The following is a 70,620-nucleotide window of genomic DNA, read 5'->3' as shown; positions in this document are numbered from 1 at the left end:
AAGATAACAGAAGGCAGAGTGTGTGGTTCAACGCTAGAGTTCCTGCTTAGTCTGTGCAACACTCTGGGTTCAATCCCCAGCATATACACATTCACAGATATAAGAAAATCATAGAAAAACCAACAGTGACAGGCTGTAATTGTTCTTACTGAGGTTAGACATAGGAAAAAGAAGATCATTATCACCACTCTTATTCTACAGGGTTTAGATCAGTCTGGCCAATCAATAAGACAGGAAGATAAAACAGGTGCTACAAATACTGGGCAATAAAGGAATCACGATTTGCAGATTAAATGACATGAATATACAATACTAACCAATGAGGTAACTGGGCATAAGTTTAAAAGATAAAGGGCTGGAGCTGGGCATCGTGGCTCACACTTGTAATCTCAGTACTTGGGAGGCTGAGACACAGATAGCTGGGTTCACAGACAGCCTCAGCTACTTAGTGAGGCCCTCTGAAACTTACACCTTGTTTCAAAGAATAAAAAATAGAGCTGGAGGTGTAGCTTGAAGGTAGAATGCCCCTAGGCCAAATCCCTAGTACTGAAAAAAAATAAAGATAAGGGACTGGAGGTTTGGTCAGTGGTAGAGTGCTCACCTAGCATGCATGAGTCTCTGGGTTCAAAGTATGGCACCAGAAAAAAAACAAAACATGTCAATCAATAGAGCAATATATGAATGAGAATTGAGTATACATAAAGATGGCCTTCATATTAGAGAAAAGTAAATAAGCTATTCAATTACTGTTATGTGGACACTTGGCAACCCACTTGGAAAGATAGAAAACCAAACTCATATCTCATCTAAAAATAAGTCCCAGATGGGAGCTTAATACTGAAATAGAGCTACAGAAAACCAGACAAATATTTTCATAATCTTATGTTGAAGAAGGCCTCTCTAGCTGGGTGTAGTGGCACAAGTTTGTAATCTCAGTACTTGAGAGGCTGAGACAGGAGAATCACAGGTTCATGTCTAGCCTCAGTTTCTTAGTGAAACCTGCTTCAAAATAAAGAATAAAAAATAGGGCTGGGGGTGTATCTCACAGGTAGAATGTCCCTGGGTTCAATCCTCAGTACTGCACAATAAAATAAAATAAAACAAAGTAAATAAAAATAAAAAGGACTGGGGGTTGTAGCTTGGAGGTAGAATGTCCCTGGGTTCAATCCTGAGTACCACACCCACACTTACAGAAGAAGAAGAAGAAGAAGAAGAAGAAGAAGAAGAAGAAGAAGAAGAAGAAGAAGAAGAGGAGGAGGAGGAGGAGGAGGAGGAGGAGGAGGAGGAGGAGGAGGAGGAGGAGGAGGAGGAGGAGGAGGAGGGCCACCTCTGACAAAACCCAGAACATTTAAAAAAAATTGGTGGACAGGTTTGACTACTTAAATATTTAACACTTCTGCAGAGTCAGAAGTGTGTACATACACAAAATTATCAATGTCAATTCCAATGTTGCGCACGGGGAGGAGGAGGAGCGGGTGGGAATTCGTGGAGGCTCACCAAGTACTGTGTGCATTTATGTCTCCATCTCTGAACTTCACCTGATGTATGATTACAAGGCATCAATAAAAAGTAAAAGAAATAAAGAGAACTACTTGAATACTGTCAGTATTCCAATTCTGGTTCTTCCACTTAGTACTGAGAGACCCCTGGCTTATTTGCCTTCTGTATTCAATTTTATCATTTGTAAAATGGGGGTAATGTAAGAAATAAATGAGATAATTTATATAAATCACTGAGGATGGTGTCTGGCATGTTGTAAATGCTCAACAAGATTAGCTATTAGTAGCATTATTGCTATAGTTTCTGAGAAAAATGAGATTTTTTTCTTCTGTGGTTTTTAAAAAATATATTTTTATTGGTGCATTGTAGTCAAACATCTCAGTGGAATACAAGACTTGTGAGGGTATACAAGCATATATCATCCAATTAGCACTTAAAAAGTTAAAAGCTAGCCAGGCCTGTTATCCCAGAGCTTGAGAGGCTGAGGCAGGAGGATGGCAGGTTGGAGGACAGCCTTACCAAGTAATGAGACTCTCATCAACCTAGAGAAACCTTGTTTCTAAGTAAAGACAAAATAGGGCTGAGGGTATAGCTCAGTGGTATGCACCTTTAGTGGATATGGGGGTAGGGGCAGAAGCTAGGCCTCTTAATTACTGGTCAGGTGCTCATTGATTTACTTGGAGCATAGGAGAATTTGGGTGGGGTATGCTTTGGGGGTGGGGATTGGGTAGGGAGTCTCCATTATCTTACATTCATATTTCTTTTGTTTATTAAAGGTTCAGTCAATGGGTTGATTATTGATGATCACTGTTAATCACCTAATATTAATCACACTTTTTTTGTGTGTGGTACTGGGGACGGAACCCAGGGGCATTCTACCTCCGAGCTACACCCCCAGCCCTATTATTTTATTCTTTATTTTGAAACAGTTGCAAAGGGCCTCACTAAGTAGTAGCCGAGGCTGTCCTTGAACTGTGATCATCCTGTCTCAGCCTTCCAAATGCTGGGATTACAATTGTGCGCCACTATGTCCGGCATTAATCACGCTATTAAAATGATGATGAGTCTGGTTTGGTGGCGCACGCTTGTAATCCCAGTACTTGGGAGGCTGAGACAGAAGGATCGCGGGTTCTTGGCCAGCCACAGGTATTTAGTGAAGTCCTCCGCAATTTAGTGAGTCCCTGTGTCAAAATAATTTGTAGCTTGGAGATAGAATTCAGTGGATTCAATTCCCTATACCATAAAAATAGATGATTGATAAATTACTTGAGGTAATTCACATTACTATTAATACTATGAATGGACCTTTCCTGCCCTGGAAGAAATTCTGCTCATATCTAAACATAGGGTTCTCTTTTAACATCTTTCGGAGCCCCATCAACTACCTTGAACTACATTTCCCATCATTGCAACAGGAAATGTAAGCGCCCCTGCGTGATACGACGGGAGCTGGAACCAATCCGACGTCAGCATTCTCAGCCAGCAGCCTATTGGCTCCGGGAGGAGGCGGGACTCGCAGTTGCTAAGTTGGTATCTCTCCGGAAGTGGTTGTTGGCCTCTGCAGGGCAACACCCCGGCGTCCCTGGAAGCGGGGGGCCGGGGTGGTGCTAGGCAGCAACCGGAGCTCCCGACGAGCCCGGGCTGGGGGACAGGTGAGGCCGCGGTGGGGAGGAGGCCGCGGTGGGGAGGAGGCCGCGGTGGGGAGGAGGCCGCGGCGGGGAGGAGGCCGCGGCAAGTCGGGGCTCTGTAGGGTGCAGCGAGCGGGATGCGCCGAGCGTGGGCGGGACGGAGGCCGGAGCGAGCGCGGCGGCGGCGCAGCCGGGAGCCGGGGCTCTAGGCAGGGGAGCCGGCCGGGCGATCTCCTGCGGCCTCCCAAACCTGCTGCCCCCGCCCAAGCGCCGGCCGGTCCGGCCTCAGGCCATCCTTTGGGCTCCAGGCAAGCCATAAAGTGTTTTGTCTTTGCACTGGTTCAAACGTGTGCGCTTGGTCTTCCAGAACTCCCGCCCCTGGCCCTAACGCCCTTTGCAGGCTGCTCCTCCCTTCACATTCCATTTCTGAGTGATTTCTTCTGGAGTTTCCGTTACCATCTATTCAGCCATCTACTCTCCAGCCAGACCTCTTTCGGATCTTTGAGGGTCATCCCCCCTCCCTGGTCCCGGGATCTGTGCCTTCGCTTCTATTTCCTATCAGTGATCAGCGTAGGGCTTCAGCTCTCACTAAGCCATGTCTTCCTTGGGAATCCATTCATCTAATATATGGTAGTATGCTGAGGGGAGGCGGTGCCTATTGGATAGCGCCCAGAATCAGAAGTGCTCTGACCCCCCCCCCCATTTACTACATGCATCAAATTCTGTTATTCTGCCTTGTACCATAGAACTTGATCTTTGTTTCCCATTCCTACAGCCACTTAGTGCTAAGTACCTTGCCTGTGCTTTTCAGGCTAACTTCCTAAGTGGTCTCTCTGGCTTTTTTTTGGGGGGGGGGTGCTGGGGATTGAACCGAGGAGTCAGGTTGCTAATTGCTAGGTTGCTAAGAGTTTCACTGAGTTGCTGAGGCTGGTCTTGAACCTGCCATGCTCCTGTCTCAGTCTCTCAAGTACTGAGATTTCAGGTATGTGCCACCCACCATACCCGTCTCTAATTAATTCCTGTTAGGATCATCTTTCTAAACTATAAACCTCATCAAGCTAGTCTTTGTGAAATCTTCTTTGCAAAATTCTGTGATGGACCCTCATCATGTTCAGCAGGACGGCCTCAGTCTTTTCAAGCTCTTTGTAATGTATTCCTGGCCATCTATTTTAGATCTCCTTCTTGCCATCCCTTCCACTGTCTCTTGTGCTCTGAGGGCTCAGGCTTTAGAGTAAATTAGATGCAGGCATGTTTTGCTGTGCCATTTATTAGCTGTAAAACTTTGGGAAAGTTAACCTTTTAACCTTGCTAAGCCTCATATCCTTATTTGAAAAGAGGGGGTGATAATTTCTATCTAGGCCAGATGCAGTGGTACACATCTGTGATCCCAGCAACTCAGGAGGCTAAGGTAGGAGGATCATAAGTTCAGATCAGCCTGGGCAGCTTAGCAAGATCCTGATTCACAAGAAAAAGTTAAAAGAGTTGGGGGTGTGGCTCAGTGATAGAGTGCTGGTAGGGTAGTAAAACAGTACTAAACCAAAACAAAACAAAAAACTACCTAGTAGAGAGGATGAGGTGAGGTGATGTGTATAAAGCACTTAGTACAGTGCTTGGAACATAGGAAGTGTCAAGGGGATATAAGTTTTTTTGTCCTGATTATTTCTGCATACACCATACTCTTTCCCACCTTGTGGCCTTTGTGTCTGCTTTTCCTTTAAGTTTCCTAACCCCTTCTCCTGGTGAGCATATGCTTATCTTTCAGGAGCCATATTAGTAGCCCTTTACTCTCTAGTGCTTTCCCTACTTTTCCAGGTAACATTAGTTGCCCTTATCTTTGTGCCTTGCTCTATTTAACACATGGTATAGTCATATGTTTACATGTCTGGCTTCCCAGCAGACTGAGCTCAAGTTCAGAGCTAAATGTAATTAGGTTTATAGGCCCCAACAGGTGCCTGATTCAGGTGTTCAGTAGATGGTGATTCAATGTATGAATGACTTTATATTGTATGCTGGATTTGTTTTATTTTTTTCTTTCTTTTTTTGTGGCACTGGGGATTGAACCCAGGGGCATTCTACCTCTGAGCTATAGCCCCAGCCTGATTTTATTTCTTATTTGGAAACAGGGTCTCTCAAAATTGTGGAGGGCCTCTCTAAGTTGCCTAGGCTGGATTGGAACTTGCAATCCTTCTGTCTCAGCCCCCCAAGTACTGGGATTACAAGTGTGTGCCACCACACTTGGCTTGGATCTGATTTCTGGAGTGTTATAGAATAAGTCCCTTAACTATCTAAGTAGTACTACTAATAATAGTCATCTGGCATTTGTTGAGATCTTATTGTATATTACATTGATTTTTTTAATCCTCACAAAACTTGGAGATTCATTCATTTCTTTCTTTCTTTCTTTCTTTCTTTCTTTCTTTCTTTCTTTCTTTCTTTCTTTCTGCTTACTGGGAATGGAATCCAGGGGCGTTCTACCTCCCCCAGCCTTATTTTGTATTCTTTATTTTGAAACATGGTCTCACTGAGTTGCTAAGGGCTTCACTAAGTAGCTGAGGCTGTCTGCGAACCATGATCCTACTGTCTTAGTCTCCCAAATGCTGGGATTATAAGCATGCGCTACCATGCTCAGCTTATTTTATTTTCTTAAAGTTCTTTTCTTTTCTTTTCTTTCCTTTCCTTTCCTTTCCTTTCCTTTTCGTTTCTTTTCTTTTTTGGTGGTAGGGCCTCACACATTGTTCTGCTGCTAAGTACCTTCCAGCCTAAGATATTTTTATTTTGGTGACAATAACATCAGCAATACTAAGTTTCACATTTACTGTACACCAGGCACTTTTCAATTATAGCCTCATTCATCCTCAGCCAGCCTTCTGACATAATTGCCATGATTGAATTGTGCACATGAGGCTGCCAAGGCTTAGAGAGGTGAAGTGCCTTGCTGAAATTTATGAGCTACAAGGAAGAGAGCTGGGATCTAAAGCTAGATTTCTGTCCGCTAAGTTGGTATTTGGACCATAACGCCATCTGTCACTTGAGACTTGAAGAGTGAATTTAGCATCGGAAGGGAAGTTGGATCAGTGTGAATATGGGCTTTCCAGCTCCTGGGATTATTTGGTTCTGTGTTAGTGATATACAGCAGTAACTTGGCACCTATGATTTGTATATGCTTATTTTGTGCATGTTTGGAAAATCAAGAGGAGGAGGCATGGCTCTCAGAAGTTGTGGGTTTAACAGAAGAAGCAGGGGATAGTCCCATGAAAAAGGTAGTATTGAAGAAGTATGCCTGTGAACATGAAGACTGTGTCTCCAGCACTAAGATGGTCTGGGTTGGCAGGAGGTTGCTGGGAGGGCTTCCTCAGGATTTTTGGGCCACCGCTTTTCTGTTGGATTCTGGGATTGGCAGATGGGTGAGGACAGTTGAGTGACCCTCCCCTGCAACTCTGTAGCTCATAGTGGGACTCAGGCCTGAGGGACTGCGATAGATGCCATCAAGTTTCACCTGACCTGTTGAGACTTCTGCAAGGGGCACAGGGTTGAGGGTTCTGAGCCATGTCTAGGTGCCTGGATTAACCAGTATGTCCCTCATGGCCTCAGGCCTGGGGAAGGTCTTAGGTGACATTTATTTGCTATAGGACCTCTAAGGGCTGCTTCTTAGACTCCTTGGCTCTCGTTACCACACTAGCTCATACCTTCATTGAGACTGTTTGATTGGTCCAACATCACTGGACTCAGGGGTGTGACAGCTGAACTTATTCTTTCCCCCCATAGTGGGGGTTGAAGCTAGGGTCTCACACATGTTAGGCAAGTGCTGTACTACTGAGATACATCCCTAGCCACTTTTAAAAACTATTTTGAGACATGGTCCCACTCAGTTGTCGAAGCTGGCTTTGAACTTGTGATCCTTTTGCCTCAGCTTTCTTTCTTTCTTTTTTTTTTTTTGTGTGTGTGTGTGGTACTGGGGGTGGAACTCAGGGGCTTTTCTACCTCCAGGCTGTACTCCCAGACCCATTTTTTTAAATATTTTATTAGAAACAAGGTCTCACTAAATTGCTGAGAGCCTCACTAAGTAACTGAGACTGGCTTTGAACCTGTGTGATCCTCCTGTCTCAGCCTCCCAAGCACTGGGATTACAAGCATGTGCCACCATGCCTGGCTTGCCTCAGCTTTCTGAGCAGCTGAGATTATAGGTATGTGCCACCGTATCCAGTATATCTGTTTTTAATCACTATTGCATCTCTAGTTCCCATAAATAAATAAACTTGATAGGTGCTCAACAGACCATTCCTGAACTAGTAAATAATCTCTACCAGCCATTAAAGAAATGTGATTTCTCTTTGAACACTCCTCTTCCTGTCACTCCTTGGCCCTTTGGCTACTTCTCTTCTGAAGCCAGGAAAGCCAAGGAAAGCTGGTAGAATATAACCTACCCATATTCTGATTTTTTGGCAGAAGATTTCTCTTAAATTTGGATGATCCATTAATTCACATTTTCCATGTTCTTTTGGTCCTTAAGTAGTTAAATAAAATTCATTACATACATAGCCAATTAGGCCTTTGGCCATAAGGACAGAGGTTGTACCTATCTTATGATTCCTGGAGGTGGGGTATATGTAGAGATGGGTAACATCTGTCTAACACAGAATTTCTTGGATTCTCTGAGATAGCTAGTACAGTCAGTGTCTTGCATAGAGCTGTGCTTGGTAAGTGCTTGTTCACCCTGATATTCAGCCACTATGGAGTCCTCCCTTTCCTTTTTCTCTTCTCCCTAAGAGGATTAGTGATTCAGGTGACTATAAGCCACTAGGCAATGGGCCCATCTGCAGTCATAAGTCCATTTCTATCCTGCTTTTTAGAGTGGACAGTGGTCAGGCTCGCCTCGTCTGTGTGTAGAGGCATGAACATAATGTCCACAGGATTTTGGGTTCTTAGGGCAGAAGTAGGTTTCCACTCCTATCCTATGTACCACACATAGGTATTTCTTTTTACTTTTACTTTCTTCTTTTTGCAGTATTGGGGATTGAAACCAGGGATATTCTACCTCTGAGCTACACTTCCAGCCCTATTTTTTTTTTTTTTTTTTTTTTTTAGTCTTTTTATGTTTTTGAAACAGAGTCTCACTGAGTTGGTGAAGGGCCTCCCTAAATAGCTGAGCCTGCTCATGAACTGTGATCCTCCGGTCTCAGCTTCCTGAATATTGGGATTACAAGTGTGTGCCACGACACTCGGTGCCTATTTTTTTATTTTTTATTTTTTATTTTGAAACATTTGGCCTCACTAAGTAGCTAAGGCTGGCTGCAGACCTTTGATCCTCCTGTCTCAGCCTCCCAAGAACTTGGATTATAAGTGTATGCTACCACACTGGCAAGGGGAATCCCTTTTCTTTGGTTTCTCTTCCTGCTTGGAGCAGCACAGAGGGAACAAGGGTGCCAGCAGAGTCTGGTTCCTTTAGAGACAGGTGATCTGACACCTGAGTCTAGGGCAGGGCCCGTCTGCTGCCCACTTCTCAGCTGTTATGGCCGCAGAGAGCACTCTGATGGGCCTTAATGGGTCCATTGTCACTTGTCCAGGGTCCATCTGTAGAGACCCGGGATGGATTCAGAGTTACCAGGTCCAGCCATCTCTTGCATACTCACTGCAGCCCAAGCCTTGGCTTTTTTGATACATAGTCTTTCTGGTCAAAGAGAGTCATTGTATGCCCGCTGTTGCAGGGGGAGTAGTGACAGCTTCTGAAGATGGGGGACAGGTCCTGTTTGGCCAGACCCCTGTTGGTCAGTCACACTTGGTGTGGCTGGTGCCCTCCTCAGGTGGAGGGTCTGAGCAGGGCTGCCCACAACAGCTGTTCTATGGGCCATTTTCTTTGCTTATCAGGCTTCAGCATGGGAACCACCCGGGGGGAAACTGTGGGACCTGAGTGTCCTCAGGTTTTGTGGTTAGGGTCAAGAGGAGAGGAGCAGTTGCAGAACTGCACCAGCCTGTCAGGTGGAGAATCTGGCACCTCAGAAACCTTGGATTCAAGTTGGACTCAGGTCACTCTCAGCTTGGGCTGCCACAACAGTGTTGTAGACTGGGGCTTAAATAGCAGAAATCTGTTTCCTCTCAGTTCTGGAGGGTGGAGTCTTTGCCATGTATACGGCCACCTTCTACTGTGTCGTTCCTTGGTGGAGGAAGAGAGAGCTCTGATTTCTCTCCTTCTTATAAGGACACTAATCATATCAGGCCAAGGACCCCATGCTTAAGACCTCATTTAACCTTAATTACCTCCTAAATGATCCTATCTCCCATAAAATCACATTGGAGGTCAAGACTGATGTTTGAATTTTGGAGGGACCCAGTCTGGTCCGTTGTGGGTCCTTAACACTCTCTCCTCTCACATCCTGGTCCTGTTAGCCTAACACCCCCTGTTTTCATTGTTCCTTCTCTGTCTCTGCCCTAGATTAAGCCCTGTCATTTTGCATTTGAGTGATAGCCTTCTCAAGTGGATTTCCTGACATTAGCTTTTTGTTTCTCCAAGCCAGCCACGCCTGCTCTACCAGAGTTCTTGTCTTAAAATGCCACCCCTCTCTTTCCACAAAGGTGCCCCTTTGCTGCAGGGCAGGGTTGGGGCTCTTAGCATGTCTACAAGGTTCTCTGGGCCCAGCCCCCGAGCTGGCTGCCCACCACAGCCCCTGTGTGCATTCCAGGACACAGGCCTGGCCCGTCTAGTATGCCTTCCTCATCCTCTGCTTCTGCTGCTGCTGACGTTGCATATGCTCATTCCCTGGATTACAAGCTCCCTGAGGGTGTTGGATATGCCCACATGGCTATGTGCCAGTGGTATATGAGTGTGTGTTCTTTAGGTGCCACGGGGTTTTGTTGGGGGTCTTACACTGTAACTTTCTCCTCTTTGGGGACACACTCAAACTTGATAGAAGGTAGTCTTGCAGATCTCTTTCATGGCTCCTTGAGTGTTCAGTAGCCTTTGGGAGGTGTGTCTCAGGGAGCTTCTCCAGGCACAGAGACTGTGGGGCCTGAGTTCTGAGCTGTTGGTCCCACCGTCTGGTGCTTGCAGAGTCCTGGGCCAAGTTGGCTTGTAGGGTCTACTTTGACCCAGATGGTCCATGACCCACCTCTGACTTTCCCCTTCCGCTCTCATTCACTGATTTTCTCTTGGGTGGTGTCTTTGGGATCTAGGTGTTTGAGCCCAGATCAATCATGGCCGGACGACCCATCCGCATAGGAGACCAGCTGGTTCTGGAGGAAGATTACGATGAGACCTACATTCCCAGTGAGCAAGGTGAGAGGTGTGAGGTATACCGTGCTGGTTCGTGAGGGCAGGGATCACGTCTGATTTAATCTTGTTCTTCCAGTGCAATGTGTAACGGGGCTGCTCAGTATATCCGAGTTAGACCAGGGTTGGCAAACTAGCTCATGGGCTTAGCTTGTCCTTTTGCCTCTTTTTGTAAATAAAGTTTTATTGGAAAATAGTCATGTTTGTTTACATATTGCTTGTGGATACCTTTATGCCATGACAACAGTGTTGAATAGTGACAGTTCACTGATTAATGATTACATCAAACTGAGTGCTAGGGATTGAACCCATAATGATTAGTTTTAAATAAAAATGTGGTAGGAAATATCATGAAATACAGTGTTGGGTCCTGAGGGAAACCTTTTCTTTTCCTTTGTTTTGTTTCTTATGCTGGGGATCAAACCCAGGCCTTGTACCTACTAGGCAAGCACTCTGTACTGTAGAATTATATCATTTTACTTTTTTTTGTGGTACTAGGGGTGGAACGCAGGGGCCCTCTACCTGTGGGCTATATCCCCATCCCTATTTTATTTCTTATTTGGAAACAGGGTCTTGCTAAGTTGCTGAGATTGGCCTTGAACCTGTCTCAGCCTCCCAAGTACTGGGATTACAGGTGAGCATCACCATGCTCAGCTTGTTTTGTTTACTTTTAAAAACAATGATAATATTATTTAGTGCAGCTGTTTGCCAGTCTCTGTTTTAACATTTCTCTTTCATCTTTCACTAATACTTGATGAGTTAGGGACCCTTATTATCTCCTTGGCTGTTTATTCCTTTATTTCTGGGCCTCCAGTGACTTTTTTGTTTGTTTGTTTGTTTTTGGTACTGGGGATTGAACCTAGGGCATTCTACCTCTGATCTATACCCCCAGCCCTATTTTTCATTCTTTATTTTGAAACAGTTTCACTAAGTTGTGAAGGGCCTCACTAAGTAGCTGAGGCTGGCCGTGAACCATGATCCTCCTGACACAGCCTCCTAAGTATTGGAATTATAAGCGTGTGCCACCACGCCCAACTTCCAGTGATGTCTTCTAATGGTCATCTCACCAATTTTTTTTTTTCTCCTGAAGGTGAGGTGGCTGTAATTAACTCATTATACATTATAACTCCTGCTCTTCCAGGTCTCTGCCAAAAGAGCTCTTCTAAATGCTTGATTCTTGCCGGGCGTGGTGGCGCACGCTTGTAATCCCAGTAATTGGGAGGCTGAGACCGGAGGATCGCGGTTTGCTGACAGTCTTAGCTACTTTGTGAGGCCTTCCGCAACTCAGTGAGACCCGGTTTCAAAATAAAGAATAAAAAATAGGGCAGGGAATGTAGCTTGGAGGTCGAATGCCCCTGGGTTCCATCCCCAGACCCGCAAAAAAAAAAAAAAAAAAAAGCTTGATTCTAAGAGTGCAGTAAAATTATTACGGTCCAAAATAGATAGCTAAGTTGAAAAAGAAACAATGCCTCTATGGAAGAGAGGGCTAGGTGGATGGGAAGAAGCCCTCCTGAGTATCATCTGCTTTCTCAACTCACATCTCCCAGCTCCTAGGCAGACTCACTCGTCCCTTTTCTCTGCTCCCATGGCACCTGCCCCCGGCAGGTCACTGCACCTCCTTTGTCCTCTGGCTCCTACTCTGTGTATTTTCAAGATCCTCAAGCTTTGTCATCTGTAGTTGTTCTGTACATACGTGTTGATTGACTGATGAGTGCTTTTGCAAATCATGGAGAGCCTGTCTCCTGGTAAGCCTGCCCTCATCCTGGATGGTTCCGGTTGTGGCTTTGGGTTCTTCCTGAGGCTCCCCACCACAATGAAGTCTTGTTTTTTTTTTTTTTTGCCCTTTGTTAGACTTGGCTTCAGATTATATTCTTGGGAGTATGAAGATAGCTTACCTTGATTCAGGTTTGCCATTTATCAGTAATTTCAGATGTTAAGGAAATAATTCTATATGCTTCTCTGAAGAAAATGTGGAAAGTAAAAGCAAAGTAGAAAATGGAGTGATTATGATTTTTTTCTTCCTCCCATCTACTCCCCCATCCCCATCACTCTTACCCTTCCATCCTCCTGCCTCTCCTTGTAGAAATTCTTGAATTTGCTCGGGAAATTGGTATTGATCCCATCAAGGAACCAGAACTGATGTGGCTGGCACGGGAGGGAATCGTGGCCCCACTGCCTGTGGAGTGGAAACCATGGTAAGTCAGCGGGGTCTGGCTTGCTTGGGCAGGGGGATCTGATAGTGGAGGTCCAGTCTAACTGCGGCCTTTCCCAAGCCTGCCCTACAGAGTTGGGGACAGCATGGTGCCCTTCTCTGGGAGGCGGTCTCATGTTTCAGACCCGTGTGTAGACTGACTTATGGCCCCTGTGGTGAGGTTCCTCAATTTAGGGCCCCTCAGCTGCTCCCCGGTGCAGTCCTCCAGCACCAGTGTCTGTTTTGGCTGTATAAAGGGTCATTGTTATTCCTTGCAGACTGATAATGAGTGACAGTTGTATCTCGTTGGCATGCCCAAAACAGTCGCTGGTGCAAACGGGTTTGCAACAAAGGTGTGTGGACAGGAGATGGGTTTTTGTCTCCTTGAGCGGTCCGTGGCTCTGCCATCCCTGACTTTGTAACCTACTCACGAATAGGTTCATATTTGTGCATTCCATGACATTCTCAGTTCAGTTAGAGCTCTGTGGGTTGGGAGGGGGCAGGCACTCATTCAGGGTGTCTCAGGCAAGCAGAGCCGGCCAAGGTGAGGGCTGCATCATCTCCACTCACAGTGAAGTCTGCTCTGTCCCCTCTGCAGTTCCTCTTCCTGTCACATGCCATGATGTTTCCCTGAAGAGAAGGCCACAAGTTTACTTCCTGCCTTACAGTGGTTTTCCCTATGTCCGTCCCACGCTGGCACTCAGCTGACCTGGGCCTTTCAGGGTTGTGATTTGGCGCACAAGGTGTAATCATTCCATTCTCACCACGCCATTTAACATGTTGGCCGCACTTCAAAATGACTAGAGCTGTCACCTTACTCTTCTCAGCTGCAGAATTGTAATCCTTTTAGCTTTTCCTCATATGGCAGGCTCTGTGTTTTCTTAATATTTTCACTGCTTTTCTTGGATCTTCTCCAGCCTCATGACATCTTTCTTGGAGCAAATATGTTAGCACTTTACACAGTATTCCAGGGGATAAGCTTATAGGAGCTGTTTTCTGTTTTATTCTCAATACCCACCCTGATGGAAGGTAGAAGCTGTCATTGCTTGTGGGCCATCTGTGTACCAGGCTTTGTGCCAGCTGCTCTTGTGGACCTGCTAGGGTGGCTAGCACTCCCTTGTCCTATGGGGGAGCAGGAAGTATTTTTCAGTTTTGTAAAATAACATATCATTAAAACTTATTTATATATGTCATCTTTTACCCCATTCCCTTTTTCCAGGGTCATTACTCTTGATTGGTAAATTCCTTCTAGACCTTTTTTGTTGTTGTTTGGTATATGTGGTTCTGGGGATTGAATGAACCCAGGGGCTTTCTACCTCTGAGCTGTATCTCTGGTGCTATTTTATTTTTATTGCTGGCTCTAGACTTTTTTTTTCTTTCCACAGTGCCAGGGATCAAACTCAGGGTCTCATGCATGCTAGGCATGTACTTCACTAAGCTACATCCCTAGCTCTCTCCCCTTTCCATACCATTTATTTATTTATTTATGCAGTACCAGAGATGGAAACCAGGGGCATTGTGCCTCTGAGCTACACCCTCAGCCCTATTTTTTAGTCTATTTATTTATTTATTTTTGTGGTACTGGCGGGTGGAACCCAGGGGTTTTCTACCTCTTCGGTATACTCCCAGCCCTATTTTATAATTTATTTGGAAACAGGGTCTCACTAAGTTGCTGAGAGTCTCACTAAGTAGCTGAGGCTGGCTTCGAACTTGTGTGATTCTCCTGTCTCAGCCTCCCAAGCTCTGGGATTACAAGCGTGCGCCACCACGCTCAGCCCTTGACATACCTTTTTTTTTTTTTTTTTTTTGGCTGGTACTAAGGGTGGAACCCAGAGGCTTTCTACCTCCGGGCTATACTCCCAGACCTTTTTTTAAAAATATATTTTATTTGGAAACAGGGTCTCACTAAGTTGCTGAAAGCCTCACTAAGTAGCTGAGGCTGGCTTTGAACCTGTGTGATCCTCCTGTCTCAGGCTCCCAAGCGCGGGGATTACAAGTGTGTGCCACCATGCCCAGCTTTGACATACCTTTTAAAACAAACAGATATGGGCACATACATAAACATCTTACACATGGTTTTATTTTTTCAACATAAGTGCTACTTTATATATACTCTTGTATTTAGATCTTTTTCATTCTTATAGGATATATCATAGGCATTATATCATAGGCATATATATCATATATCATAGGCATTATACATGTTAGGTATGTGTAAGGCCATACCACTACCATTCTATATCCCCAACCTACATTAAAAATAAGTCTTGATTTTTTTAACTGCTCTTATATTGAGAAACATTTAGATTTTTTTTTTAGAATAACTGTATATGAGCCAGGCGTGGTGGCACACGCTTGTAATTCCAGCATTTGGGAGGCTGAGACCGAAAATAAAAAAAAAAAAAAGAAAGAAAAAGAAAAAAAAGAATAACTATATGATGGTCTATATATATGGATTCTCTCTTCTCCTCTATTTATCTTTTTTTTTTTTTTTTTTGGTGGTACTGGGGTTCCTGGAAGCCCTTCTATCTCCGGACTACACTCCCAGACCTATTTTTACATTTTTTATTTGGAAACAGGGTCTCCTAAGCCAGCACGCGCGCGGCTGGCTTCGAACCTGCGCGATCCTCCTGTCTCTGCCTCCCAAGCGCGGGGATTACAAGCGTGCGCCACCACGCCCGGCTCCTCTATTTATCTATTTGCCTTTTTTTTTTTTTTTTTTTTTGCGGGTCTGGAGATAGAACCCAGGGACATTTGACCTCCGAGCTACACCCCCTGCCCTATTTTTTATTCTTTTTATTTTGAAACCGGGTCTCACTGTGTTGCAGAGGGCCTCACTAAGTAGCTGAGGCTGTCCGCGAATCACGATCCTCCAGTTTCAGCCTCCCAAATCCTGGGATTACAAGCGTGTGCCACCACACCCGGCTTATTTGTTTGTCTTTATACCCCTATTATTCTGTCTGGGTTATAGCAGCTGCATAATGAATATTTTGTTTTTCTTGGTACTGGAGATTGAATGCAGGGGCTACACTTCCAGCCTATTTTATTTTTTATTGTGAAACACATGGTGTTGCTAAGTTGCAGAGGCCTTTGTAAGTTGTTAAGGCTGGCCTTAAACTTGGGATCTTCCTGTCTCAGCCTCCCAAGTACTGGGATTACAGGAGTAAGCCACTGCACTTGGCTATAATAAATCTTGAAAACATTTAGGGTAAATTCTCCAACTCTTTCTCCGTTTTCAAAGTCACATTTTATGTCCTTTATATTTCTACATAAATTTTATAATTGGCTCATCAGTTTCCTGTTAGGATTTTGATTGGGATTGCATATAAATTAATTTGGGGAGAATTGACATCTTAAATAATAGTGAATCTTTGAACCTGTGAACAGGATCTGTTTCTACTTAGTTTTCTTTAATATCTCTAAGAAGTGTTTTATAGTTTTTGTGTATATGTGCCTTTCCTGTATTTTATCAGATTTATCTCTAAGTAGTTTATATTTTTGGTGCCTCTGTAAATGGCATATTTTTAGTTTCCAGTTGTTTGTTGCTTTTTTATGGAAATAAAATTGCTTTTCATGTGTTGATCTTGCAGTGTACAAACTTTTTTTTTTTTTTTTTTGGTGGTACTGGGGTTCCTGGAAGCCCTTCTACTTCCGGGCTACACTCCCAGACCCATTTTTACATTTTCATTTTTGGAAACAGGGTCTCCTAAGCCAGCGCGCGGCTGGCTTCGAACCTGCGCCATCCTCCTGTCTCCACCTCCCAAGTGCGGGGATTACAAGCGTGCGCCACCACGCCCGGCAGTGTACAACCTTTCTAAACTCAGTTATGTTAGGTCTTTAGATTTAGATTCCACAGAAATTACTCCAGAGATGATTATTATGCCTTCTGGGATTAAAGGTATTTTTACGTCTTTTTTCCTAATCTGGTTATCCTTTATTTCTTTTTCTTACCTAACTGCACTGACTTGAGCCTCCTGTATAATTAAATAGAAGTGGTGACAAAAGACATCTTTGCTACTCTTAAGGGAAATCATTCACTCTTTCATCATTAAGTAGATGTTACCTGTAGGTTTCTGGTAAATGTCCTTTGTCAGGATAAAAAAGTATCCCTCTATTTTTGGCTTGCTGAGAATTTTTTTAAAATTTTTATTTATTTTTTATTTTTTAAATTTTTATTGGTGCATTATATTCATACATTATATTGGGGTAAAAAAACTTGTGTGTACAGACATGTACACATCACTGATTTAACCCCTACCCAATTCCCACCCATTCCCTCTCCGTCCCTCCCTCCCTTGCTCGGCTTAGTGGTTGACTTCAATATGTTTAAGTACATTGTGTGTTTTAGAGATTTTCCTCTTCCCCCCTCCTTTCTCCTCCTTTAGGTTGTCTTGTTTGCTCCTCCATAGGATTTGGCTTGCTGAGAATTTAAACCAGGAATGGATGTTGAGTTTTATCAAATGTTTTTTTGTGCATCTATTGATAGGATCATAGGTTTTTCTTTTTTGGGTTGTTTATGTAGTTACTTATATTGATTGATTTCTCAAATGTTAAATCAACTTTATATTCCTGGAATAATCTCTACTCAGTCATGATATATTATCCTTTTTATATTTTATTAGATTGGATTTTCCAATATTTCATCAAGCATTGCTGCATATTTATGTATTGGGGAAATTAGTCTTTACTATCATTTTTTTCTTAATGTCTTTGTCTTGTTTTGGTATCAAGTAAATAATGGCCTCATACAATGATTTGTGAAGTTCTTCCCCTTCAGTTTTCTGGACAAGTTTATGTAGGATTCGTATCATTTCTTCTTTAATTATATGGCAGAATTTACCAGTGAAGTCATCTGGGCCTGGAGTTTTTTTTTGGGTCAAATCCAATTTCTTTAATAAATATAGACTTCTTCCCTCCTCTTCCTCTTCACTTTCCTTTTTCTGTCTTGGGATAAAACCTAGGTGTACTCTATCACTGAGATTTAGCCCTAGCACTTTATATTTTATGTTTTTGAGAATCCTCACCAAGTTTCCCAGGCTTGTCTCGAACTTGCTATCCTGTCTCAGTCTCCCAAGTTGCTGGGATTAAGGCATGTGCCACTGTACCCAGCTAGATGGTTTCTTCTGGAATGAACTTTGGTAGCTTGTGACTTCCAAACAATTTGTCCATTTCATCTATTTTTTTTTCTTGGTGGTGCTGGGGATCAAACCCAGGCCTTTGCTCATTCGCGGCAAGTCCTACCGCAGTTCTCTCCCCAGCCATGTCCTATCATTCTTGACACTGATTGTTGTGTTCGTGTTTGCTCTCTCCCTTCTGGCTAGAGGTTTATGCATTTTGTTGATTTCTCAAGAACTAGCTTTTGGGTTTATTGATTACTCTCTTTTTTCTTCATTGATTTTTTCTCTTTATTACTTTTTTTTTTGGTTTATTTTGGCTTTTCTTTGCCTTTCTTTTTCTATTTCCCGGGGATGCCACACTGTTTTAATTGCCACAGCTGTATGAATTAACAATGATAGGGCTGGTCTTTTTCATATGATCTTTAATTTTGTCTTGGCAATTCTTGATCATTTACTCTTTATATTAATTTTAAGATTAGTTTCTCAGAGTCTGCCCCAAATTCTTGGGGTTATAACTAGAATTGCATTTATATTTTATTTTATATTTATATAAATTTATATATTTATATTTTAGGTTAATCTGGGAAGAATTTGTTTCTTTCTAGTATTGAGCCTCTTGATCCATGAACAGGGTGCATATATATGTTTGTATGTATATGTATCATTTTTTTTTTTTTTGTACTTGGATTGAACCCAGGGGAATTTGACCCTGGAGCTTCACCCCATTTTTTTTCTTTTTTTTGTGGTGGTATTGGGGATGGAACCCAGGGGCATTCTGCCTCCAAGCTACACCTCCAGCCCTATTTTTTATTCTTTATTTTGAAACAGGGTCTTACTGAGTTGCAAAGAGCCTCACTGAGTAGCTGAGGCTGTCTGTGACCACAAGCCTCCTGACTCAGCCTTCCACATGCTGGGATTGCAAGTGTGCGGAACCATGCTTAGCTTTACACTATTTGTTTTTATTATTGATCTTGTATATCCAACTGCCATGCCAGATGTTCTGTTTCTAATGTTTGTAGATTCTTTTACATGTATTATGCAGAAAAATAATATCTGCAAATAAGAACCATTTTATTATTCCATTTTGAGTAGTAAAGTGTTTTTTTTGTGTGTGTGCCTGCGTGTGTGTGTGTGTGTGTGTGTGTGTGTGTGTGTGCACGTGCATGCATGCATGTGTGTATGTTGTATTGGGGATGGAATCCAGGGGCATTATACTTCTGAGCTACACCCCCAGCCTGATACTACATTTTTATTTGAACAGGGTCTTGCTAAATTGCTGAGAGCCTTTTGAAGTTGCCAAGGCTGGTCTTTCACCTTCCCAAGTACTGGGATTACAAGAGTGTACCACCACGCCTAGCTCCAGTATTAAAATTTTAAAATTTATTTCTTTGTATTATTACATTGGCTAGAAATTCTGTTTATTATTGCCAATAAGAGAAATGTGATAAACGACATCTGTTTATTGTTCCTGTGCTTGAAGAGATTGCTCTTAATGTTTGCTAAAGATTTCAGGTGGTTTCCTTCTAATTCGAATATGCTAATCCCCCAGTGGTATATTATATAATGCTTTTTTTGCATTAAGAAGTCCTTAGGTATCTCAGCCTATTGAGTCTACGTTTGAGTTAACTCCTTACCTTAGCCAAAAGGTACCTTTGATTTTGTGTTAACCCACTTTGCACCTTCTTCTCTGCCTCTAACCCTTTTCTTCTTTTTTCTTTTCCTTTTTTCTTTTCCTTTTTGTGTGTGTGTGTGTGTGTGTGTGTGTGTGTGTGTGTGTGGTAAGTAGCTTTGGTTCTACGCAGGGACTGACTCCTGAACTCTGCTCTCCCCAGCCAGGACATCACAGGTGATATTTACTATTTCAACTTTGCCAATGGGCAGTCCATGTGGGATCATCCCTGTGATGAGCACTATCGGAACTTGGTGGTTCAAGAGCGGGGGAAGCTGTCAACTCCTGGGGCCATTAAGAAGAAAGACAAGAAAAAGAAAAAAGAAAAGAAAGAAAAGAAGGACAAAGAAACCTCCAAAAGTCCCCTGGTAAGTTAGTGGATGCCAGCTCTCAGAGAGGCCACGGCTGAAACCCCAGAGGTATTGTGGTCCTGTAGGTGTCTACAGTCAGGAGGTTCAGCATAACATAACAGCAGTGAATTCTTCAGAGTACATTATGTAAATCTATCCACCTTCTGGTAGATTTTTTTCTTTGAGCTCCTGGCAGTTGTTGCCATCTTTAAATAATTCTCTTTTCTCCCATTGGAAAGCATGTGTTACATAGAAACTTAGTGTGAGAGGACGCCCAGTGGAGGATGTTTTTCAGTAGTTTAAGAAGTAATGGCATCTGCCACTTTGGAGAGAGGACAGGGTGTTGGCGGGGTCCAGTGGGCCTCGATGAAGGAGTCTGGCCATCCTAGTATGGTCTGGTTATTTGTTTTAAAGTGGTGTGAGTATAGTCGTCAGAACACCAGTGCGTTCAAGATTCACAAGCTGTGTCTTGGGCCTTCTCTGCTTCGTGGCTCATCTTGGTTGCCAGTGCTTGGTTAGTAGTGGATACCTGAAATTGTATTGCAGTGTGATCACCATGGACTTGAGTCGCTTTTGTACTGAGTTCAAAGTTCTCTCATTTATTATTCTTTTATTTGTCCCTATTGCATGTCTGAATTTAGGAGGCAGAAGTTATTGCTCTCATTTCAAGGAGGTTGAGTGAGCTGGACCTGAAGTGAAGCCCAGGCTCTCTCTGATGCTAGTGGTGCGGGGCCAGGCATTCTTCCACCCCCGGGAGAGGCTGCAGGCACATTGAGGAAAGGGGCCTGCGAAAACTCAGCTCAGCCATGGACAGTACTGGGAAGGTTCTTCAGCCTTCTCACTGGTCTGATTGTCTTGTCTTTTGTTTATTATTTTTATTTTGCACCAGAGTCTGGTGCTTACTTCCTAGCAAAAATTCTTTCTTTCTTTTTTTTTTTTTTATGGGTGTAGGGATGGAACCCAGGGGTGTTGGACCTCTGAGCTATACCTCCTGCCCTTTTTTTATTCTTTATTTTGAAATAGGGTCTCACTAAGTTGCAGAGGGCCTAAGTAGCTGAGGCTATCTGCAAACCATGATCCTTCTATCTCAGCCTCCCGAATGCTGGGATTACAAGTGTGCGCCACCATGCCCGGCTTCCCTAACCCTTTTTAATTTTTTTTTTTTTTTTTGGTACCAGGGTTCCTGGAAACCCTTCTACCTCTGGGCTACACTCCCAGACCTAATTTTTATATTTTTATTTGGAAACAGGGTCTCTCAAGCCAGCACGGCTGGCTTTGAACCAGCGCGATCCTCCTGTCTCTGCCTCCCAAGTGCGGGGATTACAAGCGTGTGCCACCACGCCCGGCTGACCTTTTTAAATTTTGAAACAGTAGCTCACTAAGTTGCTGAGGCTGGCCTCTAACCTGTGATCCTCCTGTCTCAGCCTTCTAAGTACTGGGATTATAGGTATGTGCCACCATATCTGGCTTTTTCTTTTCACCTTGCAGTGCCTGGGCCTCATACATGTTAGGCAAGTGCTCTACCACGGAGCTATACTCCCAGTCCTGTCTTCTTACCTGCGGTGTCAATTCTGGCTTTTTTTTTTTTTTTTTTTTGTGGTATTGGGTATTGAATCCAGGGGCATTCTACCTCTGAGCTACACCCCCAGCCCTATTTATTTTTTAGTTTTTTATTTTAAAACTAAATTGCAGAGGGCCTCACTAAGTAGCTGAGGTTGGCCGCGAACCAGCAATCCTTCTGTCTCAGCCTCCCAAGTACTGGGATTATAAGCATGCGCCACCACGCCTGGCTTGTACAATTGTTGATTAATTTAGCTTTTTTTAAAAAAATCACATTCAAGCTCTGTGCTACTTCTCCCTTCCTCTTGTCCCAGACATATCCTTCATGGTTCTGAGAAACAAGACGACAACCCCATTTCTCTAGATAGAGAAAAAAGGACAGGTAATGGCCAAATAGGTTGAATGTTTAAATATTGTATGTTTGAAGGACAGTTTGGCTGATGGGCTTTTCATTAGCCCAGGATTGTTCAAGCTAGTGATCACTAGTGATCAGACATCCAGCAGGCTCTGGCATGACTGATGGTGGAAGAGGGAATGAAGTGTGGGTCCTGGAAAGGGGTTTGGGTGGTGGTCTTGAGTCTGGGTGTGTGTCTGAATCCTGCTATAAAGGGCTCCTGCTATGGAATTCAGGAAATGAGGATACTTGGGCAGTCCTGGGCCATCAGTCTGGCACCTCAAGCTTATCCAGGGGGCAGGCCTGTGCCAGGTAGGTGACCTGGACTTGGGGGGTTTGGTTTTGAGGGGTCACTCAGCCAGGTGGTGTTTAGTGTGACTGTTTGTGGGGGCTGGTTGGTCTTTAGGGTGTCTTCTCTGCCTCCTGTGCCCTTGGGAGAGGTACTGGACTGAGTTTCCAAAGCTTAGGCCATTGATTGTATTTCTTTGCTTCCCTCCCTCTTAGGAAGTTTCTGGGAGTCCTCAATAAGGTAGACAGTCATTAAAATAGTAACCAGTCATAGAACTGAGAACTAGATGGGAGAATGGGATAACATGGCTGGCCATTTTCTGACTTTTGTTAGTAGTAAAGCCCTTTCTTCAAGTCGGTTCCTCTCTAGAAGTCCAGTGTTAAAAACTAGGAATGGAGGAGTGGAGCTGTCCTGGTTGAGCCTGGGGGCATAGATCCTGGTGATGCCTGCTCTGCTGCTTCTGGGTGCTACATCCCTGGCCCTTCTGGAGCAAGGATGGCAGGCCATTGATCTGGCCCAGCCTTCTCTGTGCAGAGAAGGGGACAGGAGCATATTTTCGATTTGAGGGAGTTTAGCTTCTCTTCCTGCTTTGCTTTCTGCTTTATTTTAAATGGAGGGAGGGTTTGGGCTAAGTGCTCACCAAGGGCTTAAGTAGCAACTATAAATCAGTGCTTTGCCTTAGTTTTCTCTGCATGTTTATATACCCATCTAGGAAACACAGCCTGAGCAGGGATTTCTGCCTCCTTCCTTCTTTCTTCGTGGCCCATCCCCTCTCCCAGCACCTGGGCTTGCAGATCTGGACATAGACCAAGAGATGCAGGCTATAAGTGAGGGCTCCTTTAAGAGAGGGAAGAGCCCGTGCATGCTGGGTAACATTCCTTGGCCTTGCCTGGGTGCCTTCCCCAGCAAACTGCAGCCACTCTCCAAAGGCCAACCTTCCCGGACCCACCAGATCTTTGCTGATGTGGAGAAAATCTTAGGCAGGGCTCCAGCCCAACACAGGGTAGAATTAGCGGAGCAGCAGGATCTGGAGACATCCCAGAAGGCAACAGAGAAAATCTACCTGGGGTTTTCAGACCCTGAAATAGAAGAGCTGGAAATGAAGACCAGACAGCAGAAACCCAGCACTCGCGGCCCTCAGAACATGGGGCTTCTTCAGAATGGACAGGATGTGTTAGAAAGCAGGAACCAGGCCCCTGTCCACTCTAGGTTTTCTGAAACCATCAAGGGCTTGCAGGTGAGAGGGGAGCAGCCCAGTCACAGCATAACTACGTTGAGCTCCACCGGCCCTGGTGGGGACAAGGGGCAGAGCCCCATTCCCTTGCCATCTCCTGAGGAGGAGCCCTTCCTGTCCCCTTGTTCTTCTGACCACATGCTGCCTACGGGGAGGAACAAGCTTTTCTTACTAGATGGCAGCCCGGTGGAAGACCTGAGCTGGCATGGAGTTCCTGGGGAGGGTGGGAGCCTGGGCAGGGGGAGACGAAGGAGAGAGTCCCCAGAACTGTGGCTCGGACAAGTCTCCAAGCTTGTCAACAAGGACAACCCAGGGAGCTATGATGAAGCAGAGCCCAGCAACCCTGAGGCTCCAGGGGCCTCAGCTGAAGATCCACCGCAGGGACTATTTCTGATACCACCTAATGTCCTGGCATCAGAGTCAGCTCAGAATGCCCATGCAGGGGCTCCTCCCAGTGAGAAGAGACACCCCCCAGGGTCTCCAGAACTCCCTGATGAAGATAGAAAGGCCAGTGTGTCTTTGTCTGATCTGGAGAGCAACAGTGGTGGTAGCAGCAGCAGCCTGGCCTTGCATCTTGGTTCTCAGATCCTGGGCGAGGTGAACAACTTCCCTTGGGACCTGAAGAGCACCCAGGGACCTGTGCCCGGTGTGGGTCAGTCAGGCCCCAGGCCTAGAGAGCAACACCCCTGCCCCTACCTGGTGCCCCAGTTGCCACACCTGCAAAGCTCCGCTGATGAGCAGTCAGAGAGTGAAGACTACTCTGAGGATCAAAGGTTCTACCAGCACATCCTGCAGATGGTCAAGATCTCCAGGCGGCTGGAGGGCCTAGGGCTGCCTGAGAGCATGCAGGAAATGCCATGCAAAGACATCGCCAGCATGGTCTGTTGCATGGCTGCTGAGTCTTCTAGGATGTCTAACGAGGCTGAGCATGAGGCCCTCAGAGCCATGGACAGGGACTCAAGATTTCTGGCTTGGGGGTCGGAGCTGCTGGAGCATCCTCAGGAGGAGGCCCTCACTCCTGCTGGGCAAGTGGCTGCTCAGCAAGCCCATTGCCAGCCAAGCAGCAGCCCCCTCAGGGAGGGGCTAGTCGAGCTGAGTTCCGGCAGAGAGTCTGCTGCAGAGCCAGGCAGGATGCAACTTCTCAATCAGGTAGGCTTTTTGGGGAGGTGGTCTGGGGCCTCCAGCCACAGTGAACTCAGCAGGGAGGGAGCAGGGGAAGCTACCTACCAAAGTCCTTGGGCCCGTTGTCCTGTCACACACATGCCCTTGGTGATTGCCAGTCCCTGACTACTCAGATGGCTCTCTTAAGGGATGATGCGTATTTCACATTCCTTCTACCTCATCACCTGCAAGATAGAGCTGAAGGTGTCCATGACCTCCTTTCCCTGGATCTAACTGTAACTCAGAAGTGGTTCCTGGGCTTTGAAGGCAGTCAGTTCTGAGGGTGGTGGGGTGGTGCTGATCCTGGCCCTCGCACAGGCACCCTGTAGGATTTGGGAAGTCTTTCATGAGCTCATTCTAGAGAGTAGGCACCCGATCCCAAAGCTCTGCACCTGTCCCTTTGTGGAAATGCACAGAACTGGAGTTAATACTCTCGTGAAGGACCAAACCCATGATCTCCCTCTGCCAGTCAGTGATCAGCTTCTTCCCCAGAAAACCCCATAGCTAGTGTGTCAGGTTTATGCAGACCTTGTGGTGACTCCACGCCTCACCTACTCAGATTTCCTGAAGGCTGGGCTTGCCCTGTCATTCTGGTGCTTTGTTCCTTGAAAGAGAGTCATCCTATTCTTCATTCAGGTCCAGCTGGATCAGAGACCATAGGGATCAATCTGAATTTCCCAGCTCCTTCGCTGTGGCCCAGCTGTTGCTTTACCCAGTTGTTCCCTCTGGTTCCTAATTGCTGGCGTGCACTGATTCTCTGTTAGCTCTAATAACTACTATAGCACTATAAATATCAGATAAGCTCCAGATTATCCTGAAAGTTTTAATTAGCTCAACGGCAGCAAGTTTATGTGCTCAGAAGGACAATGCCACACACAGCCCTGTACTCAGGGTTAATGGCCATTTATAGAAGATGATCAGCTCGGAGCCACGAATGTATAATTTCCCTGCTAACCGCTGATTTAGTAAAGGCCTGGGAGAACAAAGCCTCCGGCATGCCTGTCTCCCTCCCTCAAACCCCTAGCATGCTAGCAAATTAGCCGTGTTAGGAGTCTGTAATTTTCCATAAATACCATGTGGGAAGAATTTCTCTTACTGATACACTGGGGCTGGTTGGAAGGACCAAAGGCAGGAGTAGGCCTTGCTTGCATACGGTTCACTTGGAGCAGTTCCCCAGACCTCTTTTTTTTTTTCCTCCCATGGTCAGGAGGTAGTAGGAAATAGTCTCTTAGAGATAGCCCTGGGTCCCAGTCCCATCTGCCCCTCGGTGGCCCTGTGGCTTTGAGCAGGGGTCTTTACCTCACCAACCTCTGTTTTCTCACGTAGGATCTGTGGATAATGGCAGAGGCCACTTCAGGCCTTCATTTTGAGAGTAACATGAAACTTTGATGTAAGGTGTTTAGCCAGAGCCTGTGCTCAGGCACTGTTGGTTAGTTTTATGATCATCAGCTCCTTTTCTCTCCAGCAAAGGCATTCTTCAGTGGGCCAGATGGTCAGGACCTACAGAGGCTTAGGAGTGGTTCTCACCTCATTTTTTAGCTCAGAACCTAATACCTACCTTGTGCAGAAATAATTTCTGCTAGGCCCTCCTGGTGGCCTGGCCCCTATGCTGAGGCTTGGCTGAGAAGGCGGCTGGTCTGAACTCAGCTTGCCTTCCTCTGGGTCCCTCCTCCTCCTCCTCCTCCTCCTCCTCCTCCTCCTCCTCCTCCTCCTCCTCCTCCTCCTCCTCCTCCTCTTTTTCTCTCCTAGAAAACCTGCTTATTGATTATTCTAACCATGTATACTTTAATAAGTGGTGATGCTCCCCTTCAAGGAATCCATTAATTACTTTATCTAATGGAGGAAGAGAGGAAAAGTTATCACCGTCTGTGGAACAAACATTCATCTATCAACTTAAGACCAAAAATTACAATATAGAAAATTCATAAACAGCCGGGCGTGGTGGCACTTGGGAGGCTGAGACAGGAGGATCGCACAGGTTCGAAGCCAGCCTCAGCTACTTAGTGAGGCATTTAGCAACTTAGTGAGACCCTGTTTCCAAATAAAATATAAAAAAGGGTCTGGGAGTATAGCCTGGAGGTAGAAAAGCCCCTACCCCCCCCACACACACAAAAAAAAAAAAATGAAAAGAAAATGCATAAACAGTAGGGTTCTTGGCTTATATTTTATGGATAGTACTGCTGTTCCAACCTAATAAAGCTGTCTGCTTTCCAGGTCCCCAAATTAAAATGCTCCCCATCTTAACATGCTAACTAGTGCCCTTTGGTTTCTCCAGAACAAACAGGGTTAAAGGGTTGTTGATTTCAGATGTATCATTTTGATTTGGAGACATATTACACACTAATTATAGCAAGTGTAAAATATTACTCTGAGTCCCCATTCTTTCTTCATTCCCTGCTAGGTTAGAAAGGAATGGAGTTACTGGGCATGGTGGCGCATGCTTGTAATCCCAGCATTCCGGGAGGCTGAGACCGGAGGATCGCAGTTCATGGACAGCTTCAGCTACTTAGTGAGGCCCTTTCACAACTCAGTGAGACCCTGTTTCAAAAATAAAAAAGATTGCCGGGCATAGTGGCGTACGCTTGTAATCCCCGTGCTTGGGAGGCTGAGACAGGAGGATTGCACAGGTTCGAAGCCAGCCTCAGCTACTTAGTGAGATTTCTCAGCAACTTAGTAACACCCTGTTTCCAAATAAAATATAAAAAATAGGTCTGGGAGATAACCTGGAGGTATAAAGCCTCTGGGTACCACCAATAAATAAATAAATAAATAAATAAATAAATAAATAAATAAATAAGATTGAAAATAGGACTCGGGTGCCCCAGCTTCTCGTAGATCCCCTTGCAGTCACCGTCCCATTGGACGTGCTCAGCAGAGCTCTAGCCAAGAGTGCACCTCTTAACTGTACGGATGTGTGACCTGGGAGTGGAGAGTCTTCTGTCGAGAAGCCTTTATGAGAACAGGGAGACAGAGGGACTTGGTTGTCCATCACTGCCTTGGCAAGGCTCTTGTCAATCACCTTGCTCAGCAGAGAAGGGAAAGTTCTTTTGTTGCTTATGCATATTTTTAAAATAGTTCTATATACTTTAATTAAAGTAATACATGCCCATAGTTATATAAAAAGCATATGACAAAGTATTAGTTCTCCTGTATACAGAGCCTTCCCCAGAGACAGCCACTTCTGGTGTGTACTTCCTTCCATCTTGTCAATAATATTTTGAGACTGCTTTTTCTCAAAAATTTTATTACATTTTTTTTGTGGTATTGGAGATTGAATCCAGGGGCTTTCTACCTCCAGGCTAAACTCCCAGACCTATTTTATATTTTGTTTAGAAACAGGGTCTCACTAAGTTATGGAGGGTCTTACTTAAGTAGCTGAGGCTGGCTTCAAACCTGCACGATCTTTCTGTCTCAGCCTCCCAAGTACTGGGACTACAAGCATGAGCTATCATGCCCAGTTTCTCATCAATTTTTTTTTGTTTGTTTTTTTGTGGTACTGTTGATGGAACCCAGGGGCATTCTATCTCCGAGCTATACCCCAGCCCTATTTTTTATTCTTTATTTTGAAACAGGGTCTCACCCAGTTACAAAGGGCCTCACTAAGTAGCTGAGGCTGTCTGTGAACTGAGATGCTCCTATCTCAGCCTCCCAAGTGTTGGGATTACAAGTGTGCACCATCACGCCCAGCTATCAATTTTAAACTTTATCTATTAAGATTTCTTCTGGTAAATGAGGATTTTGTCCCTGTGTTTTCATCCTGCATATTTCTTATATGGCTTCTGAAAGGACAGCAGAGTCCCACACAGCACTGCCCAGATGTAAGAGAGCTGTTGTTGTGAGCTAGCATTTGAGTTAGAAAAATCAGGAAACCAACCTGTGATTTCTCACACAGTTTGTACAATGGTAATTTCTGGATGTTGTGTTTCATTAGCAGCCTCTAAGCGGAGGCGGTTTAAATTTGAACGGGCAGGATTTAAGCTGTTTTTTAAAATTATTTATTTATTTATTTATTTATTTATTTATTTATTTATTTTTGCGGTATGGGGGATGAAACCCAAGGGGATTGTACCTCTGAGCTATACCCCCAGCCCTATTTTTTAGTCTATTTATTTATTTATTTATTTATTTATTTATTTTTGTGTTACTGGGGGTGGAACCCAGAGGCTTTTCTACCTCCGGGCTATACTCCCAGACCTATTTTTATACTTTATTTGGAAACAGGGTCTCACTAAGTTGCTGAGAGCCTCACTAAGTAGCTGAGGCTGGCTTCAAACCTGTGCAATCCTCCTGTCTCAGCCTTCCAAGCGCTGGGATTACAAGCGTGCGCCACCATGCCCGGCAGTCTTTTTATTTTTGAAACTGGGTCTCACTGAGTCACAAAGGGCCTCGCTAAGTAGCTGAGGGTGTCCACGAACTGTGATCCTCTAGTCTCAGCCTCCCGAATGCTGGGATTACAAGCATGTGCCACTATGCCCAGCTAGCTGTTTTATTTTTATATCTGACTCTGACACTCTCAGAGCCATGTGGCTTCTTCGGTTTGTAACAAGATGTTTTCTGTTGCTTAGGCCTTGGGTTCCTCGTTAGCCCCCGCCCACGCCCCTCTTGGGAGCCTAGCTCCTTTAAGAGGCCTCATGGACGCCCCGCCCTTTGCTCCTCGTGGATCTCAAAGTGGGAGCCTGGGGAGCTCAGCCAGGCCTGGGCAGCTTGGAGACCTGCTGGTGAGTGTTTTCCGGGTGCACAGTGTGTCCACATGTGAGAAACAGAAGGAAAAGGCTCAATCCTCAAAGTATATAACTAGAGTGGGAAATGAGTCATAATGCTGACTGTGGACTCTGGGCAGTGAAGATAGACCATGCCTTAGGGACATCAGTGCCGATGTCCATGTAGCCAGGGCAGAAGGGATCCCTGGAGAGGGAGGAGAATCACCGTGAGCTGGAATGGCCAGGTCAGCTTCATGGACATGGAGTGGAAAGACATTCCAGGGTCATTCTGAAGGCCATCCTGGTGAGTCTCTCTCTTTCTCTCTTTATTATTATTATTTTTTAAAATTTGGAGCCAACACAGGGCCTCAAGACTTCTGCATATACAAAGGGTCTCTTGGGCTCCAACCATGAGGACAAGAATGCTCTCAGCCTCTTGGCTTTGGGAGAAGAAACCAATGAGGAGGAGGAGGAGGAGAGTAACAACCAGGTAATGATGAAGTACTCTTTCTGGCCTGAAAACCCTATGTGCTATTTATTTATTAATTTAATTTAATTTTTAAAATTTTGATATTGGGCATTGAACCCAGGGGCATTCTACTTCTGAGCTATACCCCCAGAGGCTGGTGATGAACCTGCGATTCTCTTGTCTCAGCCTCCCAAGTACTGGGATTACGTACACCACTGTGCCTGACTCCCTCTGTACTATTTTATTTTATTTTATTTTATTTTATTTATTTTTTTTTTAATTTTATTTTATTGGTGCACTGTATTCATACATCATAGTGGGATACAAACTTTTGTAGACATACATGCACACATCGCCCAGTCAGCCCCCACCCGATCCCCACCCCATTCTCTCCCCATCCCTCCCTCCCATGCTTGGCTTAGTGGTTGACATCTAGTATTATAGCAATTTATCCAAAATTAAAAATGATAATCTCACATAACAGTTTCATTTGTCTGATACCAAGCTTTTGATGACTTAAAGATAACATTTCAATATTTCTTTTTGCTTTCTTTCTTACCAGAGAATATTTTTTTCTTTTTTTTAGGTGAAATTATCATATATTTATTTTTCAGAAAAAAATCTATCCTGATATGGAATATGGACTCTAGATACCCAAAACAATCTCGAAGCAAAAATAAAGCTAGAAGATGTATATTTTCTGATTTCAAACCATATAAAGCTACAATAATTGAAACAGTGTAGTACTGTTCTAAAGGCAGATATATAGACCATTGGAGTTAAATACAAGCCTAGAGCTAACTTCTTCCCTATATTGTCAAGTTATTTTTGACAAGGTTTCCACGAAGATTTGGTGGTGGAAATAATAATCTTTTAACTAAATATTGTTGAAAAATAATAATTACATGGAAAAGAATAAAATTGGACCCTTACCTAATCCCACATACAAGTATTAACTCAAACTAGATAAAAGACCTAAATATAAATCTTAAGACTATAAACTTTTAGGAGAAAATCTGGGTCATAAAACCTCACAACATTGAAATTGGCAGTGATTTCTTGGATATGATTTCAATGGCACAGGCAACAGAAGAATATACAAACTCCCTAAAAAATAAAAGAAAATATTGTATATCCAAAGACAATGTAAACAGAGTTAAAAGTTACTAATAGAATTGGATAAAATATTTCCAAATGCTATATCTGAAGGTATATTAATATTCCAACTAGAAATCCTAAAAATTAACATCAATAAAGGCAAACAATACAATTTAGAGATAGGTAAAAGACTAACATAAATAATGAATCTCCACAGATAACCAATCTTAGTTGTCTGTTGGATGGAAACTCTTGTTTCTCTGGTTCTGGTGAGTGTTACCTATTTCTTCTTTGTAGTTAATCTCTTTGAGTATTTTCTCTAGCGCTGGTTTTGAAGACATAAATTCCTTCAGTTTCTGTTTGTCATGGAAGCTTCTTATTTCTCCATCTAATTTGATAGAAGTTGTTTTCTTTCAGAGTTTGGAATATGTTACTCCAAGCCCTTCTGGCTCTCATGACTTGGTTTGGGAAGTCTGGAGTGATTCTAATTGGTTTGCCTCTGAATGTCAGTTGGCCCTTTGTTTTTGTTGCCTTTAAGATTCTCTGCTTGGCTTCCACATTGGTCATTTTGACAATTATATGTCGTGGGGATCCTCTTCTCGGATCCTGTCTAAAGGGAGTTCTATAAGTTTCCTGGATCTGTGTATCAACCTCTTGCTCTATATTTGGAAAATTTTCTGCTATTACTTCCTTGAAGAGATTGTTGATCCCTTTGGTATCACTTTCTTTTCCCTCCTCTATTCCAATTATTCTTAGGTTAGCTCTCTTAAGATGGGCCCATATTTCTTCAATGTCAGATTCCTGCTGTTGGATATCTTTTTCTAGATTAGAAACTATGCATTCATTTTTGGATTGCTCATCTTCTAAGAGCGAGATTCTGTTCTCCATGTGGTCTAATCGGTTGTTTGTGCTTTGAATTGAGGCCTTTACTTCATTAATTGCATCCATTATCTCTTTTTGGCTCTCTCTGAGTTCTTTTCGAAGCACCTCTATTATTTCTACAGTTATTTTCCTGATTTGATCTTCTAGAAATCTCTGATTTTCTGTTTTATCAGGTTCTGATGTTGTGGGGTTGTGCACATTCATTACTTCAGTGTTATTCCTCTTTCCCATGATTTCAGAGGTTTGTGCCTTCTCTGGGTTCTTCCCTTGGGTCACTATGGCTTCACTTATGGTGCTCTGGATCTCGAGTCTGTATTATCTCAGACCCTACTACTCCTTTACTGGGTTGTATCACAGAGTCTCCGACCCAGGGAGTCGATAGAGGCTGCTTTAAACTATGGGGGGTGCCAGGTTGCACGCTCTCCTATGGTGTGATATCTCTGCCACCACCACTCCCTCACTGGGTCAAGTCCCAGGAGGCACAATACTGGGATTTCTCCTCTGTGGCCCGCAATTTGACTCACTGTTCTTGAGTACGTAGATGTAGCTGTACTGGACTCGGTGAATTCACTGCTGCTGCCGCCGCCGGTGGCAATATGGCGCCTCTGCCACGCCCTCGGCCATGAGGCTGGCGTATTTTTTCTTCTCTGGTTTTGATTTCCACTCTGAATCCCTGCAGCGTGTGCTGAGCTCAGCCACTGGGAGCTTTAAATGCTGTCTGCGCCAAAAGATCCCGCCTGGCTGTTCCGCATCGGCTCACCTCGGCTTGCTGTAGCCGTCCGTTGAGTTCGCCGCTGCTGCTGGCAGTATGGCGCTGCTGCCGCGTCCTCGGGCGCGTGTGTCTCCTCTATGGCCCTGAGCTCTGTTCTCAGTCCGCTTTCTCTCTGGAGCCTGGTGGTTTTTTTGTTTTTCTGGTGATGGTGTTTTCTGGCTATGAAAGGCGCTCTTTTTGTGGTAATGGAGATTGGTTGTTAGCGGGACTCTTAAGCCCCGCTTTTCTCGGTCGCCATCTTCCTCTGTACTATTTTAAAAAAAATACTTTTTCATGGTGTTGAGGACTGAATCTAGGGCCTGTGCATGCTAGGCAAAAGCTTTGAGCACACACCCAGTCCTTTTTGTGTGTCTTTGGTGCTGGGGATGGAACCCAGGGGCATTCTGCCTCCAAGCTATATATACTGGCCCTATTTTATTTCTATTTTGAAACAGGGTCTCACTAAGTTGCTGAAGCTGGCCATGAACTGGTTAGCTTCCTGTCTCAGTCTCCCAAGTACTGGGATTACAAGCATGTGCTACCACTCTTGGCTCTCCAGACCTTTTTCTTTTTTTTTTTTTTGCGGGGCTGGGGATGGAATCCAGGGGCATTCGTCCTCCGAGCTACACCCCCGGCTCTATTTTTTATTCTTTATTTTGAAACAGGGTCTCACTAAGTTGTGGAGGGCCTCACTGAGTAGCTGAGGCTGTCCACGAACCATGATCCTCCGGTCTCAGCCTCCCAAATGCTGGGATTACAAGTGTGTGTCACCATGCCTGGCTCTTTCCAGACCTTTTTTAAAATTAATTAATTAATTTATTTATTTATTTTGCGGTACTGAGGATGGAACCCAGGGACATTCTACCTCTGGGTGACATCCCCAGTCCTATTTTTTAATTCTTTATTTTGAAACAGGGTCTCACTAAGTTGCAGAGGGCCTTACTAAGTTGCTGAGGCTGACTGCAAACCTACAATCCACCTGTCTCAGCCTCCCAAGTACTAGGATTACAAGTGGGCACTACCATGCCTGGCTGTAAAATTGTACCCAATTTTAAGTGTACAGTAGCATTACATACCTTCACATTGCTGTGCAACCATGATCACTGCCCATTTCTAGAACTTTCATAATCCCAGAGAGAAATTCTATAGCTATTAAACAAAAACTCCCATTCCCCCTTTTCCAGTCCCTGGTTTACCTCTAACATCTTTTTTATCTCTATTAACTTGCTTATTTTAGGTATTTTATATTAGGGGATACCTAAAATGTTTTTTCTTTTGCATCTGACACCTTTTACTTAGCATGTTTTAAGGTTCATGTTATACTGCCTATTAGGACTTCATTCCTTTTGAAGGCTGATTAACATTTCATCATATGTTTATGCCATGTGTTGCTTAAACACTCATGTTGATGGATGCATGGGTTGACCCCATTTTAGTGATACAGACCGCCGTGCTGTTCTTTTTTTGTGTGTTCTGAGATGGGGTGTCATTTAGCTGAGGCTGATCTCCACCTCCTAGGCTCAAGTGATCTTCCTGATGTTGCTTCCTTAGTAGCCTGGACTATAGGCACGTGCTTGGTTACTTTTTTTTTTGTGTGTGTGTGGTACTGGGGTTCCTGGAAACCCTTCTACCTTCGGGCTACACTCCCAGACCTATTTTTATACTTTTTAAAATTGGAAACAGGCTTTCTTAAGCCAGCGTGGCTGGCTTCGAACCTGTGCGATCCTCCTGTCTCCGCCTCCCAAGCGCGGGGATTACAAGTATGTGTCACCACGCCCAGCTGGTTACATCTCTTTTTAAAAAGAAGTAAACAGTATTTTTCAGCCCACAGCTTCATTTTCTAACCAGTCTATATACCTCTAAGGTCAGAGCCAGAAAGCATGAACAATAAGGAGCTGCTTGGGGCAAAGAACTGCTCACACTGGATAAAGGGCTTCTGGTGAGGCCACCTTAGTGGGGCCCTGCCCTGGAGTTGCCTAACACTTCGCCTGACACGGCTGCCCACTCAGCAGTACCTCACTCCTTTCTCAGCACACCCACTGCCTGTGGACTTAACTACCCACAATCATTTTTATTTCCAGAGTGTTCGCAGTTCCAGTGAGCTTCTCAAGAACCTGCACCTGGACCTTGGGGCCCTGGGGGGCAACTTTGAGTATGAGGTAAGAGCTGCAGCCCTGCCAGCAGATGCTTAGCCCAGTCGGCCCTCTTCCTCCAAAGCCTTCCTGCACAGGCGATGCATGTTTGGAAAGAGAACTATTTGTCCCAATCTTGTCCAGGATTTCTGGTTCATGGGGGAGGACAGGGAATCCATCCGTTCTCTCATGCAGCAAGTAACTACTTGTCAGATGCTCCGATGAGGCACTTTGCTAGGTATTGTAGGTTATACGAGTATAAGTGACCCATGCCTCTCGCCCTCTCTTGTGGAAGAAATTTAGTGAATGAGGTAGCATTTGACCTGAGTCTTGAGGAGTAACTGAGTGTTAGACATGGAGTGTATGAGGTCATATTCTGGCAAATGAATAGCTTGAGCTAAGGTTGGAGGGCTGGTCATAGCTTCGGGAACATCTTCTCTAATTCTCCCTTTTCTGCAGCCTGCCCTTTGCTCCCACCAGAAATTTTTATTTTTATTTTTATTTTTTTAATAAAGAACAAGACCTAATCCTAAGACCTAAACTCCCAATGTGTATGTACATTTGGAAAAGATGAGTCTGTACTGTGTGTTCTTTACCTAGTATTGCTTTATTAATTTTTTTTTTTTTTTTTTTTGGTGGTACTGGGAGTAGAACCCAGAGGCTTTCTATCTCCGGGTTATACTTCCAGACCTATTTTCTATTTTATTTGGAAACAGGGTCTCACTAAGTAGCTGAAAGCCTCACTAAGTAGCTGAGGCTGGCTTCGAACCTGTGCGATCCTCCTGTCTCAGCCTCCCAAGCGCGGGGATTACAAGCGTGCGCCACCACGCCCGGCTGCCTTATTAATTTTTAAACAATTAGCATTTCCTTAAATATTCCACCAACATTTTCACAGCCAATGAATCATGAAGTCAACAAGTTAGATTTGCCCCAACTTTACATATTGGCTACAAGGTCAGTCAGTGAAAACTTATCACACTCTACTATATCAAATTCTTTTAAATACCCTCAGCACCTTAAAAAAATCAAAGGAAGTTACCACTCACACTTTATTTGAATGACCCCAAACCTGCCAGCAAAACAGAAGTGTTTCTATCATAGTTTTATATTTATTTCTATCTTTTCCCTTCTTGTTTCCCATATGTCTTGGATTTCTCTGTGAACTAAGGTACTGTTTCAGGCAGCTGAGGTTTTAGGTGCTGGTGACAGGGCCTGAGTTAGATACTTGAGACCTGGCTGCAGGTGATCTTCCAAGGTGACCCAATTTACTTGTTGGGCAGGACCCTTTGCAGTTAGACTTTGCCTGTTACCTCAGAAGCGGTGCAACTTACTGGTTCTGTATACTCATATAACTTTGATTGTGATTTTTTTTTGTGTGTGTGGGTCTGGGAATGGAGCCCAGGGGCATTCTACCTTTGAGCTATGCCCCCAGCCCTAGTTTTTTTTTAATCCTTTATTTTGAACAGGGTCTCACTAAGTTGTGGAAGGCCTTACTAAGTAGCTGAGGCTGTCTGCGAACCGCAATCCTCCGGTCTCAGCCTCCTGAATGCTGGGATTACAAGCGTGCGCCACCACACCCGGCCCTAATTGTGATTTTAATGAACACTTTTTGCCAAATCTCTGAGTGTCCCATATGTATCATCAGCCCGATCCACTTGTACTTTAAAATTGTACTTTTGAGTGGGCCTGATATGGTTGAGGTATATCAAAAGCTTTCATTCTGTTTGGCCCCTCACATGACAGCTTTGTTTTCTTGTCTGCATTAAGACGGAGGCTGAGAAAGAAAGATTGCACATTCAAGACTAGCCTCAGCAACTTAGTGAGACCCTATTTCAAAATAAAAAAGTGGCCAGAGAGTAGCTCAGAGGTAGAATGTTTATGTTCAATCTCTAGTACAATTAGAGAGAGCGGGGGAGGGAAGGAAGAAGGGAGGGAAGAAAAGGAAAAGACCTATACTGATTAATGGAATCAAAAGAAATGCTCAGGCTCAGTGTGTAGGTGGATGACCATGAATAGCACCAAGGGGTTCAAGAAGACTGACTTACTCTTGGGGAAAGAGGGTTGTTTCCTAGATACTGAGCACGTTGAGGGTAGAGCCTGCCCTTTTCATGTCTATATCCAGCACCTAGCCCACTGCTTGGAGCATAGGAAGTGTTCAGCTATATTTGTCCCGCAGCCTAAAGAATGAGTACATGAATGGATGAGTGAATGAGCCATGCTGGGTTGGGCAGTGGGTATCCAGCGTGGCGGTTTTTTCTTCCTTGGCTTTCTCAGGTTCTAGGCAGAGTCATGTGGATTGATCATGATTCACTTTGACCTTGGGCTACTTAACATTTACTTCATAGGGATTACAAATGTCAATTAAAAAAGACCTTTTCTTCTTGACATATCCTGGGTTTCTTAAAGCTTTCCTTCTGATGTTAATGTGCTTTTTGTGGAGAGGTGGGATGGGAACTTTCACACATTTTTATTGTGTCTCTAATATGAGCAGGCATTGCAGTGCAGGGCGGTGTCTGGGGTGGTAGTTCTCCATGCACCTCCCACCCTGCCTCCAGCATTCCAACAGATTCAGGTCTTTTTGCCACATGAGTTGTGGGGTTTCTGCGTTCTAACCTCAGGCAGAAATCAGGGCTCCTTCTGTTGGGAGATGCTAGTGGTGGGATGAACGGGGTTTGGGACAGGCAGAGCTGCCTCTGCATGGACCCTGATCTTTGAAGATGGCTTTTGTCCCAGCGTGCAGTTATTGGGTCCTCTAAACTATCCCGGTTTTCTCACTCCTGGGCATCTCAGCCATCCCATGGCCCTTTCCTTCCTGGGCTAGTTTTGCCAGAAGTCACTGAACAGTCACTTTGCTCATGCTCCCACTAGAGGGCAGTAGGATGACAAGAATGCAGCTCTCCGCTCTCCCTCCTTTTCTAGACTGTTACAGATGCAAAAGGGAAAGGCCTGTGGAACCACTGAGGACGGGTTTAAGCAAGGGGGGGGCAGAAGAGTGGGCAGGCAGGCAGCATGTGGCCATGTGGTGCTGATGAAAAGCCCATCAGCAGATCAAAGGAACGGGAGGGTGCCTGGGCATAGAAATAACAGAATGATGTCAGTGTGATTGGAAAGCGCTAACTACACCAGAGAGCTGTGCTAAGAATTGAGACCAGCCCGTGGCATGAGGCCTGGAAAGCAAACTGGACTGATGGTTGTCTTGGTGGGGGTCTCCCCAGGGCCAGTGCCTGGGTTTGGTGTGGCGCTCCTCATCCCTCATGAGTCCCTCTTGTGCTGTGTGAGTTCCAGGAGTCCCTGGGCAGCAGCCCTGGAGTGCTCACAGCTGGGGTATTAAATATTCATGAAGTCGTTCTTACAAGCACTCCCCTGCAGTCCCCTTCCCACTTCCCCTGCAGTGTAAGCATGGACACACTCCTCTGTCTGAGGGCAAAGCTGTGTGTACCCACAGAGCCCAGGGCAGGAGACTGCACAGATGCTGAGTGTGTGTGCTGGCTGGGGCTCTAGCCAGGGTGCAGGGCCTGGGCAGAGGGATCAGCCTGGAGTCAGATGAGATGTTCAACTCTCATTCATCCATTGTGGGGTAACTTGTGATCAATGTTGAGTCTCTCATTGGTTCCCCACCCTCTAGGTGGGCCACTGGCCAGCTCGCCATTATCAACTGGCATGCAAAAATTGTAGTGTCATTTATTTTAGTATTAGCCATGTTTTAGTAATTTAGTATTTAGGTAGGCAAACTGTGATCAGCCCCATCATGTGAAAATCTTCCTTTTTGGCGGGGGCTGGGAATAGAACCCAGGGTTCTATGCAGGCTAAGTACATCGTCTGCCACTGAGCTACATACACCCAAGCTGAAAAATCTTCTGAAGAAATTAAACTTGAGAGTGAGGTAGACTGGGCCAAAAATTTTTTAATAGTCTAGCTATATTCTCTCAGGAATAAAAGTGGGAATCTCTGCTTGTATCTGAATTTTCCTTCCTTTGGTGCCAGGGACTGAACCCAGAGCCTTAGGCATGCTGTGCACGTGCTCTGTCACGAGCTACCTCCCAGCCATCGGTATCCTCTTGTTTTTTTTTTTATAGGTTACTTATTTTTTTTTCATTATTTTGAGTAGTTAATTGCTAGCAATTAGTGTTTAACACATATTTAGCTATTTTCATTGTATAAGCACCATGACAAATATAGCCTCTAATCCCTTTATGTCCTTGGCAATAAATAAGATATTACATGTGCATTTAGTAGAGTCAGAAGGGAAGCCTTAACTTCTACCTCTTTACTACATACTAATCATTTTTAATAATTCAGCTAATAAGCTTCAACTGGGTATCTGTTATGTGCCAGAGACCAGGTACTGAAGACAATAGGGGGTTAATCAGGTGAGGGCAACAGATAAGGAGACCTGCAATGACCATGGCTGTCATGACAGAGCATAGGGAATGCCTGTCTCAGACAGCTGCTCTACAGACCAAGGGAAGCTTCCTGGAAGAGGCAGTGGGGTGGGGCGAGTGGGAGTTTGTCAAGACAGGGAGAGCGAGAGTGAGTGCATGTGTGTGTGTAAGTGTGTGTGTAAGAAGGTACAGGGCAGGATTGGCAGGTTTGATCTTCAGCAGTGAAAAAACCAAAAATATGCTTGGAAAAGTAGAGAAATAGCATGAGGTTTTCTCGCAGCCAGGGGGAGACGAGGGCAGGGTGTGGCTGGAGATGAACCTTGAGATGCAGATGGGAAGGGTTGTGGGCCCAGTGTGGAGCCACAGGCGCTGTCCGGGGTCTGGCACCTCTCTGTCCCCTGATGGAAGGTCTTTTTCTAGGCAACCCTCTGGGGTCAGGTTTCCCTTTTGCCTTCGAGAAGCAGAGCTCATCCTTTTGGATGAGCCTGGCCAGTATGATTGGTCCCACTTGCTGAGTGAGGTATATGTCTGGCCAGATCCTCGCCCACCCCAAGGAATTCCTACCTCTTCCTGGGAGTCCCACAGACTGTGCAGCCCCACAGACTGGTGATGGAGTGCCCACCAAGTGCTGGCTATTGCTGGGTATTATGGGCATGAGGCTCAGTCTTGGCCTGACACTCCTGTCTGAAGTTGCTCTGTTTGGGCTTATGGCAGATTTATTACACACGTGCCCTGTCTGCTGGGAGGGGAATACTGGATGGTACCTGCCTTCTGCACGTCGGCCTGTGTTCTTTTTTCAAGGACCTGCATGGGACTGGTGACAGTGTCACCCCATTTCCAACGCTCCTTGGCCACCAGCAGTAAAGGCTTGTGACCAGGGCCATGTGGGACATTTTGCTTTTCTCAATGTTAGCATGGTTCCTCAGGGCAGGTCTGTCTCAGTCATACTTGGTTTCCCCAAGGCAGTGTTTGGCACGCAGAAGGTGCTTAGCATTTATGAGACACTGACAATGTGCCTGGAACGATTCTGCATTCCTTAACTCACTCAGTGACTGTGAACTTGTTTGAACTTCCTAGCAACCCTATGAGATGGGCACTACTACATTCTTTTATTTTTTTGGTAGTGGGGATTGAATGCAGGGGCATTCCATCTCTGAGCTATATCCCCAGCCTCCCCCTTTTTTTAAGTGTCTTGCTAAGTTGCTGAGGGTCTTGCTAAGTTGTTGAAGCTTACCTATCACCTGCAATCCTCCTATCTTGGCTTTTCCCAAGTACTGGGATTGCAGGCATATGCCACCCATGCCCTTGTTATTTTAAGGAAGAAACTGAGGCATGGAGAATGTATTCTGCCTGAGGTCACACATCTGCAGGTGTGGAGCCAAGATTTGAGACTGGCCATCTGCCTCCAGAGCTGAACGGTGGACTGTTCTGCTCTTCTGCCTCTCTTCCCCAGCCTTGGAGAGCTTGGCCTTGCTTGTCAGATCTGCAGACAGACAGTAGCCATGCACTAGAGCTTCAGTAAATGATATTTTTTGGCTTTCTCCTGGCACCTTTTAACTACTTGTGTTAGTCATATTTTCATATGTGTAAGAAAACACCTGAGATAATTAACTTAGAAAAGAAAATATGTTTTTGGCTCATAGCTTTGGAGGTTTCCATCTATGATTGGTTGGGTCCATTGTTTGGGCCTGTGGTGAGGTAGCGCATCATGGTGGTTGCTATGGCGGAGCAAATCTGCTACATGATGAGCTGGAGAGCAAAAGGAAGAAGGGAACAGTGGCCTACAGCCCCTTTCAAGGGCACACTCCGTAACCCAAGGACCTCCCACTAGGGCCCACCCCCTAAAGGTTCTGCCACCTCCCAGTGTCTCTACCCTGGGCATCATCCCTCCAACTCTGGGGCCTTTGGGGGAACATTCCAGAGCCAAAGTATAGCACTAGTCATTGTGCTTCTTGTGTGAGTCTTAGGATAAGGAGTCCTCAGCTGGCAGCACAAGGGCAGCACAGGGGAGGCCCCGGGAGGGAGGGCTCCTCATGATCATCTTGTATAGAGGAGGCCCTGGGAAGGAAAGCTCTGATGATGAACTTGCACAGGGGAAGGCCTGGAAAGGAGGGCCCTCCTCCTTTTTTTTTCTCCCATTGCCTATGAAAAATGAAGAATAGAAATTCTGGACTTTGCTCTCTTTTTTTCACACGATTGCCCATCATTATCTTAAATGACTCTTGGCATCTACTTTTGTAGTCTTAAGACTTGGCTAGTAGGGCTGGAGTAAGCCAGTTTTATTAGTAGAGGGCATGATAGAGGATGACAGAGTTGAGTAGTCTAGTGATGTGATTTCCAAGCCCATCAGTGCATGTGGTCCAGTTGCGTGTGTTCCAGTCACTATAGGGATGCTGATTCAGAAGGTTTGTTGGGCAAGCCTCTGTTTTAGTGTTACTGCAGTTCCTGGAAGCCCTTCTACCTCCAGGCTACACTCCCAGACCTATTTTTAAAATATTTTTATTTGGAAACAGGGTCTCTTACACCAGCGCAGCTGGCTTCCAACCTGCACGATCCTCTTGTCTCCACCTCCCAAGCGCAGGGATTACAAGCATGCGCCACCATGCCCAGCCAAGCATCTGTTTTAGAATGCTGTTGGGTGTTGGATGGCCATTGTGTCAGAGCTCAAGCACTGGTCTGTGTGAGATCTAGCTTGTAGCACCCTTCTGAGCTCCTCTATATTCCTCTAGTCTTCCTTTCTGACATGGTTTGTGTTCCCTAGGAGTCCCCAAGAACAAGTCATCCAGCAGAGAAGAAGGATGTTTCTCTTGAGTCTGATGCCGCCGGTTCCCCGGTTCCTGGCAAGCTCTTTAGCCAACGTGAAGACAGCAGTCTCAGCAGCAGCACTGACAACAAAGGGCCACAGGAAAGAGGGGCAAGTCCTTGGCCTCCAGAAAAAGATGAAAACGAGAAGAGTGAACCTGGGATTTCAACCAGTGCCTTGGCCCCTGGGGTGGACCCTGGCGATCAGCCTGCTAAGGCCTCCAAAAAAGAGCCACCAGAGGACCCAGTGTCTGCAGAAGAGGAGGGTTCCAGGAGGGAAGAGGCAGCCAAGGAGCTGAAGGAGGAGGCTTCTGCCTGGAAAGCAAGCAGATCAGATGCCAGCCAAGTATGTTACCCTGTACCCTAGGCCATTGCCAGCTCAAGCCCATGCTGTTCTCTCCAGCAAGGGGCAGCTTCTCCTCCCCAAGTGTTTATCATTGAGCTGGAGCTTCATTTGCAGGCCCTGCACTGGGCTGTCAACATCAGCCAGAACCCTTGATTGTGACAGATAGGCCTGGGCTCAGCAGACAGTAAAATCCCGAACTCTCCTGCTGGGCTGGGGATCCAGAGCAGAGCGTACTTCCCAGTGGCGCCGGCTGTGAAATTCATGCTCTTTATTTCTCCCACTTACCTCCTCTTCCCCTTCCCTGCCTCCAGGTTCTAGTCTTGGTTTGCTACAGTCTGAATTCCTATGGAGAAAGGGGTGATGATGGTGGGGAAGGAGGGGAGGAGGAGATGGTATGCCTGTGTGTGTGTGTGTGTGTGTGTGTGTGTGTGTGTGTGTGTATACGCACATGTATAGGGAGGAAACAGGTACCATAGTTGGAAGTGCTCAGCATAGGTAGCATATCCCAGCATAGGCAAATTAGGTTACAAGAAGACTCTTCTTGATTTTGTGGCTTTTTCTCAACAAATCTAAGACATGGACGAAATGGTTCTTACAATACTAGGCCAGTGACTAAAATGGACAAAAGTAGATCTGAGAAGGGAGACCCTTTACCATTTTAGACTCTATTCCCCAGTCTGGTTCTTCCTCCAGGCAGAAGGTGAAGGAATTCATTTCAAGAGCCTTTATCTACTGCGTAGAATAGATATTCTGATTCTGTGTTTTAGGATAGCATCAAACTCCTGCCAGCTTTCTAACCATCTTCTTGTGTTCTGAAGCCCTCCCCATCTCTTCTTCCTCTGTGAATTCTTGCTGATCTGGGTCAGGGCATGGCTGTCCACACTTGGCTGGGCCTGTGCCTGGATGGAGGGTCTGGCACATGTGTTAGAATGGCAGAGCGTCTCAAGTTTCAAGAAGAGGTGGATACCAGATTGGGCTGAGCCCCTTGTTGGCACTGTGGCCTGATGGAAATCCCATGGGCAGTGACCCTGACCTCTCTGCTCTGCTCAGGGTTTCCCTGTGGGTCTGTCTCTGCAGGAGTCGGAGATTAGTGAGCACATGAAGGAACCGCAGCTCTCAGATTCCGTGGCTTCTGACCCCAAATCCTTCCTTGGTTTGGTGAGTATGTCATGCGGGGTAGCCAGTGGTGTTGAGTATGGATTTCTACAGGCCAGGATTAAGTGATTTGCCCAGTGTGCTACTGGAGCTGGGGCTCACATTTGGGTCTTGTTATCTCATTTTGCGACATGTGAAATAACTTAACACTGCCTATTTTTTTTTATAGGGGGGGGGATTGGGGATTGAACCCAGAGGCAGTCTACCTCCAAGTTACACCCCCAACCCAATTTTATTTCTTATTTGGAAAGGGTCTCACTAAATTGTGGAAGGACTTACCTGAGTAGCTGAGGCTGGCTGCGAACCTGTAATCCTCCTGCCTCAGCCTCCCAAGTACTAGGATTACAAGTGTGTGCCACCATGCTGGGTGGTTTGCTGTGAGAAGAAAGTAAGATAGAGAATGTCAAAAATGAGCACATAAATGTTAGCTAAGTGTTGACTGTTACTCTGTGACTCACCTGGAAGGTGATGGGGTCGCTCCCTGTGTCTATCAGGAGTAGTCCAGGAATCCAGGGTTAGACTCCTGTGCTGCGTTTTCTTGGGTCACTGAGCAGTAGTGAGTACAGTCCTAGGCTTTAGCTGGGAGGGAGGGAGAGTGGGCAATTGTGGCTTCATTTTTTTGTTTTTTTGGTAGTACTGAGGATGGAACCCAGGGGGCATTCTGCCTCTGAGCTATACGCCAGCTCTATTTAATTAATTAATTAATTAATTAATTTTGTGGTCCTGGGGTTGGAACCCAGGGGCATTCTACCTTTAAGCTACACTTCTAGTTCTATTTTTTTTTAATTCTTTATTTTTGAAACAGGGACTCACTGAGTTGCAAAGGGCCTCACTAAGTAGCTGAGGCTGTCCGCGAACTGCGATCCTCCTGTCTCAGCCTCCTCAATGCTGGGATTACAAGTGTGTGCCACTATGCCCAACTTTTATTTTTTATTTTGAAACAGGATCTCACTAAGTTGCTGAGGCTGTCTGTGAACTGTGATTCAACTGTCTCAGTCTCCTAAGTACTGGGATTACAAGTGTAACACCATCATGCCTGGCTTGTGGCTTCATTTTTTTTTTTTTTTTTTTTGGTGGTACTGGGAATTGTATTCTACTTCTTAGCTATACTATATCCCTAGCCCTATTTTATTTTTATATTGAAACAGGTCTTGCTAGGTTGATGGAAGTGTCACTATTTGTGAAGCTATCCTTGAACTTGCGATCCTCTATCTCAGTCTCCCAAGTATGGGGATTCCAGGTTTGTTCCACCACGCCTGGTTTTGTGGCTTCTTTTTTTTTTTTTTTGGTGATACTGGGGATTGAACCCAGAGGCATTCTACCTCCGAGCTACACCCCAGCCTTTTTTTTTTTTATTCTTTATTTTTGAAACAGGGTCTCACTAAGTTGCAGAGGCCCTCACTAAGTAGCTGAGGCTGGCTGTGAACCCAGATCCTCCTGTCTCAGCCTCCCAAACACTGGGATTACAAGCCTGCGCCACCACACCCGGCTGTGGCTTCATTTTTAAAGTGAAGGCTTTGTTCTAGAATGGCAGCCTCCGTGGTTTCTTTGTCCCAGGGCTTCCACACAGTGGCAATATCTTGATTCTTTTTGCCGGGCAGGGTTGGGTGCTTTTGGCAGAGAATCACCTCTGAATACCAGCCTTCATCTGTTTGGAGGCAGCAGCAGATCAAAAGGACGGGGCTGGTGGGAGAGGTTCAGGGGGAACTTTGATGGTGGTATGCAGGGCACAGAGGAATTAGGAGGCTGTGTACTCCAGCCCCACACTGAGCCAGGGGCTTAGGAGGCAGATGGCAGCTGTACTGTGTAGAGTAAAACTCACACTGAAAGGAAAATGTCACCAAAAAAGAAGAAAGCTAGGAAAGGAAGCAGAAGAGTGACTGTTGGTGAAAACTGTCCAGGTAGAAGAGCACATTACCAGACTCATGGGCCCAAGGGACTTGGCCTCCACAGCAGCATGTGGCAAAACGTGCCCATCAGGGAGTGGAGGGAGGATGCATGAACTATAGGACCAGACCTTCTCTGGGCATCCCGCCATTTACCAGAGCCGATGACAGAACTGTCCCCATTAGCACGCTGTCAGGTAGCGGTCCGTCACTTAGCCCAGCCAGCATCTTAGGCTGGGGGTGGTGGAGCGTGGTCCTGTGGTGGCCAAGGAGCAGGCCTTGGTATGGGTACCTGTTGCCTGTCCCAAAGAGAAGTCTCTGGAGAAAGCATCCCCAATCAGTCCCCATTGTTGAGAAGGGGAAGGCGTGAACTAGAAGAGCCACCAGGCCTCATCTCCAAGCTGCCCACAGGCTTTTTGGCACTTCTGGTGCCCTGGTTGGGCACTGGAGGAGAGAGACAGCTGGAAAGTGACATGCTTTGCAGCATGTGTCATGGAAAGACCTTGGGCTTTGGAGTTAGCCCCAGGGCCCATCTGATCTTCAGCCCCTTGCTCATTAGCTGTGTGATCTTGGGCAAATTACTTGTGCTCCCCAGCCTGCTTCTACATCTGTGAGATTAGAATATGAGTTTAGGTCTCACAGGGTTATTATTATTATTTTTTGCCCATAATTTTATTATGAAAAGTTTTAAATGTATAGAAAAATTTAAAAAAATTTGTGGTGAATACCCACATACTCACCACTTAGCATCTACAGTGCTTGATCATATCTCTGCCTAGCCATAGTGTTATTTTGAAGATTAAATTAGTTGATATCAAAATGTTTAGCACAGTACCTGGCCCCAGGTAGGCTCCTCTCTGGAAGGTTGGTGTTGGGGTAGAGGAGAGGCCCTGGCAGGCGAGCACCGACTGTGACTGAGGCGGAGCTGACCTTCCTGTCTCTACTGTCTTCAGGGCTTTGGTTTGCACAGCCGGATCTCGGAGCGCCTGCTGTGTGTTGATATAATTTCCCCGGTCCTGGATGAAGCCCGCTGGGAGGTGGAGGTGAGGTTCTCTGGGCAGTGGGCTGGGCTGGGATCTCACTTTCCCTGGTAACCCAAAGCTGGCTCCTGCCCACCCCTACCTGCCTTTCTGGGTGTTCTGGTTCTTTAAGGCATGGCCCTGGCTGTGCCTTTGATGGGGCTTCAGACCTTTCCTACTCTTATTTCTTCTCTGAATCACCCCCCCCCACCCATTTATTTATCTATGTAGCCATTCATTAAGCAACTGGCGAAGCTTTTCTGGCCTGGCCCATCCAGCCCTCCTCATGCTCAGCCTGCCTGTGGCCCACCAGGTTGGCCCTTCCTGGAACACTGCCTCTGACTTTGCTGAGCTCTGCCTCTGAGGCCACCTCCCGCAGGCAGGGTGGCTTGCTCTCTCTCAGCCTTCTTTTGGGCTCCTTGTTTTGTTCTGTGGTTGTCTGTGACATCTGACCCAGGCAGGACACAGAGAGGACAAGTGTCTCTCATCCTTTGGGAGCTCCAGTCAAGAAGAACAGCTTCTCTTTCTTTGTGGTTGCTCAGAAGAGGGACTTTGCACGTGGTCTCTGAGTTTCAATACCATTTGGTTTGAGTGAAATGGAAATTCATTGGGTAAAACATATAAGATGTTTACTATGAACCCAGCCTGGGAGCCCTTAGTGAAACAAGTGCCAGAGATAGGTGGAGTTTTCGAGCTAATTGCAGTTGAGCCCAACATGCCTCTCTCAGGTCTGGCTGATGCCTTCCTGGGCTGCTGCCTAGCCACCAGGGCCCCGCTAGACTTTGTCATCCCATTTGCAGTGCTGGATGTATGTGAAGGCATAAATAAGGGCAGGTGGTATTAGTCAGGAAGGGTTTGGAACAAGCCAATTGGGAGACTCTTTGGCAGTAGGTGGGTAGGAGAGCAGCAGAGTCAGTAAGATGGGATGAGTTCTGTTCTGTTACTTGGTCTCCCAGACCTGGCCAATATTAGAGTTATTTGACACCTTTAAAGTAGATTTCTGGGTTCTACCTAAGGCCTAATGAAGCCAGAAGCCCTGTAAGGCTGTGCCACTTGGTATAAAGCAGTGGCAGGGCTTGGCAGGAGGCTCCCCCTGCCCTGAGTCAGCCAGCCCTGCCAGACGAACTTACACTCACAACCAGCCTGCTGGGGTGTGACGAACCGCGGGTGCTCAGGTTGGCTGCCCAGTTAGAGCCTTTATCAGGGGCCAGGTAGGAAGGGGTGTTGGAGGAGCAAGTAGCAACCCTGTGGAGGGCAGACCATCAGAAACGTAGTCCCTTCTCTTTCCCTAGGGCTCTTGTCCATTTTACTTCATTTTTAAGATTTCTATTTATAAAGGGCAGGGTGAGGACAAAGGCTTAAATTAAGCTCTCCTAGTTTTTGTTCATTGAAAAAACATTGTTTTTAGAGCCATTGAGGTACATACATACATACATACATACATACATTTATTTATTTATTTATTTACTTATTTATTTATTGGTGGTACTGGGGTTCCTAGAAACCCTTCTACCTCCAGACTACACTCCTGGACCCATTTTTTGCTTTTTTATTTGGAAACAGGGTTTCTTAAGCCAGAGTGGCTGGCTTTGAACCTGCGCGATCCTCCTGTCTCCGCCTCCCAAGCGTGGGGATTACAAGTGTGCGCCACCACGCCCGGCTGAGGTACATACTTTTAATCCCAGCTACTTGGGTGGCAGAGGTAGGAGGATGTAAGTTCAAGGTCAACTGTTCAAAAAAAAGAAGCTGAGGATATTGCTCAGTGGAAGAATACTTTTCCAATGTGCTTAAGGGCTTGGATTCAACCCCTAGTTAAAAAGAGAGTTTTGGAGTCTGGGATGTAGCTCAGTGGTAAAGTGCTTAGCCAGTACACATGAGCCTGGGGGTCCATCACCAGTACCTCAGAAAAAAATTTGTGCAGCTTAATTGAGATAGAAAATAAACTGCATATTTATTTTTTTAAAGCACACTGTTAGACCATCACCACGATCATGATAATGATCACAGTGAATTATAAACATTATGAATTTCAGTATAAGTTAGAAAAATCAAAAGTTATTTTAAGTACAGAATATCAAAACTCTATTTCCTACAGCCTTACTCTCATAGTCAGGGGCCATGAATGATTTCCATTAATGTTTTTCATGTGCCTTTCCAGGTTATTCTTTGTACATGTAACTATATATTTATCTTTTACTTTTTCCTTCCCATGAAATTTGAGATTGTATTGCCAAAACTGCTTGGCAATATAAACTTTAAATTTGAGAATAGATACTTGACTTATTTACTTATTTACTGTGGTACTGGAGATAGAATTATTTCTGTATTACTTCATATAGGATCTCCCTTATATTTTTTCTTGGTTACATAGCCTTCTGCTATATGAATGCACCATGATTTATTTTTACCGGAGACTGGATCTTAAGCAAAAATGAATCTTGGGAGCTAAGTATGAGCATATGGAATATCGATCCAGTCCCCTTTCTGAAGAAGGCTGGCATGGCTGGTTACCTCATCAGGATTCTGTGCTGCTTTTTCTGGAGCCAAAGCCCTAGGGAGCAAGTAAACCTCTAATCAAAGGACTTCCTGTCAAAAAGCTGGGCGTGGTGGTGCATGCTTATAATTCCAGTACTTGGGAGGCTGAGACAGGAGGGTCGCGGGTTGGTAGCCAGCCTCAGCACCTTGTGAGGTCCTCTGCAACTTAGTGAGATCTTGTTTCAAAATAAAGAATAAAATAGGTCTGGGGTGTAGCTCAGAGGTAGAATGCTCTTGGGTTAAAAAAAAAAAAAAGAAAGAAAGAAAGAAAGAAAAGAAAGGACCTCCTGTCTGTATTTTCCCAAGGTATTTCTTTTTTCTTTTGGCAGAGGCACTAGATTCAATTTCTTACAGAACATAGAAAATGAAAGGAGGGAGTGGACGGGTGGTGGGCAGTTCACCCTCTAGTCTGCCTGCCATTTTCCTCATGGTGCTCGGAGCTCTGTAGTCCTTTCTGACTCCGCCCAATCTCCCAGACTTTATTATGATCATGTGACTTTGTTACTGGTCTTATATTTTTATGTTTTTAAATTGAAAATTCAAGCCGGGCGTGGTGGTGGCGCACGCTTGTAATCCCAGCATTCACGAAGTTGAAACCGGAGGATTGTGGTTCACAGACAGCTTCAGCCACTTAGTGAGACTCTCCGCCACTTAGTGAGACCCTGTTTCAAAATAAAGAATAAAAAATAGGGCAGGGGGTATAGCTCGGAGGTCAAATGCCCCCTGGGTTCCATCTCCAGACCTGCCAAAAAAAAAAAAAAAAAAAAAAAAAGGAAATCCACACAGGAGTTGGCCTGCGTGATTTTTTTTTTTCTTGAAAAGCAAGAGGGAGATAATTGATGAGCTTGATGTGGTTTGCAGGGAGACACGTTGTGCGTTGGACTTGGGAAGGGAGGTGTGGGGCAGGGGGGGTTCTTGTCATTGACTGCAGGCTCTGCCCAGGCTGATGCGATGAGGACTGGCAGCCCTGGCAGGGAGCCCTTCTGCTGCAGGCACCGAGAGGTCTTCACAGGCGGCATTGCTATTTTTGATGTAATTTGGGGGAACTGGGTTGTAGCTCAAGCCCCGCCCTTCCTTGCCCATCCAGATGGCAGAGGCGGCCATAGCTACTGAGGTGCAGGCTGCCAGTGGAGAGGTATGGGGGGGTGGTAGTCACAGGGCTCGGACTCCACTGGGGAAGATGAAGTGAGCTGTCTCCCGCCCCACCTCCCGTTGACCTCTTTGTCCCAGAACAGATGGGGCTCCTGTTGGGGTGACAGAAGGAGTGCAGGTCCTAGAATGGGGACTGGCGCTGGCCAAGCCTTTTCTTTTTTCTCCCCTCCCCCTTTAGGCTGGGGGGAGAGGTCTGTGGCAGGAGAACTACCATTGTGGCATTCCTTCTTTGGGCCAGGAGTTGGGTTTTGTGTATGTAATCACATTTAATCCTCACTGGAAGGCCTGAGAGCTATGGTTTACTAATTCCCCCACCTTTTGTGTGGCACGAAGGATCGAACCCAGGGTTGCTCCTACCTTAGAGCTACACTTTCAGCCCTATTTTATTTTTTAGTTTGAAACAGGGTTTAGTGTGAAACAGGCCCTCACAAAGTTGCTGAGGGCCTTGATAAATTGCTGAGGCTGGCTTTGAGCCTGTGATCCTCCTGTTTCAGCCTCCCAGGTACTGGTATTGCAGGCATGCACCACTCTTGCTGGCTTTGCTACTTTCCATTTCACAGTGGGGGAGGTGGAGGTCCCAGGTCGGGAGCACTAGAACAGAGGGTGGACTCAGGCTGACTGCATACCGTACTCAGTAGTGGTTTTTTTTTTTTTTTTTTTTTTTTAACTTGCTTGCTAAATTTACCTCGATACCTAGTCTTTAAAATAGGGGTTGATTCTGAATGGACAATATAATCCCTGACTGGGAGGGAAGCAAGGCCAGACTGGAACAGAGGAAGGAGTGCTAGTGTCCCTTCCTCAGGGTGCTGGATGGCGCTGCTTAGTCTAGGGTAGCCCGCTCTCACTCCAAGGCCCTGGCTCTCTAGGATGCCTCCTTTCTGATGGTGTTGCCTGTTGGCCTCAATCCTGCCACTTAACTTCAGCACCCCTGTGCGTCGCTGGTGCTGCTCGCCTGGCCTCGGTGGATTCAGGGCATGCATGAAGATCTCTGACTTCCCTTTGCAGCTGGCATGCCGGCTTCCAGTGGCAGAAGGCAGGGGTTCTTTTCCTGTGTGTCCTTTCTCTGTCCCTGGCTTCTGGCTTAGTGCAGCGGCCGTGGCTGTCTCCAGCTGTGTGCCTGGGGCTTAGCCAGAGCTCTGCAAGCTTCATCAGACAGTTGGCAGGCCTTCTGTTCCATGTCCTGTGTGGCACTTCTCAGTGCTTTGTGCTGCACATAGGAGTTAGCAGGGGAGGGAGCCCCCTGCAATGCAGACCCCTCTAATGCAGACTCTCCGTTGCTTCCTGTATAGACCCAGGGGTTAGGAAGAGATGACCCGAATGACAGCCAGTCCAGCCAAGACGAATGGCAGAGCAAGCAGTACAGATGCTCCGCGAGGTATAGAAGCGTGTGTCTTCTACAGTGTGGGTTCAGCAGAGTTCCTGGCTCGGGTAGGCAGTGTGGCTCGGTGTGCCTCCACCTGAAGGCAAGTGGTGCACCAGCTGCATGGTCAGGTCAGGTGTGTGGAACCCCTGGATGATGCCCACATAGGCCCATGAAGTGCTATTTGGTGGACTCTGCACACAGCACCAAGGTGGGGTCAGGACTGTGTCCTGCTCACTGGGTTGGGTGGATTATGCCACTGAGTGTGTTATTGGGTCACGGGCTGGGGCTTACTTAGCTTGGGGCAGTCATGCTACAGGGTCAGCACTGCAGCTCAGCTCGGAGCCAGGGCCCTGCCCTGTCAGAGGAGGCTGTGGGCAATTTGTGCACGTTTGTCTGGTGGCTCTCAGCCTCTTGGGACTGAGCCCGTGCTAGAAGAAGAGCCACTACCCTGGAAGGGGAATGGGAATGGATGTCTTCTTAGGTCTCAGAAAGCTCTCAGCACTATAGTTTCTTAAAGCTGCAGCCTCGTGCTTTTCTGTAGTCTGGCCACTTGAGCCTAGTGTCTCTTTTTCTCCCCATTTGCTACTCAGTTCTTCAAGCCCTCTGTGGCTCCGTTGATGGTGAGCTCTGGGAATGGACATATGGGAGTGTGTCTAGCTCTCATGTCTGGACCAAGCCATGCATGTGGCAGTGTGCTGGGTGCCTGCCTTCCGTCCAGACAGAAAGATTGTCCAGGAGGGCTCCTGCCATATATCTGCTTTTCCTGCAGCTCTCAGAGCGGGTTAGGGTCTAGCACTAGGGACCCACACTGTGCTCCTAGATTCTCTTCCTGCTCTCCAAATGGAAGGGACTGACCCCGTTGCTCTGGCCACCCTACCAGGCTATCTCCTCCACTTCTGCATGGGGAGCATCTCAGGAGTCCCATGCACAGCCAGACTCCTGAAGAGAAGCCTCTGCAGATGCCGGGTGAGCAGCCTGAGGGGGAGGACTTGGCAGCCAGCCCCACCCCGCTGGTGGCTCTCTCAAGGTAAGGATGAGGGGCATGCTCTGGGCTGGTGCATGTTGTTCGTGTGTGTGCTAGTGCCGAGAGAGCTGGGGTAGGGCGGGCCTGGAGCAGAAGGTGAGAGCTGGGGTGGGTTTGTAGAAGCAGCAATAGGAGGAGGAGCTAGGGAATGGGGAGCTCTGCTTCCTCCTAGTTCTTAATCTGCAAATGAAATTGGGGTAGCCAGGCTGATTAAGGGAGCGTAGGAAGTCTTGAATAGAGGTTGCCAACGACTGGGACAGAGGCTCTGCCATTGTCAGGCCTAAGCGCCTCTCCCTGCCAGGAGTCAGCCCACCTCTAGTCACCTGTGTAGTTGGCCAAGGAGAGGGAGCTGCAGAGCCCTGGGGCCCTGCCTCTCCTCCTGTCCCAGCCTGGCTCCAGCCTGGTTTACTTTGCCAGGCCTGTTCTCCTGGCAAGAGGAAGATGCTGATCTTAGAATCCAGGGGGTTGGAGTGAGCTTCAGGGAATGGAGGTGTCAAGTCAGCAGCAGCCAGAGCACCTGCCGTGTGCAAAACCACCCCGTCCCCGTGTGGGAGCATCTGGTCTTCAGTACACAGGGGAGAGGGAGGTTGGGGAGCCGAGGCAGGAGAGCTTCACTGGGGCACCCCAGTGGAGAGCAGACTGAGCTCTTGCCTCCCTCCGGGCTCTAACATGGCTGCTTCCTTTCTACTCTTAAGGGAGCAGTCCCCAAGCCCGCCTGTGGCCCAGGATTTGCAGCACTCCGAGGTGAATGTGCCATGCCCCAGGCAGGAGGCTGCTGAGGAGCCTGAGGAGAAGGTGGTGGCTGGTTCTACCTCATCAGTCTCTTCAGAGGGGTAAGGGCCAGTTGTGCATGTCTGTCCGCCACTGTGTATGTACTGCTTGAATACCCTTTCCCCCCTGAGTGGGGGAGGGGATGCTCTGGCTCCAGCTCAGAGGTGCAGTGTAGGGGCCATGGTTGCATCCTTGGTGCTCTGTGTGTGGCCTTGAGTGTCCTGTGCAGCCATGACTGTCATCCACCTTTCCCCAGGTTAATTTGGCTGTAGGGGCTACTAGCCAGGGTCCAAGGTATGAAGGGGATACACTGTGGTTCATTAGCAGAAATCTGGTAAATCTTATTGCCTCCACTATCAAACACTGTTTTTCTCTTATAAACATTTTATTGTGATTTTTATGTGCTCTGAAGTACATGTATCTGAAGTACATAATTCAGTGATTGTTCACATGCACAGCACATAATAGCCACTCAGATCAGACATAGATCACTTCTACCCCTCAAGAATGTCCCCTCATGCACCTCTTGGTGCACCCACCCCAGGCCTTCATTGCTATGGCTTCTGTCCCATAGATTTCTTTTTCTACTCCTCCACCTTCATGTGACTGTAATTACACAGTATATAGGTAGATCTTGGGTGCCTGGGTCAACAGGTTTTTTCAGTTCACTATATTGTTGCACCAAGTCTGTTAAAAAGAGAAGTCACTTAGCTTTTCTCCTGCCATTCTTACCTTTCCTCTTACCTCTTATCTGAGGAAACAGGCTCAGAGATGTGAAGGGATTTGCCCAAAATTCCATCACTAGTCAGTTGCAGAGTTAAGATGAGACCCCAGGCTTCTGACTTTTGGTCTGCAGCTGCTGTACCTTTTCTCTGTGTGAGAAAGGTGCATGCCAGGATTCATGCATTTTTCTCTCTGTAAATGAGAGAGACAAGGGACTCTGGTGACTGTTGAGCAGAGGGTTCCTGCCCTGGTGACTCCTGGGAAGTGTCACTGTGATCAGCAGGCACCTGAGCTCATGATCTCATGTCATCACTGACATCGTGCAGGCTCATGCAGGGGAAGGGAAGCTGTGGTTTTCAGACGTGATATGTATCCTGCCCTGAAAGCTTTGACTGAGGAACCTTGGTGGCTGTGGACAGGCAGATCAGGGGGCTTCCTATGAGAACAGAGAGGGGAAGTTGGAGGCAGAGGTCGGAGGGCGTCTTCCTAGGCTATCTTAGCTGGTTGGTGTCCTGAGCTTGTGTTTCTCCTTGACCCCAGAGATGATGTATGAATCAAAATCACCAGGTCCTAGTCCCAGCTGCTTGGGAGACTGAGATAGGAAGATGGCGAGTTTAAGCCCAGGCTAGGCAACATAGGAGACCCCATCCCCCAAAACAATCAAACAAACCCACCCGGTTAGATGTGAAGGAGATAGCTCTTTTCTTCCAGTTCCAGCTCCAGTGCTGGTCCAGCCATTGCAGAATATTCTCCCTCCCTCTCGCCTCCTCCAACCTCCCTCCTGCCCTTCCTGCCTTGTCTCCTTGCTTGCCCATCCTGTCTCCTGGCTTCTGGTGGCCAGCCTCAAGTGACTGCACTCTTATAGAGCCGAGCCTTCCTTTGCCACTCAGTGTTGGAAGCTGGGTCTCATCTGGGGGGGCCTAGAAGCTAGACCTGCCTCTTCCTAGTGTCTGCCACTTGTCAGCCACCTCCCAGAGCTTCTGGACACGTTAACTGTGTGGGTCTAAGCGAGGCACTCGGATGCCATGTCTTTAGGGTGGCGGAGGGGGAGAGGCCTCTGAGGAGCAGCCCCACAGCCTGCGTGCCAGATGTGCAGGCGGCTCGTGAGCGCGTGCAGCCTGGACACGTGCTGCCACACCGTCCGATCCCCTGTCTTCCCAGTGTCTGTCCCTAGGGCTCCATGTAGCTACACAGCCCACATGGGAGGCAGGCATTGAAAGGTACCATCTCAGGGAAAGAAGATGTTTGCAGCCAGGGTTGGAAATGAGTTGGAAGGTTGATGAGGCGGAGAGCTGTGGGGAGGCTTTCCAGAGGGCGGCATCCTCAGAGGAGTCGGCAGCCACTGCTTACATCTGCATCAGCCAGGGCTGTATTGGGACTGGGACAAAGCCAGGATTCAGAAGGAGGGAGGGGAAAACAGACTTGAAGGTGTGGCTCAAGACTGTCTCTGGTCCACGTTCTGATTTAGGAAAGGGGAAGGGTGGGTCTGAGTGGCATTTCAGAGGTATTAGTAGCCACCCCTGTCCTCCCTAGTCAGGGCCTGTCTTCTCTCATCTGAGCTGCTCCTGCCCCCTGCCTCCCATCTGCTTGTGATGCTAACCTGGAAGAAAAGGGGTGTGCGCCTCAGAGGAGGGCTGGCTCCCTAGTTTGACTCTTACTTGGTCCTCGTTGATTTGGGTCCTGCCCACATGTTCCCGCTGAGGTTGACAGCTGCTGGGCCAGCCTGCAGCAGCCTGAGCACTTGATGGCTGTATGCGGAGACCAGTTTCTAACATGAGGCCTGGGGACCTGAGAGTGTTAGCGCACACTGGCTTTGAGGAAAGCTGCCATGGGAGGTACTGAGCTTCACTGTGTAGGTATGTCCTTCAGGAAAAAATTGGGAAACAAGCAAACTGGTAGCCTGATTACTCTGTAGAAATCCTGTAGACCAGTACCATTATTCCTTACCTCTCGCCTACCTGTGCATCCAGGTGGTCTGAATTTCTTTCACCCTTTTTCAAACACAGAATTAACTGAGCAGGTGAAGAACCTGTCACTCTGTGGCTGCGTGAGGTGTGGTGCCTCTCTTGCCTCAGAGAAGCATCTCCTGCCAGGGCCCCTGGTTAGCAAGGGAGGAGGGTTCTCATTCCTGGACCCCCATAGACACTTAGAGCCCAGCTCGGCACAGCTGCATCTGCCCTGGGGTCATGTCTCTGCTCAGTTCTGGAGGCAGAGAGAAGTCCCTGGGGATTATTCCCAAATTGCTGGCTCAAGTCTCAAGTAGTAGGCAGAGCCTTCATGGGAACATGGAGATGGGGCTTTAGTCCATTCTGGGGTCAAATCCGTTAGAGGTCAAGCTTTGCAATCGCCCTGCTGCTCAGCCAGCACCTGAGCCATAGCCCAGGCTTCGACCCCAGCTCCCCCACCCCCAGATGTGCTGCCCTTCTCCCCAGGCCCTTGGGCTTTGTCCAGCCACAGCAGGACTGGTCCTATAGAACTTGGATGGCCTGCCATCTGTCATCATGTGGCCTGATTTGGATATGTAACTCCTGGCCTTGGGCCCCTGTTGGGATACCGTATATGATGTTCTGTATCTCTGGACCTCTGTATTGTATGCCAAAAGGTGGATGGATGTTCACACCACAGTGCTAAGTTTTTTCTCTCCTGCAGGAGATCCCCAGAGCCTGTGACTCCCCCAAAACAGCTCTTGGAGGTTGTGGTAAAGGATATGGAAGAGTCAGTGGCCCAGGAACTGGATGCAGATCAGAGGCAGCTGCTGGGATCGCAGCGGGAGAAGATGCAGCAGCTGCGGGAGAAGCTTTGGCAAGAGGAGAAAGAGGAGATGCTCCAGCTCCACCAGCAGAAGGAGAAGGCCCTCAGGTCTTGCTCCTCCCCCAGCTGTACCGGGAGTCCCAGAGATATTCAAGGCTGTTCCCGAGCTTTCCCCAGTAGCTTCTGCTCCTGTCTCATTGGTTACCCCTAGCTGCAAGGGAGACTGGGGGAAATGGAGTCCTATAGTCAGTCTCTTTACTGCTAAAATAAAATCAGGGCTCTGTTAGTAACAAAAGGGAAAGAAGGTAATGAGCAGCCTGTCACAGCCCGAGGGCTGCAAAGCAGTGTTAATGTATCTCATTTACCTGACTAAAGGTTCACTCTTTGTCCTTGTAGAGAGAATCTCCAAGAGTAGTAGAGAATTATTATTTTTAGATCATATATATCAAGTAATGTACACAACATTTAAGCTTAAGTTAGAGGAAATACCATGGAAAACCAATATTTGAGAACCACGAAGATCAGGGCCGCTCTTTCTCATTAGCTAACATAGGATCTGCTGAACAAGGTCTGCCTTTGTATGATTCCCTCTTGGGTTTCCTGCTGGGGAGCACCCCAAAAGCCAGACCTCCCCATTGCATTCTCCCTTTCCCGCCAACTGATTATCGAGACTGGGGCTCACCCCAGTGGGTCACAACTCAGCTTGCCTTAATTTGCAGTGCCCTGGGGGAAAGCCTGGCAGTATCTCTCTGCCAGCCTCACAAGGCTGCACTGTCTTCTGCTGCCATGGTCTTGGTTGGCTGTGCTTTCCACTCACTGTCCTCAGACCCCAGAGGGGTCTTCTTAGGAGCCTGTGTTTGTGGTGAACTCCAGCATGCTGAAAGTGCCCGGTCAGGGCCTGGAGTAGTTACTCCATTAATGACAGCACTTGTTTTTATTTTCTGTTAAAAATCATCATAGTATCAGCTGATCTAGACTAAATGACTTCTCTGTGGAGAGAGCCTTGCCTGGCTATCTTCGATAATTCATCACAAGAACTCTTCTGCTTATACCAGAATCTTTCTGAGGGATGGTACTTTCTCCTCTCTGCAGGAAAATTTCCACTGGGTAGAAGTTTCTGAAAGCCACAGCTGATCCTGAGAAGGGAGATAGGCATGCTGACCCCTTAGTTTCTTTATTTGCAAAATGGAGAGATTGGACTTGATCTTAATGTTCCTGCCAGCTCTAACATTCTGTGTTGCTCTGTGCAATTTTTTTTTTTTTTTTTTTTTTTTTTTTTTTAGGAAAAGGGAAAGGGCTTGGGGGAATATCAAAGAAGGATTTTTACTTAATTCAAATTTCCTCTCATAAAGAAAGTGGTGGTGTTGATAATAGAGAATGATTCTACACCTTTTTTGGGGGGTGGGGGATGTTTGGAATTTGCTACAGAGCTTTTCAAAGAAATCGTCTTCCAAATTATGCAGGCTTGGGTTCCCTGAGTATGTAGCACACGTTTCCTTGGCTTGTGGGGCTGCATGAGAAGGTACCAAAAAGTATGTAATTTGTGTAAGCAGGAGATTGTCTGCTTAGGTGACATGGACACCATCATTGGTCTGTGGTTAAGATGTCTTTCATGGATAATCAAGGCTTGATCACAGTTTGGGGCTGGATGGGACTGTTCAAATCCTATACACACTTATTCAACACCTACTCTCTGTCAGTTATTATGCTCAGTGCTTGGGAAATAACAGATTTTAAGACAGGGTTCTTGCTCTGAAGAAGCTCCTGGACTTGCAAGGAAAGCAGGTAGGAAGATTAATCAGGGTGCATTGTGATGGGTGCGGAGTGGCAGCAGTGAGGAATGTCCTTGCAGCACATTAGCTGGGAGAGGCCGGCCAGTGAACTCGAGGGAGTTGGAAAGACCCAGACAGGAGAGAGCTGGTTCTGAGCAATGAATATGGGTTTGTCTGATGGGAAAAAAAAAAAAGGAATTCTAGGCTGAGGGACCAGCATGAGCAGAGTTCGAGAGGCAGGAAAGTGTGTGTGGAGATGAGAGTTGTAATGCATCTGATATACCCAGAGCCGTGGGCAGTGGAAGAATGTGGATTCAGAGTTGGTTGGGGTGGTTGTGACCTTCCTTGAGTGAATGCCCTGCTGAGGTCAGTGTAGGCAGCAGGCAGACTTGTTATTCTAGGAGGCATAGGGACCCAGCTTGGACAGGAGAGACAGGAGTTATGAATAGAGCAGGGAAGACCTCAGTGAGCCTGCCAGTGGACCTGCCTCTTGCCTTTTTAGTTCCCTGAAGGAGAAGCTGCAGAAAGCCAGTGATGAGGAGGAGGCTCAGATGAGAGAGGAGAAAGGCCAGAGGCTGTCCCGGTTCCGAGCCCAGCTCCAGTCCAGCATAGAAGCAGATGAGGAGCGAATCCGGTGAGTGTGCACTGGGAGCTGCTCAGCCCTGTGAAGTGACCTGGAACACATGGACCAGTACCCATTTCTTTCTGTCTGCCCAGAGCTGAGCAGGAGGCTTCCCTGCAGAGGCTGAGAGAAGAACTTGAGTCCCTACAGAAGGTAGAGAGGGCCAGCTTGGAACAGAAGAGCCGGAGGACGCTGGAGCAGCTCCAGGAAGAGCTGGAGGCTTCGGAGAAGAGAGCAGAGACTGCCCTGAAGGCTGAGAAGGAGGCGGCTTTGCAGCAGCTAAGGGAGCAGCTGGAAGGGGAGAGAACAGAGGTGAGAAATAGGCGGGGGAAGAGGGGCACACTTTGGGCCTGCAGAGAGGGGGTGAGGTGAACAGTGGTGTCGTGTACAGTCAGGCCTGGGAGATGGTTGCTGCCGGGCCTATTACTTGGCTTAGGTCCAGCCAACCCTGGTCTTCTGGGCGTGATGGAGGATACACAGGTATCCAGCAGCTCTGCCAAGGTCAGGGTGGACTGGCGGCAGCAGCTTGTGGTGTTAGTGGCTTCAGGGAAAGTGTATTGTGGATTTGGGAAGGTTTCACAACTGAAAACTTCAGCCAGTCCAGAGGACCTGAGATGAGGGCCCTGTCCTTGTTCTTGACTTCATCTCACTACGTTTCTCTCCTTTCTTGGAGCCAGAAGCTAGCACTTGGGAATGTTTTTTCTGCTTGGTCCCCACTTCCTCGCCCTTCAGTCTGCTAGTCAGCCTCCAGGTTAGGTGCTAAAGCAGCTGGCCATGCAGGGCTCAGAGGAGTAAGCGTTAGCTGGTAGATACAGAAAAACTGCAAGTTTGTTGTGCTGCAGGTGCTCAGAGAATGTGCTAAACCCCCAGTGCTTTCTGGCTCAGGTCTTGTTTACAGTCGTGAGCAGTATCTTATGTACCTGCAGCCTTGTCCAGAGATAGGGGTCTGGGGGCCATGAGCTGAGGCCTACTCTAGTGTCTTTCTTCTCTAGCCTTGGTGTTCCTGCCCATTTGCCTTATAGACTTTAGGGCCTGAGATATCTTAGAAGAGCCGGTGTGTGCCCGTGATGCCTTCTGCCCCTTGTGTCATGATCTGATGGTCTTCCAGGCCCCATCATCCCTATGGCCAGTACCAGCCAGTGTCCTTGTCCCACTTCCCTCATAGACCCTTTGCTGCTCCCCAGGTGGCAGCAAGGCTGGAGAAGGAGCACAGTGCTGAGCTGGAGCGGCTCTGTTCCTCTCTGGAGGCCAGGCACCGGGAGGTGAGATGCAGCCGACCTGGTTCGAGAGGGCAGAGCTGGGGCATTCCAGTGCCCCCTTTACGCCAGCTGGCGGGGGAGCTCAGCCTGTCCCTAGCTATGGGGACTGTACCTCCCTCTGCCCGCAGGCTCCTGGGATGGATGCTGGGTTCCTGGGTTGAGTCCCTTTGGTATCTCCTGTCTGTCTGCTGTCTCCTGAGGGTCACACTCTTCTGTGTGTACCGGTGCTTCCTCAGGTGGTCTCCAGCCTCCAGAAGAAGATAGAGGAAGCTCAACAGAAAGAGGAGGCCCAGCTTCAGGAGAGTCTTGGGTTGGCAGAGCAGAGAGCCCACAAGAAAGCACACCAGGTGTTTGAGTATGAGCAAGAGGTGAGTGCTGGTCCCCGCCACAGTTCCCTGGGCTGTTCTACCCAGTGCCCTCTACTGCTGGAGGAGGCTCAAGGGGAAACTCTTCTGCCTCCATTTCTGTGGCTGCATTCCCTCCAGGGCAGGTTCCCCAATCCCAAGCCCTATACGCCCCATGGGAGGTGGGGCTGGGTCATGGTCGTGTGCATGCCCTGGTGTCCTGTGGGGTATGAGCATGGGGGCTGGGGGACACTGAGGCACAGGTAAGCCTGCAGGTTTTCTGGACCCCAGTGGTTGCAGCTTAGCTATGAGCTGCCTTGTGCTGTCCCTCTGCAGCTCAGCAGCCTTCTGCGAGAAAAGCGCCAGGAGATGGAAAGGGAGCATGAGAGGAAGATGGACAGGATGAAGGAGGAGCACCAGCAAGTGGTGGCCGAGGCCAGAGAGCGGTATGAAGCCGAGGTAGCTGCACTGCCCTGTCCCCACCATGTATACACACATACACTCCTTCCCAGTTGGCTGTAGGGGGTAAACTGTTTCATAGGAAGTCATGTTTCATAGGAAGCTTTCCTCCCTGGCAGCTACAAAGGCGAAGTCAGTTTTGGATTTTTTACTAAAACATTAGACACCCACCTCTGTCAAGGCTTGGACTACAGTGCAGGTGCTCTGAGATCCTAATGTATCTTAACCTTTTCAGTCACCACAAGTGCCTTGGGAGGCACGTACGGTCTTGTCTCCACTTTAAAGAAGACGCTAAGGCTCAAGGGTTCAGGTCATTTTCCCAGGATGATCACACCTGGCCAATAAGTAGAAGAGCAGGACTCCAGCTCAAGTGTTGACTTCAAAGCCTTTGGTTTTAGTCACTTGAATACCAAGCCACCAAGGTGCTTGAAATTTCAGGACACTGTAAGAAATAGACTGGCAGGTGCCCAACAATGTTAGATAGTATCTGCCTTTCTTCACTTTTGGCCTCAAGTTGGGAGAGTTCAGTTACCTGTATGGACCTGGGCTGGCTTGGCTTGCTCATGTTGGAGGTGAATGTTGGGTGGGTGGGGGTGTGGTGCCTTCAGCCCATGGCTGGGTCCCTATGGGGGCTTTTAGGCTTCTGTTCTAATAACTGGAACCCATATCCCAGACACTTGCTAAGATCTTCTGGAGTAGAAATATCAGTCCCCTGATGCAGTTTAGCTACCCAGAGTAACTCTGCCCATGCTAAGGATGAGTGACAATTGATTAACCACCCTGCCTCCACCAAGGAAGAGAGTTGCCAGGCCCCCAAAGTAGGCTTCTAGCTTCTGCCTCAGCTCAGGGTGGCTGTGGGCTTCCTGGGAGCTGAGACTGCTCTCCTTGCTGCTCTCCTCCTCTTCTCTAAGAGCTGGCCTTGGGGAGCTGCTGGTGACCTTCATCTCTCTGACCCTGGGCTGCGGGGGTGGTTTTTATGGAGTTGGGAGCCACTGCAGGTTCCCACTAGCAGCCCCATGCCCTTTTCAGGAAAGGAAGCAGCGGGCTGACCTCCTAGGACACTTGACTGGAGAGCTGGAGCGGCTGCGGAGGGCCCATGAGCGAGAATTGGAGACCATAAGGCAGGAGCAGGAGCAGCAGCTCGAGGATCTGTGGCGCCGGCACCGGGAGCGGGTGAGGCCGGGGTGGTGAGCTGCTGGGATACCTCGTGTGGGGTGGGAAATGCTGGGAGATGGTGCCATAGCCTAGCAGGACAGAGCCCCACAGCCACAGGGAAGGGGAGGCTCACTGGCCACTTCAAAGCTCAGAGGCATCTTTGCTCCTTTGCTTTTGGGGCCCAGGACTAGAAGGGGGGAGGTCAGCCCCTCTAAGGTCTTGGGTGGGCCTCTTGATGTCTCCTCCCCACCAGGGGATCAGCAAGCCCTAGTACATGCCCAGGAGGCTGCAGGGGAACCCTGGGAGGCAAGCCTCAACCTGGTGTGGAGGTTGCTGTGTGGCATCGTGGGTTCTGGAACTTCTCGGCCCCTCGCTAATGCCTTATACCCTTCCTCCATGTGTCTTTTTCTCCTATACTTCTGGGCAGGAAAGAAAACTCCAAGACTTAGAGGCAGAACTTGTAACCAGAACTAAAGATGTCAAGGCCAAGTTGGCTCAGCTGGATGTCCAGGTGAGGAGTCTGGGGGGATAATAGAGGCAGAACTCGAAATCAGAACTAAAGATGTCATAGCCAGGTTGGGTCAGCTGGATGTCCAGGTGAGGAATCTGGGTGCCCTTGGCTATAGAGTCTACCCTCAGGGCGAGAGCAGGCCCCACCCCTCAGCCCTGGGCCCACTCGTTCCTTTTCAGGAAGAGACCTTACAGGACGGGAAGCAGCAGCTGCTTGATGTGCAGAGGCAGGTGGCTCTGGAGAGAGAGGTCAGTCTCATCTTGTCCTCCTGCCTTTGTTTTTCCTCTGTCCCCCCACTCCAACCCACCCTTTACCCAGGATGCTGGGGTTCCAAACTATCTTGGCCAGTATCCAACAGATCGTGGCTCCTTGTGGGCCCAGGGTCTGGAACTCTAGGGAGTGGGGCTGTGGTGGGAGGCCAGAGCCAGTATATGTCCTGATCCTGGGCACAGAACTGTGGACCTAGCCTTTGTTCCCACGCATTCTTGTCTGGCTTTCCCACTGTGTTGTGCTCCTGCACCCATCTCCTCCCCACCATGTCTGTAAGTGTTTCTGTCTTTCCCTCCACCCCTAGAAAGCCACAGCCACCCATCAGAACCTAGAGGAGGCAAAGAAGGAGTATACCCAGACGGCAGAGTCTATGCGGCAGCTCCAGAGGATTCTTGAAGAATTGCAGGCCCGCAAGCATGAGCTGGAGACCCAAGTGGGTCAGCTGCAGTCACAGAGTCATAGGCTGCAGAAACAAGTCAGGTGCGTTGGGCACTCTGCTCCTAGCCATTCAGCACCTCTCTCCTGCCTGCCCTCTGCTGCCCTGGGGCCCTGCTCATCAGGGCCTAGTTAACAGGGAGAGGTGGAGGGCTGGACTTTGAAGCCAGGCAGAAGGCTGCTACATTTTGTAAGGAGTGGTGTGTGGAGGCTGTGAGGTGTAGGGAATCCTCGGTTCTGCTGTTCCTGCCTCAGCCCTGCTCCAGGGACTTGGACAGGAATGAGGGTAACTGAGATGGTACCTTCAACCTAGGATCCACATCCTGGGAACCTGCTTCACTTCCCTTCCTCCCCACTATAGCATCCTGGAGGCTGAAGCTCAGAGGAAACAGGACATCTTGAAAGAGCTAGAAGTTGAAGAAAGTACTGCTTTCCAACATTTTGAGCCAGACCTCCACATCGAGGACCTGAGGAAATCCCTTGGTTCAGTGAGCTGGGGGCTGGGTCCTGGGAGGAACACCGAGGAGGACAGGGCATGAGGAGGGGAGCCTGGCCCAGCACCTGGCCTCCTCCTGTTCTCAGCCTCCAGCTGTCTTTACCAGGCAAATGGTACCATAGTGAAGAGGCCTGGCAGCTGGCAGAGCCATATCCTTGTCCAGGCCACTGGGAGGGACCTGGGGCCTGTGGGTATCTACTTTTGCTGCACCCAGTGGGTCTTTTCTACTCTGTGTCTATAGAATCAGACTCAAGAGCTATCTTCTCTCTCCCAGAACAAGGAGATCAACTTGTCCTTGGACAGGTGAGCTACCACAGCCTGTCTGGGTAGACATCTGCTGGGGAATGGCAGTGTGTCCCAGGGCAGAGTTCTTAGAATCTTCCCTGTCATTTCTCTTCTTCTCCTATTGGCCTGTCTTCCAAAGCATCCAGAACTACCTCTTGGCCGAGGGGATTGCCCTCCGTAGTGCCAAGGAGTTCATGATGTGGCAGACACACATTATGCGGAGGCGGCAGACAGCCCTGAAGGCTGCCAAGCAGTACTGGCACCCCAGGCTGGCCACCCAGGAGGTGGCCAAAGACCCACCAGGCCCTGAGGCGCCGGAGGATATGCGCAAGCGCCTGGAGGAGGTAGGAGCCGGGGAGAGCGGAAGGCTTGGGGCCAGCAGAGTCCTGCCCCGGCTCTCCTGTTGATCCTCTGGGACACCACAAAAAGGCCACATGGGCCCTGGAGTCACTTAGCTCTATGTGGCGACAACACATTGTGTCACACACATGCCTCCCTTGGTACTAAGTCATCTGAGCCTCTCCTTAGCTGTATGTAGGAGATGGGGCGGTGCAGCTTGAGCACCTTCACTGGAAGTGCTCAGGGTGAAGTCTACACAAATATCCCAAACCAGAAAACCCCACTGTCAAGTATTTCTAGTCCCAGCACATAAGAGGTTCTCAGTCTGTATTATTGGGGGAAGAGTATGACTAAAGAAGATTTCAAATACAGTGCTCTGCTTTTTCGTACTCTTAACGCTAAAGGCTTCATTCGTGAATGAATCTTTTGGACACACCAAGCTTAAGATTGAGACACTTCTCTGGTTGCCTTCTCTGACGATCTCATTTGCAGTGAGAAGGCAGGACTTCATCCTTACAAGTTGGTATCAGAGATCTTGCACCAGTTGAGGGTGCTGGCTGCCTGGGCTCCTTGGATCTTGTGGGCCTTTAGAGCCCTAGCCACTCTATAACTGGCTGGGGCCTTGGATCCTGTGGCCCTTGTCTCTGGGATGAGGGCCAAGAGGCTGGCATAGGCAGGAGCAGGCCTCCCAGGGGATGCCTGTCCTTTCTCTGTCAGTGAAGTCCACAGTGTAGGTGGTGGTGATAGTCATGCTGGGAGCAGTGACGTAGCAGTAGCCGTTGGAGAGTTGACTGGGCATGCGCATAGCACACAAGCCTATAGCATGCTCTGTCTCATTTCATTCTCATAATCTCGTGAAAAGTAGTCTTTGTCTATTTCAGATAAGCAGCCATACCAAGAGCTAGGTAGTTTGTTGGAGGCCAGGCAGTCAATACGTGGCAGAGCTAGGACTCCAGCGCCTGTGTGGGCACTCATCTCTCCCTCCCCCCAGGAGACTCGGCACCTGGATGAGATGAAGTCGGCCGTGCGGAAAGGCCACCGCCTGCTAAGGAAGAAGGAGGAGAAGCTGAGCCAGCTGGAGTCTTCTCTCCGGGAAGAGGTGTCATCCTGTGGCCACACAACCTCCTGACACTGTTCCTGGGATTGGGTTGGGCTCTTTGGGTTGAATTAGGGGGAACTGGGCTTCTAGGGCCCAGGTTGTGCGTTTGGCTTCAGCTGCTTGTCAAAGCCCTGAGGGGTTATTTTATTTTATTTTGTGGTACTGGGGCTGGAACCCAGGGGCTTTTCTACCTGCGGGCTATACTCCCAGACCTATTTTACACTTTATTTGGAAACAGGGTCTTACTGAGTTGCTGAGCGCCTCACTAAGTAGCTGAGGCTGGCTTTGAACCTGTGTGATCCTCCTGTCTCAGCCTCCCGAGCGCTGGGATTACAAGCATGTGCCACCACGCCTGGCTGTCTCTGAGGGTTTAGATGTGTGTGTTGAGTGCCCTGGGACCTCTCGAGGGGTGTGGGAAGGGGGACTTGCCCCACCCCGCCCTGCCGTGGCACCGAGGAGGTGACCTGAGCAGGAGTGGACTTGCACTGTGGGTGTCCCTGGCCCCCTGCATGCTTGAGGCTGAGATGTAGGAGTAGGAGTAGGTGGGGGTTCGTCTGGTCCTGGGACCCCATTATCTGTATCTTTGGGTTCTCTCAGGTCGCCTCTCTCTCACCTGCTGTGGGATGCCTCCCCCAGGTTCCACTGGGGATTTGGGTCCTGGAAGAGGAGACCACAAGGCCACGAGGGCAGTAGGGTGGGGACACTAACAGCTGTTCCCACCCATCAGGCCCCAGATGAGGATACTCTGAGAGGAGCCCCCACCAAGAAGGTGGTGACTTTTGACCTCAGCGACTCAGAGGACCTGAGCATTACAGGCTCGGAATCCTGCCCGCTGCCTCATGGTGAGTGGTGGTGGCATTGGGAAAGAGGCCCACGGTATCTGTGGAGAGAGCCAATTGTGGGAGGCATGGGTAGGACAAGGGTAGTCTCCGTCCTTCAACCCTGTGTCTGAACCAGGTACTCGGAAGCCGGGAAGGAGCCAAGCCATTTGGGTTTGCGGTCCTCAGGGCCAAGGGGCCTGGCTTCAGATGGCTGCGGGACTATCCCTGTGAGCCTCCTCTCTTCTCTCTAGGGTCCTGGGCACTGCCTGTGCACTTGCTGCCCTCTGTCCCCTTCATGGGGCTGAGGGGAGGGCAGCCAGGAGAGGGCTGTGGTGCCAGCTGGGCTAGGCTGGTGCAGGCCCTGACCACAGTCCTCCCTCCACCTGCCCCCTTTCAGTGGCCTCAGCGTTCCCCAACAAGATCCATTACTTGAGCAGCTCCCTCCATCGCATCAGTAGCGAGCTCAACAGCGTCCTCAGCCTGCTGGGTAGTCTCAGCACCCAGCCGCCGCCGCCCTTCACCTCCTCGCCAGCTCAGTGCTCCCCTCGGTCCTCCAAGAACACACCCTCCCGAAGCTTTGCCTCCCTGACCAGGGCCTCGGCCTCGTCCCCCATTGTACCCACGTCTACCCAGTGGGCGTGGGACCCGGGGCTGGGCCCCAAGCTGTCCTCCTCTGTGGCGCAGACAGTGGATGACTTCCTGCTGGAGAAGTGGCGCAAGTATTTTCCCTGTAAGCCTCCCGCCCTGTGTCCAGGCCTGGGTGCTGGGCCAGGCCTTCGTGCTACTCCCTGCCTCCTGTGGCTTTCCCCTTTGCCTCTGCTTTGGCTTGCCCCGTGGCCATTAGCTCTGTCTGTGGGTCCTGGTGAAGAGACCTTGCTGCTGGGGCCTCTGTGTGCCAGAGGGTTCATGTGGAGGCTGGGCTGGCGGGACCTCTGCTGTGGACGCTGGAGCTCAGTGGCCTAGAGGGCCCCGCGCTGCGTTGCAACAGCTCTGCCTTGTGCAGCGTGGGATGGGCCAGGCATGTTATGTATGTTTCCACTTACCCTTGTGATGCATCCCTGAGATAGTAATTACCTTCATCTCACAGAGGAGTAGGCTGGGACTTGGCAGTGTGCTACCAGGTGCCCGGTGAGTGAGGAACCCATCAGGTTTTGAGCCCATGTTTCTGGAGATTCTGACCCTAAGATTCTGCTTGTAACTTGTTGGCTGTGTGGCTCCCCTGGTCTCAGCCTTGCTGAGGAATATGAGAAGCCATAAAAGCGGTCATTTGAGGGAAAACATAAAACAGCAACAACAAAAACTCTTCATTCTATCCCAACTCCATTTGAAATGTAAATTAAAGTCCAGAAATAAAATAAATAGGATAGTTCCCACCTGTCACCTGTCTCTCAATGCCTGCTACTAAACTTGCCTTGCTTTGGGGTTATGTTCTGGGGATGTTTCCGTGTCCATTTCTGGGGAAGCCACAGGTGCTGGTGAGGGGGGCTCTGAGATCTCTCCTCCTGCTCTTTCAGCTGGCATCCCGTTGCTCAGTGGCTGCCCCGCGCCCCTGGAGAGCCGGCTGGGCTATGTCTCTGCCAGGTAAGCCTCCCTTCACAGCTCTGCAGGACAGTTGGGTGGCAGTAAGACAAGTGGGACCTCTGAGAGGAGCAAACCCCCAGCCACAGAGCTGCCCATGTTGGCCCAGGACTGAGCCCTAGGCCTGGCCACTGCAGAGCTGAGTCTCTACCCAGAGGCCCCTGTGGGGGCTGGCTCACGAGGGGGCTGCCTGGCGGCCCCTGGGAAAAAAATCAGCTGTGGTGTCCCCTCAGGCCCTGGAGCCTGCAGCAGCATCTGGAATGAGGGGGACACCCCATGGGGGAGACAGAGCAGTTATTTAAACCTGTTATTCATTTCTCATACATCTTATTTCTTGCCAAATGCACGTCTCCCCTCCCCCAGGCTCCAGTGGTATGTCCCCCACCGTTTCTTGGGCCAGCTTAGGAGCTGAGGCTGGACAAGCATTGGCATAGACAGTAAAGTGCCTCGCTGGTAGCGCTGGCTAGGCACAGGCAGATGTGGAGGCCCAGGGCCATGTCAGTAGCAGTACCTGGGAAGGGGGTGGGAGTGCCTCACCTTCCCTTTTGGGAACTGATGCTTGCCTTTTCTGAGGGGCAGCTCTGAGTTGCTGAGGAGACGCCCTCGGCGATGACTTGTGGCACCAGAGGAGGGAGGAGGCAGTGGGTGGCCTTTGGTTGGCTCTGCTGCATGCTGCCTTCTTCTCATACTTCTGTCTTCTCTCCCTCTCTGCCCTTTCCTTCCCCTTCGCTCCCCTTCCCAGCGAGCAGCTCCGTCTCCTCCAGCGCACCCACTCCCCAGTCCCCAAGGTGGGCAGCACCAACTTTCAGAGCATGATTGAGGCCAACCGCAAGTGGCTAGAACATTTCAAGAGTGACCCCAAGTCGTATCCTTTAACTTGTTCCCAGACTCCTCCTGTTGTAGTGGCTGGGTTGGCTGGGCCTCACCTCAGGGCCTCCGCTGATGCCTGGGCATCTGAGGAGCATCCGGTTTGGCTGTTGACTCTTTCCTGGCCTCGCATGGACATGCTCAGCCACCCACAGTTTTCCTTCACCTCGTGGCCAGATACCTCTTCACCTCAGCACCCAAGCCAGTGGCCTCTTCGGACTTCCTGCTGCAGCTAGGCCTGGATGAGAACAACAGGCTGCGGGTCTACCGCTACTGAGCGCCGAGCAGGGCCCCGCAGCGGCCTCCCCCAAGCCCAAGCACCCAGGAGCCACTGCGTGTACTCCCTCTGACAAGGCGCTCTCCCATCCACTCTGCCTTGCCCATTCAGGACTTGGAGGAACCATGAGGCCAGGGTTTGGGTGGAGGGGATGGTACGACTAGAATAGGAAGCCACACACCCTGTGACCGGGACAGGCGCTGGGCTGGAGCATGTGCATCAACCTGGCAGCACCAGGGAGGCTTGCACACGCTTGGGAGGAAGGAAGCGTTAGAGCAGCTGCCTTCGGAACCGAGAGGTCCCTTTGGAGCCCGGTGGGCCCCTTGGACCTTCAAGGCCTCACTTGGGACTCCGTGAAGTTTGGGTATGTGGGCCTTGACTCTCCAGGAAAAAGCTTCCCAAAACATGCACACCCTGGGACCTACCTCTTGTGGGCCTGCTCCTCTCTCTCCAGTACCTCAGCCTCCTTGAGATCAGATCCTTTCTTTGTTCTTTTTAACGCCTCTTTTCTTGAGCATTCTGTCTCTCCTTTTGACTGTCTCAGGACCAGGCTCAGCTCTGCTGGAGGGTGCTGGAGGCGGGGCCGGGGAAATTTTGCCTTTCTTCTTTCTGCTGGTACTATGCTTTTCTCAGGGCTGTCCTCAGGAGCACCTCCCCTTCCCTGGGCTCCTTCCCAGACCCCTCCCAGCCAGCATCTCAGGTCATGCACACCGCCTCTCCAGGAAGCCAAAGAGCCGTGGGGAGACTGGGATGGCTTTTGGGCCTCCTCTCAGTTTTTTCCTAGAACACCTTGGTGTCTTCATAGGCCCATTTTCATCTGTCTTTTCTACCTGTGCCACATCTCGCCCCAATCTCCCTGCTGCCCCTCCCGAGAACTCGGTGTGAGAAGCAGTGGGATCTTATGCCAGACAGAGCTTCTGTAGCCTCACTTCCCATTGGCAGTAGATGCTCTCTGACACCTGTCCCATTGTTTAGACAAAATGCCCCCATGTTTCTTGTCTGGAAAGCTATGGGGTTACACTTGCCTCCCCGACCCATAGAAGCCAACTGTCATAGCCCGCACTCTTGTTTACCATGGAAGAAGGCTGAGGTCCAATTGGCTTTATTACCTCTTCAGATGTTTTTAGGCATCAGCCTGCAACACGCAGAAAAAGCCCATTTGGCTTGTTCTGTTCACTCTGGGAATAGCTCATGTGACTCGATCAGCTCTGATGGCAATTCTCTGCTTTCTGCATCAATTAAATCTCGGCAGGTCCATTTTCTACAAGGCAGTGTGAATGTGTTCTTTTCTTTTGAGGCCTTTGCCTCCTTCCCTCTGAGAAGAGGGGAGAAAGGAAAGGTGAGTACTCATGGACCACTCCCTGGGTCTCTGGTTTCATCACCACGACAGTGTATATATTGATGGAAATGGTTTCTCCATTCTCATGAATGAGGGGAAACCGAGGTTCAAAGGCCTTCAAGTACCTGGGGTCCAGTGCCTGTGAAGCCCTGCACTCCATCCCTGCTCCCTAGAGCACCCTGTGCTCCCCTGCCTCCCAGCTGGACCCCATAGCACCATTTCCCTGAGGCCAGTGGGCTTCTCCCCATACAGCCCAATGAACCCAAAGCCCCCTGTATCCTAAGCTGCAAAGATAGGTGCTTGTGTTTGCTTCAGTGGTGTGAGCAGCCTACACACAGTCTTGAATTTATAATAACTGAATTGCTAGGAGAAACTGAGATGGCCATATTTTGAT

General features: G+C 47.9%; 1 protein-coding gene across 1 annotated transcript; it reads left to right on the top strand.

The window, feature by feature from the left end:
• Positions 1–10,316: 10,316 nt before the first annotated feature.
• On the top strand, positions 10,317–68,887 carry CEP164 (centrosomal protein 164; the record flags this gene model as incomplete). Its single annotated transcript, XM_080717901.1, has 33 exons — positions 10,317–10,398; positions 12,476–12,587; positions 19,533–19,737; positions 28,923–29,075; positions 29,413–29,547; positions 34,339–34,416; positions 41,533–41,919; positions 42,997–43,077; positions 45,914–45,997; positions 50,956–51,041; positions 51,910–52,056; positions 52,749–52,886; positions 54,583–54,650; positions 55,554–55,599; positions 56,197–56,406; positions 58,573–58,704; positions 58,788–59,004; positions 59,877–59,954; positions 60,188–60,319; positions 60,632–60,754; positions 61,784–61,927; positions 62,337–62,420; positions 62,600–62,668; positions 62,995–63,170; positions 63,487–63,613; positions 63,863–63,924; positions 64,046–64,250; positions 65,237–65,344; positions 66,072–66,186; positions 66,563–66,895; positions 67,680–67,746; positions 68,486–68,608; positions 68,788–68,887. The coding sequence occupies 33 exons, from the start codon at positions 10,317–10,319 to the stop codon at positions 68,885–68,887; spliced, it is 4,407 nt and encodes a 1,468-aa protein (XP_080574027.1).
• Between the last annotated feature and the right edge of the window lie 1,733 nt (positions 68,888–70,620).

The sequence above is a fragment of the Muscardinus avellanarius genome (genome assembly GCF_963383645.1).
Source record: "Muscardinus avellanarius genome assembly, chromosome: 1".
NCBI classification, from domain to species: Eukaryota; Metazoa; Chordata; class Mammalia; order Rodentia; family Gliridae; genus Muscardinus; species Muscardinus avellanarius.
Note: the sequence above shows the minus strand (reverse complement) of the source record. Positions and strands in the feature narration are given on the sequence as shown.